This window comes from Sphaerodactylus townsendi, linkage group LG17 (assembly GCF_021028975.2).
Source record: "Sphaerodactylus townsendi isolate TG3544 linkage group LG17, MPM_Stown_v2.3, whole genome shotgun sequence".
NCBI classification, from domain to species: domain Eukaryota; kingdom Metazoa; phylum Chordata; class Lepidosauria; order Squamata; family Sphaerodactylidae; genus Sphaerodactylus; species Sphaerodactylus townsendi.
The window spans coordinates 21,730,412-21,802,500 of NC_059441.1; the positions used below are offsets into that span (position 1 = coordinate 21,730,412).

General features: G+C 47.1%; 1 protein-coding gene across 1 annotated transcript; it reads right to left on the minus strand.

Moving 5' to 3' along the window:
• Window positions 1-1,566: 1,566 nt before the first annotated feature.
• Window positions 1,567-31,698, minus strand: KLHL25 (kelch like family member 25). Its single transcript, XM_048482170.1, has 3 exons — window positions 31,521-31,698; window positions 11,741-13,553; window positions 1,567-2,088 (listed from the first exon to the last, which is right to left on the minus strand). Exon 2 carries the CDS (start codon window positions 13,534-13,536, stop codon window positions 11,767-11,769), a length of 1,770 nt encoding a protein of 589 aa, XP_048338127.1. The 5' UTR covers window positions 13,537-13,553; window positions 31,521-31,698; the 3' UTR covers window positions 1,567-2,088; window positions 11,741-11,766.
• Window positions 31,699-72,089: the final 40,391 nt, after the last annotated feature.

A 72,089-nucleotide genomic window follows, 5' to 3' on the forward strand; every position in this document is an offset into this window, starting at 1 on the left:
CCAGAGCAGCAACGCTCGGCGCTGCTTTCTCCTGCAGCAGCCCGTGTGAAGATTCTGCGGACCTGCCAGTGACTGCCTGTCAGACCAAGCTCACACCCCCACCGAGCAGCAGCCGCCAGAAGGGGATGGGGCGGCCAGCAGATGGAGGCCAGAGGCGCCGTGGCAACCGGCCCCAGAGGCCACCAGCAGCCCTGCCCAAGCCGGAGAGGTGTTTTGCTATCGTGTTGTTGCAGCTGAGTGCCAAGGCTACTTACTCCTGCTCTCAGTAACTGGCCTTCTGCTGTGCCAAGGGTCTACTTGCTAACAACCCCTGGATCACCTGTGGGGCGCGAGGAGACCACAACCCCCCTTGGAGACTGGAAAGTCTCTGACAGGGTGTGACTCGTCCAATAGTTGTGAGTGGGATGCAAACTAACTGGGGGAGGGGGTTGAAACTGGCGGTGATCAGCACAGCCAGCTGGGGGTAGAGTTTCTGATGGATGGATTGGGACCAACGGCAGTGGTCCCAACGCTCTGAAGCCCTCCAGCGACAATGCCTTGGCCGGAATCAGCTTGCCGGAGATGAGAGGATCAGGGAGGCTGAGATCAACGGAGGGTGTGTGAGCTGTGTGGCCCAGTGGTGGGAGCCAGTGGCAGTGACTCCCCAACGTTACCCCGTTGATGGTGTTTCATCACGTTTGTGGAGTGTCAATGGCAAATGGCACCAGAAGTGGGAGCAGTATCACTTCTGTTTATTACTGTTTATTGTTGGGTTTTATTGTACACCGCCCTGAGCCCTTCGGGATAGGGCGGTCTATTAAATTTAATTAATAATAATAAAACCCTGGCATCTCCAATGAAAAGGAACAGGCAGTAGGCAACAGGGAAAGGCCTCCTGAAACCCCAGAGAGCCGCTACTTCTCAAAGTAGATAATATTGCCTTAATGGACCCAAAGGTCTGGTTCAGAAGACAACTATATTATTTTGTCACAGCAGATGTTTGCTGCTACCAGTCTGGAATTATTTTTGAGGTATTCTGTCTGCTTAGTAGCAGTTTTATGTCGTAGGTGGGCTTGTGACGGGTACAGTTCTTTCCCATGTTAAGAAGGTGAATTCCAAACGGGCAGAAGAAGCCCTATTCTGAAATGGGTGGGAAGCAAAACATCCAAGCCACGGAATGTGCTCGATTGCCAACCACGGAATGTGCTCGATTGCCAGAAACTCTCCCAAATTTACTATTTCCTTGCAACAAGAAGAAAACAGAACAATACAGGAGAATTAAAATTGTGGGATCACCCCAGGGCGTTTCCTTTCACGTAAGTATTAATTCTAGCCCTTATCACCTCCAAGTTCTGCAGCAATCTTCTCCTTTTCCCAAATTCAGGGAATGGAGTTTTCCTCCAGCAAATAATGGGAAGAACTTTTTGCAAGTTTCAAGGCGTTGATTGCGGCAGCGTTATTTTGCAAGTTGGCAGAGTTTCCCACCCCAGGTATCAAACAATGCCTTTGTAATTATCACTCTAGCGACCGTGTGGTTATTCCTCTGTCAGGTACGTTTTGAGAAAGAAAACTCTTGTGAAAAGCAGGTGGCTCCTTGAAGAATTTTATTAGAACTGCTAGAGGCCAGGGGACATCAAAGTACAAAACAAGACTGTTTTCGAAACCGATTCGACCCAGTTTTAGCCCTTGCGGCTGTGTGCTTCTTAGTAAAATTCACACTGCAGCTGAGAGAGCTTTCAAGTCATGGAAGACATTTGGAAAGATGTGAAAACTTTGAGGCCTTCTGGAAATTGGAAGGTGTCTTTCTTAGTCCAACCTGTTTCCAATATGGTGCTGTTGAGGTACCGCAGTCCCCCCTTACAAGCGCAAGGCATTCCTTGTGCACGTAATTGTGTTTCCTTTCTTGAAAGGACTCAAAAAAACACGGTTTCGGCAGGCCTCGCACCGCGTATATCAGTGTTACCCAGTTTTTTGTTGAATCGCATCTTCACGCATCTACCCATCTAGGTGCAATGAAGAAATAAACCTTGTCGGGGCGACGGGGAACCAAGCGGCTGATCGTGTGCCGTCTCCAGCATCTGTCATGATCTGATGAATTTGAGGTGGCATCTGGAAAAGAGAGCGCTCATTCAGAACCCGGTTGCTCAGCTATGTCACACCCACATTAAAAGAAATGACAGTTGGCTTATATGGGATAGTGGTTGAAGTGCAAGACTAGGGCCCATTCTGTATGGGCCAAAACCAGTAAAAACACTGTTCCTGGGGCGCTGTTCACATGGCTGCTGCCTCCAAAACGAGGGGGCCCCAACTGGTAGGGAAACATTTTTTGAAACTCACTCAATCCGTTTTGTTTGTAAATGTGCCTTCTCTTCCCTGTGCAGATCGGCAGGGACAAGAGGACGTGCCTCCTGCCCTCCCACCCCCGAGGCATTGCCATGGCCATGGGGCCGTGTCCCCTCATTCCTGTAGAGCTGCGCAGGGAAAAGAAGGTAAGTGTACAAACAAAATGGAGGCACCTCCATGCAAAGGCGCCTTCGTGGACTGCGGCAGCTCCGGGACTGCCCGCATGGGAGCATGCGAACGGCCCCAGGGCTCCTCTGACATCATATATGCCAGTGTGCAGTCGCTTCCCTGGCCCATGTGGGCCTAGGATTTGAGAGATTCAGGTTTGAACCCAGGGGGCCCTCCCCTCGCCCCCTGAGCCTTGGGAGTGGGATGGCTCCAGCACTTCTCTGTGATGGCTCCAGCACTCTGCAACACTCTCCCCAGAAGTCCACCAGGTGCTGACTCTATAGGTGCTTAGACCCCTGGCCAAGGCCATCTGCTTAACTGGGCATATGGGTGATCCTTTCTGGGCAGTACCACCCCCCTTCCCTCCTATACTCTCTTTATTTTTGGGTACCAGTTTTCTCCTGGTTCAGCCCCAGACTAAATTCTGACATTTTGGGGGGTGGACTCTACGCAGGTGGGTTGACTATGTTTTTAGGAAGGTGGGTTAAGTCTTGTGTTTTTAAATTAGCAAATCATTGATGTTTGAAGAAAGATCCCATAGTGTGAATGTGTGACACCCAAACATGCCTACATACGCCCACTTTAGCATTAGTAAGTTGAGGTCATCTAGGGACACAGGCTAATGATTACTAGAGCTGTGGGACTTTGCCAAGTTCTATACTAGGCTGAGAAACTGAAATTCCTTACATGCCTTGAATGTTAAAAGAGAAAAATCAGCCCAGTGCCTTCCTAGACTGAAGGCAGGTTTGAATCTCAGATGAGATGAACCCAGCGGTGGAATTCAGCAGGTGCGCACCACTTCGGCAGAACCAGTTGTTAAATTATTTGAATCCCACCACTGGACGTACCCTTTGATGCAAGTACTGGAAAAAGATAAAGATGACGAGGACACATTGATTCCACATTCCGTTCCCTATTCAGTTTTATGTCTGGAAGCAGGCCTGAGTCTACCAGAAACCAGAGCATAGCTATCTACTCTGAAATTTTGGCTGAGACCCTGTTTCAATTCAGAAAAAGACAACCTAATCCAACTCACGATGCCTGAGCTGATGTTTTCCAATTGGTGGTCCAACATCATTAGAAAGATCAAATCTCTTGGTTTCTCACTGGAAACATTCTACATGCTTAACCCAAATTAGATCTTCAGCTTACTAAAAACAAGACTACTAGACCAGGAACAACAGCTGCTTCTAGCATCAGCAAACAGATCATGCAGTGGCTAAGAGCAGGTGCACTCTGATCTGGAGGAACTGGGTTTGATCCCCAGCTCTGAGTTGTGGAGGCTTATCTGGGGAATTCAGATATGTACTCCCACACACGCCAGCTGGGTGACCTTGGGCTAGTCACAGCTTTTCAGAGCTCTCTCAGCCCCACCCACCTTACAAGGTGTTTGTTGTGAGGGGGAAGGGCAAGGAGATTGTCAGCCCCTTTGAGCCTCCTACAGGAGAGAAAGGGGGGATAAAAAACCAAACTCCTCCTCCTCCTCCTCCTCCTTCTTCCCCTTTATACCACAATATAGTACCCAAACATCAGCAGCTGGTGCACTACATTGATCTATTACTGGAGCCAACACAGAGATGGGCCTAACCCGTCCCAGATGCAATGTGTTTCCATCAGCAATAGTGGAGGGGTGACTACCTCCATCCCATCCAATGAAAGTTTTTGTCCCCATTGTCTGAACCAAGTAGAAACCTTAAACCACATGGTTTTCTTCTGTCCTAAGTATTCAAACATCAGATACTTATTACCACAGTCCATATACTACAAAGCACTAACTTGTCCAGCTGACTTGCAAATGAACTTCCTTCTCAACAGCAAGAAACAGGAGACACTGGAAAAGACAGCTGAATTTCTCCTGCAAGTGATTGCTGTACAGAATCAGGGAAAACAGAAAGGAACATGACCTGCTTATATTACTGCATTATTTTATTTATTCCTTACTTTGTATGCCTAATAAAGGTTATTGATGATAAAAAAGAGGACACATTTGGTTTATATACCCTCCATTCCCTCCTGTAAGGAGACTCAAGGGGGCTCACAAACTCCTTTCCTTTCCTCTCCCTACAACAGACACCTTGTAAGGTAGGTGGGGCTGAGAGAGTTCTGAGAACATTTTATTTATTTATTTTATTCAATTTACATATCGCCCTCCCCTGAGGGGCTCAGGGCGGTTCACATCTGGAGGGCCAGAGTTCCACGAACATCCGGAAAGCCAAAGTGGCATACCTCTGACCTATAAGGATATTTCCTGGCTTGCAGAAGAAAGTGTGAGGCCTGCCCCTACTTGCCAGGTTGTTTAACTTTTGGGCATAAACAATTTCATTCTTCAGTTTCATCTTTTTTGTTCAGTTAGCACTTGGCTAAGCAGTTGATGCTGAACTTTGAGGAATGTGTTGCTAAAATGCTGTGTTTTCAAAAAACAGGACTGTCATTCAATAAAAGATAGCTTATTATCTTCCCCGTGCAAGTTCTGATGGATTGGTTGAATCTCCCTTTGCGTAAACAATCATTCTAAAGAAAGTAATGGTTCTTTATTTGAGCCAGTTCCAGCAAGCACCCTGGTCAAAGAGGCGCTCCTTCCTATGTATAAAATATTATGCCTGTGTCCTATGGATTTGTATTTATTTTCATGAACCAATCAACCAAAAATAGCTGTTATTAAAAGTGGCTCCTGAGAACAAACATTCTAACTGAGCTAGGGATAACACATTGCACACTGTCATCATATCATTCTAACAGCACTTTCGTGTTTTCTATTTATGTTATTTGTATCTCTGTGTCGATGTGTGTGTTTGGATTGTTGGCTGCCTTGAATACCACAGCAAGGTGGTTGTGTGGACAGATGGCTTCATTTGGAGGGTTGCCAAATGTATGTTCGGGGTAGAGAATGTATGGGGATTTTTTTGTTTTGTTTTAGAAAAAGGTTGTTAAAAGGGGAAAACCCTCTTCAGAGGCACTTTGTCCTAGTGTTTTTATGCTTCTGAAAATGTGTCTGTTTTGTACGGGGACCTGCTGAAATCAACAGGCCTAGGCCGGTGTAGGTCTGCACAGAATTTACACACCTGCCATTTCAATTCTTTGCAGGGCATTTTCACTCCTTGTCCTCTGGAGAAAAAAAGATTTTGGATTTATATCCCACCTTTCTCTCCTGTAAGGACACTCAAGGTGGCTTACACGCCCCTTTCCCTTCCTCTCCCCACAACAGACACCTTGTGAGGTAGGTGGGGATGAGAGAGTTCACAAGGTCACCCAGCAGGAATTTAGGAGTGTGGAAACACATCTGGTTCACCAGAGAAGCCTCTGCCACTCAGGTGGAGAGTGGGGAATCAAATCCGGTTCTCCAGATTAGAATCCACCTGCTCTTAACCACTACACCACACTGGCATCATTTCCAGATAAATAAAGCCCCACATTCCTCTCCAGCAAATGTTCCGAGGCTGGAGCTCTAAAATTTTCAAAACATTAGCAACCAGGAATACGGAGACTTGTCAAAGTCACTGAGGGAACAGAAATGTGTTTGTAATTTTTTCTTTCTACCTTGTTGCCACTTTTGAGCATTGGCTGTTTGCAGGCTGGGCCCTGTGCAGATTTTTCACTAGACAGCCGGCTGAAGCCTACTTTGGATAGAGATTGTGATTCCTAGAAGCTGCCACTCCCTTCAGGCCTGGCCTGATAAACAGGCTTTAGAGACAATCATCCGCATGGCAGGAAGAGCGAGCTGTAGCCACAGCCTTCTCCACCCATGCAAATGCCAGTCAGTTCTTCCACAAAGTCTAATGTACCTCAGTGTGGACTAGTGAAGTGTTTGGCCATCTCAGCTGTAGCTTGGTCCTAATGTTTGGTGACACAGCTGCCATTGGATGAGGTGTTATCACCATTTCAGTTTCAAGATTAGAGGTCCCCAATACACTACAGTGCCCACCGACATCTTTTCTAGACACCTGCCAAATGTTCTGAGGAAGTGAGCCTGGGCAGGTATAGCTTTTGCTCAGCAAGGCTTCTCATGACTATTGGAGATATGATTGGGTGTGCTAATTTCTTTAAATATTACTTAGAAGAAGAGGAAGAGGAGTAGTAGTAGGAGCTTTCCCTTCCTCTCCCCACAACAGACACCTGGTGAGGTAGGTGGGGCTGAGAGAGTTCCGAAGAACTGTAACTAGCCCAAGGTCATCCAGGAGGAAACACATCTGGTTCACCAGATAAGCCTCCGCCACTCAAGTGGAAGAGTCGGGAATCAAACCTGGTTCTTCAGATTAGAATCCACCTACTCTTAACCACTACACCCCTCTGGCTCTGGAAACAGCTTTGGAAACAGCTGTGGGGATCACTTTGTGGCTGGCTCTGCCTCCTGCAGCAGCCATTTTGTGACAACCATTTTGATGCTGTGTCCACCGTGCCATGCCTGGATTCCAAACGGGCTTGCAAACTCTAAAAGGTTAGGGAGTCTCACTCAAGACTCTTGGGCTGCTGTTAGATGTTGAGCAGCAGAAAGTCCAAAGAAAAGAGTCAAGACCAATGATTGGATGAGATCTGTCAAAGGAAAGGGGAGTGGTACAAGATATTGGGCAGGGAGAGGGGGAGAAATCTGAGCTGAATAAGAAACTGGGAAAGAGGGAAGGGTGTTGCATATCTGGGGGTTCACCAGAAACCAATCTATTTGCTTTTGTAGCTTTGCTCCCTGCATCTAGATAGCAGGATGTAAGAAGAAAAAGAGTTTGGATTTCTCTCCTGTAGGAGATGCAAATAGGCTTACAAACTCCTTTCCAGAGGTGGGATCCAGCAGGTTCTCACCAGTCCCCGAGAGTGGGTTACTAATTATTTGTGTGTGCCGAGAGGGGGTTACTAATTGGGTCTGCTTTTCCGTTAGAAATTCCATTAGGTCCAAAAATCATAAAGTCCTGTTGTTTCCTATGTGGCTGGTTAGCAAAGGTAGAAAACGGGATAATTCTCCCTGTTGGGCTGTTTTAAAAACATGTTTTAGAAATATAGTAAAGTTCCTTGTTTAAGGAAAGTATCCTTCTTTTGATTTCTAGAAACAAAATTAAGTATTTGAAAGTATTAAGTATTTGACAGGCAGTCAATTAGAGGAGAAGTAGTTGTTTCTGTTGGCAGTAGACAATAGGACTTGCTATACTGAGTTTAAATTATGGACAGAAAAATACCATCTGAAAATTAGGAACTTTTTTTTTACAGTAAGAGTTTTTTACAGTAACAGAGAAATTATTAATGCCACGCCCCCATCGTGCCCCATCCAGCCCCATTGGCGCTACCCCACTGTTTGAATCCCACCATCATGGGAACCTGTTTCTAAAATTTTTGGATCCCACCACTGCTCCTTTCCCTTCCTTTCCCCACAACAGAAACCTCTGAGGTAAGTGGGACTGAGAGAGTTCTGAAGAACTGTGACGAACCCAAGGTCACCCAACTGGCTTCGTGTGGAGGAGAGGGGAAAGAAATCCAGTTCATCTGAGAAGATGGAGCAGGAGGGAATCAAACCCATTTCCCCAGATTAGAGTCCACCTGCTCTTAAGCATGACACCACGCTGGCTCTCATCCTTCTCTTGCAAGTTGGCTGCCACAAACAAAGCAGGAGCGCAGGTGGTGACAGATTTGCATCAGCTTCAGCAAGCATTTTTGCATCACAGGAGAGCCCTCAGGGACTACGGAGCTGGCAGATGGCTGCCAGTGGCAAGAGCAAGCAAAAAGAGGCTGCATGGATTTCACAGCGAAGAGTATAGACTATAGAATCATAGAGTTGGAAGAGACCCCAAAGGCCATCAAGTCCAACCCCCTGCCGTGCAGGAACACACAATCAAAGCACTCCTGTCAGATGGCCATCCAGCCTCTCTTTAAAAACCTCCAAAGAAAGAGACTCCACCACTCTCCGAGGTAGTGCATTCCACTGTCAAATAACTCTAATAATCAGAAACTTTTCCCTAATGTTTAGGTGGAATCTCTTTTCCTGCACCTTGAATCTATTGCTCCGTGTCCTAGCCTCTGAGGCAGCAGAAAACAAGCTTGCTCCCTCTTTGACACGACATCCCTTCAAATAGTTATTTTTATTTATTTTATTATTTGATTTATATCCCATTTCTTGACACATGGATTCTGGCTTTCACTGCTGAGGGCTGTCACAGATTGGATTGGATACGGCTCGGAGGTTAAATGCATTGCTTTTAGATCTTTTGCATTTTTAAAAAGAACCTGATGCACACACAGATCTTCCCCCTACCCCTGACCAGAAGGGAACGCTCTGTGGAGGAGGAGGCTCTGGACGAGACTCTTCGTCCACTCGAGCGCACCAGGGAAGCAGGAAGCTACTTTGATCCTGAAAGCCGTTTTTACGAGTCATTTACTGAACAAAAACCAGGGCAGAGAGAGCTTAGTTAGCGTGGAGAGCTTAGTTTGCGTTTTAACCCTAATGACGTGTCACCGCCTGCGTGGATGAATTAATGTTGCTCCATTTCCCTAGCATGTGCCAGCTTTATTTTGAAAGGTGGACCAGTGCCAAAGACAAGTCTGTCTAGGACAGAGTACTCCCCAGAAGACAATCAGTACAGTATTATCCCTCTTAATGTTGGGCGCTGGGGAGCGTCAGTAGATGATTGTTATTGCCAGTGGCCCGACTCATGGGCTACTTTGCAACACCTGATTGGACACTGTTGGAAATGGACTGGTCAGACCATTGGTCTGATGCAGCGGGGCTATTCTGAAGTAGGATCTCCAGGTCAGAGGAGGAGGAAGAGGAGAGGAGTAGGAGTAGGAGTTTGGATTTATACCCCACCTTTCTCTCCTGTAAGGAGACTCAAGGTGGCTTACAAGCGCCTTTCCCCTCCTCTTCCCACAACAGACACCTTCTGAGATAGGTGGGGCTGAGAGAGTTCCAAAGAATTGTGACTAGCCCATGATCACCCAGCAGGAACATAGCAGTGCAGGAACAGATCTGGTTCATCAGGTGAGCCTCTGCCACTCAGGTGGAGGAGTGGGGAATCAAACCCGGTTCTCCAGATTAGAATCTACCTGCTCTTAACCACTACACTAGAGCATCTGTGAAATCTGACCAAGGAAGAGGTTGCAAAGCATTTCTTTGCATTCACACACAGTTAAAGCACTGACTGCTGGAGAGCTGGTCTTACAGTTTGACCTTTGTTTAATTAAGAAAAACAGTGGTGTTCACCTGAGACACATCTCAATCCCTACGGCTGCGAACAAGACTGACAGTTCAGGTCTCCAGAAGAAACTTTGGGATGTGCCCATAAATTAATTTGCAGAGCAATAAACGGAGGCCTCGTAGCCTCAGCCAAGGAAAAGATGGCCTCCCCGAGCATTCTGCAGCAATGTTTAATCGCTGACTGGCAGATTAAGGAGCTGCAGGGGCCACGCTGTCATGCGGCAGGGCTTGCAAGAGCCCATGCTATCCAGCCAGGAGCCCGCAGATCAATCCTTTCCTAATAGACTGTAGCTTCAGGGCAGAGAAGCAGGGCCAGCGTTTTCGGTACTTGTACATGCCAGGGCTCTGAATCTGTACACTGTGGAGAAAGAAGCAGCACGCCATCCTGGAACTAGCTGGAAAAAAGAGAGCTGCGTTGGAGTTATTTGGGACCTGGTAAGCCCTGCAAAACTCTACAAGCAAATGTGTATCAGGTTGCGGTATGAGAATGAGAACTCCCTTGCGATATGGCTCAGTGAGGGGGAAGCTGCACTATTTCAGATGGCATGTAGAGAAGGCAAATATTTAAATTCCACCTTCCCCCGAAAACCAGCAGGCATTTCATAGAATCATGGAAGAGACCCAAGGGCCATCAAGTCCAACCCTCTGTAATGCAGGAACACGCAGTCAAAGCACTCCTGTCAGAAGGCCATCTAGCCTCCCTTTTAAAACCTCCAAAGAAGGAGACTCCACCACACTCGAAAGTAGTGCATTCCGCTGTCAAACAGTCCTTACTATCAGGAATTTTTTTCCTGATCTTTAGATGGAATCTGTTTTCCTTCACCTTGAACCCATTACTCCTGGTCCTAGTCTCTGGAGCAGCAGAAAATAAACTTGCTCCTTCATCAACATGACATCCCTTCAGAAGAAGAAGAAGAGTTTCCTGTAGGAGACTCAAAGGGGCTGACAATCTCCTTGCCCTTCCCCCCTCACAACAAGCACCCTGTGAGGTGGGTGGGGCTGAGAGAGCTCAGAAGAACTGTGACCAGCCCAAGGTCAGCCAGCTGGCGTGTGCAGGAATGCACAGGCTAATCCCACAGAAAAGCTTTCACAGCTCAAGCGGCAGAGCGGGGAATCAAACCCTGTTCCTCCAGATTAGAATGCACCTGCTCTTAGCCACTACACCACTGCTGCTCTCAGATATCTAAACATGGCTATCATGTCACCTCTTAACCTTCTCTTCACCAAACCAAACATACCCAGCTCCCCAAGTCTCTCCTCGTAGAGCACAGAGTCCAGACCTTTGGCCAAGGTTTACAAAGGTCTTTCTCAGGATTGCCCAGAGAATGACAGCACTCTCCCAGCCACAGAAAAGTTAGCAAATCATCCAGTGTGGGAGACTAGATTTGCATGGTGAAGGGTTTTCTTTTTATTGTGGACAAAACTTTGCCAATCCCACACCAACAGAAAAAAAATTGGTACAGAAAATTGGGAATGAGATCTTCAAAATTGCCACAAGTTTAAACTTGAAACAGTTGACTTGCATTGTGCTTTGCTCCCATCTCTCTAGGAGAGGAGGTACAAAATTTGCATAGTTCCCTTTGACATTTCAACAAAGCAGGGCTGTCTTGAGAGCCAGCGTGGTGTAGTGATGAAGAGCAGGTGGATTCTAATCTGGAGAACTGAGTTTGATTCCCCACTCCTCCACCTGAGTGGTGGAGGCTTATCTGGTGAACCAGATGTGTTTCTGCACTCCTATGTTCCTGCTGGGTGACCTTGAGCTAGTCACAGTTCTTTCAGAACTCTCAGTCCCACCTATCTCATAAGGTGTTTGTTGTAGGGAGAGGAAGGGAAAGGAGCTTGTAAGAACACCCTTGGAAAACTGAAGATGCCAGAAATCCAATTTCATATTTCCCCTGAATGTGTGCTCCTGCACCTGAACATGGATGAATGCAGACCGGCACTTAATACCAAAAATAGAGCAAAGATCAAAGCTTCAGAAATCTGAGCAACCTGTATTGCACCTCTCCTATGAAGAGCCAGAGACTACCTGTGCTGTGGTCTACAAGAGTGATGGACAACCTCCTATAGTGGTCTTACCTCCTAAATATGACACACAGACTTCATCAGGCTGGTAAGTGTTTCCACGTGCTAACGAAAGCCGTAGGGATCAGGGAATAAGGCACCGTGGTGATACAGTTCCACGTGTCAGAGGTAGGGTCGTAACAATCCAGCGTTTTGCATCTCTGCGTCCCAAAATAGCCGCCCACCACATAGAGTTTGTTCCCAGACGCCAGAGCGTGGCAGGACATCCGTTTGGCTGTCATGTCTCCGATTCGTGTCCATTGATCTGTCTCGCAATCAAAGCGGTAGGCGGATGCTGCCGTGAACTCTGTATCGCCGCCCATGATGAAAATCTGGCTGCCCAGGACAGCTGCGGCTGTGTAGCGCCACGGCTGGGGGCACTGTGCTTTGATTGTCCACCGGTTCTCTACTGGATCGTAGCACTGGACTTTGGACACCATGTCCCGATGAATGCTGGTTCCACCAAAGACGTAGAGCTGCAGCCTCGCACTGACAACCGCTGCGTTGCTGACGCCATCCCTCAAAGGGGCTACCATGCTCCATTTGTTGGCAACGGGGTCATATTTCTCCACCTGCTTCAGAGAAACAGACGGGGAAGCGGGGAAGACACCAGCCACTGCAGTGTGGCCACCCACAACGTAAAGGCAGTTTTCTAATTCAGCTGAGCCATGTCCAAAGCGAGCTATGAGCATTGGGGCAGCTTTCGACCACTCCTCGTTAACTGTGTCATACACCCAGACGTCCTTTGAGACTCCATTTTCGGAGCCTCTCCCACCAGTAATGTAGACTTTGCAGCCAATGGCACAAGCACTGAACTCCTTTCTCGGACTTGGTAGGTCTGCCTTGGGAATGATCTCTTTCGCCTTATGATCTACCTGGTAGACCTTATCACACATGAACGTCTGTCCACCCAAGATGAGCAAAGTGTGCCCAGCCTTGCGAGGTCGGGCGCAGGGACTGGTGACCACTCCGTCGTTCTGCAAGATCTTCTTTTTGCACTGAAGGGCCTCGTCCATAATTTGCTTGTTCTGCTCCTCTGCGGTGATCAGCTCCTCGTAGGCAATGGCTTCTTTGAGACATTCAGATGGCAGCAGGGCCAAGCGCACGTTTTTCAACAGCTCTGGGAGGAAGACCTTCCGCTTGCCTAAGTCATATTTAACCCACTGCATGACGGCCTTGAAGACCTTCTCCTCTTCCTCGATCTCTAGTTCGTCGCTGGAGATCAAGTCTAGCAGTGTGTCTTTGGAGAGGGTGTTGAAGTCTTCGCTCCCATGGACCATCTCAAAGTTGACCAGGCACATCCGACAAGACAGCTCATAGAGCCTCCTGCATTGGTGAGCGTCCGAGAGCATCATCATCCCCAAACAGTTGGAAGGATACAGGTTTTTCTCGAGGAATTCTGCCGCGGCATCTCGGACGTCATGGAACTGCAACATGTCGCCAGCTTCCAGGAGGGATTCTGCATTCTCCTCATTGATGATGATCTTAGAGGAGTAAGCATAGTCCAAAAGCAGCTCCAGCACCTCTGGGTGCAAGCTATCGTGGAAATTCACTTCGTCGCCCAGGCTCTCACGAAGGCCATTGCTAAACATGGCTTCAAAATACCGGCTGGATGCTGCTAAGACCGCACGGTGGCATGGGAACGACTTATGCCCAGCCCAGAGAGTGACGTCGGTAAACATGCAGTGCTTCCTCATGGTGTTAAGATGGGACAGGACGCAGTCTGGGTGGGAGGCTTTGTGGAACAGCAAGATATTCATTGAACCGGTACTGGTTCGGGATTTACGGTTCTCATGGACGCTCACCGACATTGTTATGGGAGTCCTACCTGCAGAGAAGGGAACAGAAAATACTAAGAAAGTTGTCTCCTTAGGATATAAGGACTCAGAATTCAGGGTGTTTTTTTTAAAGACTGCCAAATAGAGCAGAAATCTATTTTTCATTCCTCTAAGATAAGGCAGCTGTGGCCATGAAGACTATGAACCACCACAACACGGTACAGAATACATTAGAAGAAGAAGAGTTTGGATTTATATCCCCCCTTTCTCTCCTGCAGGAGACTCAAAGGGGCTTACAATCTCCTTTCCCTTCCCCCCTCACAACAAACACCCTGTGAGGTAGGTGGGGCTGAGAGAGCTCCGAGAAGCTGTGACTAGCCCAAGGTCATCCAGCTGGCGTGTGTGGGAGTGTACAGGCTAATCTGAATTCCCCAGATAGGCCTCCACAGCTCAGGTGGCAGTGCTGGGAATCAAACCCAGTTCCTCCAGATTAGATACACGAGCTCTTCACCTCCTACGCCACTGCATTAGGACAAGTCTGATTACTGCCTATTATTGTGCTTGAGTAAATAAGAGGTGCCCTGCTGGATCAGAAGAAAAAGAAGAAGAGTTGGGATTTGTACCCCACCTTTCTCTCCTGCAAGGAGACTCGAGGTGGCTTACAAGCTCCTTTCCCTTCCTCTCCCCACAACAGACACCTTGTGAGTTGGTGGGGCTGAGAGAGTTTTGAGAGAACTGTGACTAGCCCCAGGTAACCTGAATGTAGGAGTGCGGAAACGTATCTGGTTCACCAGATAAGCCTCTGCCACTCAGGTGGAGGCGAGGGGAATCAAACCCGGTTCTCCAAATTGGAATCCACCTGCTCTTAACCACTACACCACGCTGGCTCTCATGGTCCATCTAGTCCAGCATCCTGTTTCACACCAACTGCCCTACAGGGTCAGCAAGCAGGGGATAGAGGCCATGGTTTTTTCATGGTGTTGCCTTCTAGCACTGGGATGAAGCATTTTTCTTTCTCTAGATGATGAGATTCCCCATAAGTCATTGACTGGCTACAGATGGCCCTCTTCTTTATCAAAACCCACTTTCACAGCCATCTGTTCACCATGCCTAGTGGCAGTAAACTCCAAAATTAAACTGATGTGCGGAGTTCAGAATCAGCATACTTCTAAAGATGCTCAGAGGCATCAGAAGAGGAGGAGGAGGTGTTTGGATTTATATCCCACCTTTCTCTCCTGTAAGGAGACTCAAGGTGGCTTACAAACTCCTTTCCCTCCCCTCCCCCACAACAAACACCCTGTGAGGTAGATGGGGCTGAGAGAGTCCTGAGTGAACTGTGACTGTCACTAGCCCAAGGTCAGCCAGCAGGAATGTAGGAGTGCCAAAACACATCTGATTCACCAGATAAGCCTCTGCCACTCAGGTGGAGGAGTGGAGAATCAAACCCGGTTCTCCAGATTAGAATCAAGACAAGATGGCTAATTTCATTCTGAGTTTTTCAAGTGTATCTAGTTAGCCCAGTGCTAGAAAGAAAAATCTCTAGGTGTCAATTTTACATATGCCAGTGTTGATTGTTCATGGTAACTATGTGCTTCACACAGAATGGTGACCATGTTGATGTATCAGGGAAGCATGCATTTCTGTTACTGTCGGAAAAAGCCCTGCACATGCTTCCCAGGAATCTCTTTAAGGTCAGGCAAATGGTGCCAGAGGAAAAAAATGATCTGTTCTTCTGGTCCTGATCCAAATCCCTCCCTCATGATATTTACCAATAATGCCAATGGGAGAGTCATGATTAATTTCGCCCACTATTAAATTCCCAAACCCTCCTTTAGATAATCTACAGTGTTTGAAATAAAGAGAATAAACAGGAAAATTCAGCGAATGGCTTCTTTTCAGGGAGAGAAAGAAATATGAATTTCTCCCTCCTAGGTATCCAGAAGTTTCTTTTTTAAAAATCCTACAGACCATTAATTTTTTCTCTGGGAAAAAAAAGCAGAGAGCTTTCAGAGAGTACAGGAGCAGTTTTTGACTTAGTTGGCTCACACTGCCTTTCAGCACAAAGACAATTACTGCAATTTTTAAAAAGACAACTGACTAGGCTTTTTAAATGAAATTGCTGGCTAAGAGACTCTTGTGTTCTCTTTTCTAACTGACCCATTTGCTTTGCAAAATTGTCTCCCAGCAGCGGACGAGGCTAGAAGCAGCAGATGCAACCCAGCAATTGTGGGGACCCCTATGAGCCAGGGCTTATCAATAAATATTTAATTGAACACGTTTGGAGTAATTTGGGAGCCCCCAATTGCTTGCTCATAGCTTTGTGTCTAGCAGAAGGCTCTCCCGAAACCAGCTAGATGAAAACACTATGAGCTTGTAGGATCCTATGAAGCACTAAGTTTGAGTTTCTCCATTTTCAACCTGCCATTTTCAACCCATGAAGGAAGGGACTATACCTCAAGAGCCTACAGTTCAATTCCTGCCATTTGCAACTAAAGGATATCCAGGGTAGAAGAAGAAGAAGAGTTTGGATTTATACCCCCCCTTTCTCAAAGGGGCTTACAATCTCCTTTCCCTCCCTTCCTCCCCACCCCACAACAAGCACCCTGTGAGGTGGGTGGGGCTGAGAGAGCTCCAAAGAGCTGTGACTCGCCCAAGGTCACCCAGCTGGTGTGTGTTGCAGTGCACAGGCTAATCTAGTTCTCCAGATAAGCCTCCACAGCTCAAGTGGCAGAGTGGGGAATCAAACCCCATTCTCCACATTAGAATACACCTACTCTTAACCACTACGCCATTGCTGCTCCTTGGGGTAGGGTAAAGAAGGGGTAGGATAAAGAAGACTCTCAGCTACTAAACTACACACTGAGCTGAAAGAAACTGCTTAAGGCAGTGGTTCTCAACCTTCCTAATGCCACGACCCTTTAATACAGTTCCTCATGTTGTGGTGACCTCCAACCCTAACATTTATCCATTTTACAGATGGAGAACACTGATGCAGAGAGTCTTAGGCGACCCCTGGGAAAGGGGTCCCGACCCCCAGGTTGAGAACCACTGACTTAAGGGGTCATCGTCTATTCATAATAGGAAATGTTTTAAAAATTATCCTGCCTTTGCTCAAAGACTTCCGGTTGGGAACAGCTCACAACTTGCTTGTAATTAATTTGCTGGTTGAATGGCCTTACAAATGGACAGCTGGCTTGTGTTCACCAGCTTTGCCATGGCCAGGTCCCAATCTTTAACTGAATTTACCTCGCAGGACTGTTGTGAACATAAAATGCACAGATTGGTACCTACAAGGAACTCAAGGACTTCCAATTATTGTGGAAGAATCCTGTCTGAAGGAATGACCCTTTCTTGGCTGGCCTTTTCATAAGCCTGGCTATTCCAGAGAGCTTTTCATTCAGCTTTTAGGTCAAGCAATTGAATTATTTTCTGTTGCATTTATTTAAATGATAATCTGTCTTCTCCCTTTAGAGTCAAGGGGGATAATCAGGCGGTCACAAATTGGAAGAAGACAAAAACATTTGGTTATTTAGGTCTGTGTTTGACTGATTTAAGTAGGGGGTGTATTTATTGGCAGTAATAATTGTGGTCTTGTACGTATGTTTTCTTTATCACTACTGTTTTGCAAGCCATCTCCACAAGGTAGAAAGGCGGCCTGCAAATGTTTAAAATAAACAAATTATCACGGTATAAGGAAAAATTAAAAGCCAGGATAAATTGAAAACCAAGGATTTTCTCACCAATATGCCACACTGTTGAATGCAGTGGCCAGAGGGAGAGGTTTTTGAGCTTGGGGTAACCATTAGATATATGTCTTTTTGGCTTCTAGTTGGTAATTAAAAAAAAACACTTTTCTAAGCCTTTGGAAAGAGGGGGATAAAAACTTTTTAAATAAATACTCCCTAAGATTCTGCTTAACTGGGCTTCACAGCAGGTCTCCATCCCCTGTTGGTTATTTCAAGAGGATCTCATGTTTAAACTATGCAGTGTTCACAAAAGATAGCCCCTTCCCTGCAGCTTCCTTGAGGAAAACAAGCAAGGAAGTAAAAAATGGAGGGAAAAGGCAGGATGATACTCAAGCTAAGATGCAAGTTGTGAACAGTTTGGAACAGGCTGATCGTCCTTTGCTGGAGTTCAAAAGGGGTTGTCCCATGTAAGAAGAGAAGAATAATAATTTGGATTTATACCCCACCTTTCTCTCCTGTAAGGAGACTCAAGGTAGGTTCCAAACTCCTTCCCTTCCTTTCCCCACAACTGACACCTTGTGTGGTAGGTGGGGCTGAGAGAGTTCAGAGAAAACTGTGACTAGCCCAAGGTCACCCAGCAGGAATGTAGGAGTGCGGAAAAACATCTGGTTCACCAGATAAACCTCTGCTGCTCAGGTGGAGGAGTGGGGAGTCAAACCCAGTTCTCCAGATTAGAATCCACCTGCTCTTAACCACTATACCATGCTGGAAGGAGCATATTTATTTATGACCTACCAGACTGAATGCAGTTTAGCAACAGCATATGGTGGGCCATCACCACCAAAGAAATGCATATTTCAGCAGCTTGCTGAGGCCCTTGTAGAAACAGAGGAATTGATGCACACTATGCAAGTCCCAATACTTCATCGAGTGAGCAGCTCAGTTCTGAGTCTCTCTGCTGTGATTTGATTGGCTTCTAACCCCTTTTCCACTTGCTATCACAAGATCTTGCCAAAGCAATTACCCTAATGGGCCGTTCGGACCCAGTTTGGTTAAGTTTTGTTGCAAATTGCCCGTGTTGCTCACCAGCTCCCACCTACTGAAACCAGCTGGAGGCAACAGACTTATTTATTTATCTATTGGGCCAAACATGCAAGACAGATGAGCGAAAATTACAAGGGGGAAATCCTGGAGAAATAATTGGGGGATGTTATCTTCTGTTCTGATGTCTGTTGTTGATAGTCATCCTCAAAAAGAGAAGGCTGGAGGCTTGCAAACTTAAATGCGGTAGGAATGAAAACAGATTCACAAGTCCTGGGGAAGCTTTTACAGTCAACAGGGGAAGAAGAAGAGCAGGAAGAGGGGATTGGATTCATACCCTGCCTTTTTCTCCTGTAAGGAGTTTAGAAGTGGCTTACAAACTCCTATTCCTTCCTTTCCTGACAACAGATACCTTGTGAGGTAGGTGGGGCTGAGAGAGTTCAGAGAGAACTATGACTAGCCCAAGGTCACAGCAGATTCATGTTTTCCAACTATTAACCACTACACACTGGTCCAAAACATTTCAAGTCCTGTCACTACTGTGCCGATCCAAATGATAATTTCGTCACAGGAAATATCTGGAATTGCTTCAAGAAGAATATTAGGAAGCATTGCATAAACCAATGAATGAATTTATTTGTACATGGCCAAAAGCCTTAACAAAGTAACACCTAGTATTACAAAACATTGTAATGTAAGATATAAAATGTATGTAAAAACTTTGTTCCATGGAGAGAAGATGAGGGTGAATGGGCACACCCTGGGTCCTTTTCATCTCTCTTTTCATCCTTTGTGCTACAAGCTGGAAGCGGAAGAGAAAGGAACCATCACCTGTTAACAAGAAGGCTGTATGTATCAGATCCAATAGAAGAACGAATTGGGCGGCCAATCACCCAAAAATTACACCAGAGACTGTATATATAATAGCAAGGTCTGTAATATGCTTATCAATACATGCAAATATCCATGCAATTATATCTTCAAACCAACACCATCATACAACATTGCATAAATGTGCATATCAATAAATCTATTTCTATACTCCACAAGGTTGTTGTGTCGATTATTTTGCAATTATTAGAGTAGTTCCATAGGTTTTCTTATGGTCGCTAATTGAATAAATAAGCATTTTTATGAATGAATATATATTTCAAATTACAAATTGAAATATATATTTCAAATTACAAAATATTTCCACGGATTATAATTGTGTGTCTAAGTTTGGAAACCTCCAGGGGCACCATATGCGATGCATCATGGATGGCATATATATTCATTCATAAAAACGCTTATTTATTCAATTAGCGACCATAAGAAAACCTATGGAACTACTCTAATAATTGCAAAATAATCGACACAACAACCTTGTGGAGTATAGAAATAGACTTTTGTATTTATTGATATGCACATTTATGCAATGTTGTATGATGGTGTTGGTTTGAAGATATAATTGCATGGATATTTGCATGTATTGATAAGCATATTACAGACCTTGCTATTATATATACAGTCTCTGGTGTAATTTTTGGGTGATTGGCCGCCCAATTCGTTCTTCTATTGTGTTAGCTGGACTTTATATTTGTATCAGATCCAATACAAGTGAACACTTTAAAAAATATTCATAAGCTTAGAACTGTGAAAAGAAGAGTTTGGATTTATATCCCCCCTTTCTCTCCTGTAAGGAGACTCAAGGTGGCCTACAAGCTCCTTTCCCCCACTCTCCCCGCAACAGACACCTTGTGAAGTAGGTGGGGCTGAGAGAGAGCTGAAGAACTGTGACTAGCTCAAGATCACTGAGCAGGAATGTGGGAGTGAGGAAACACATCTGGTTCCCCAGATAAGCCTCTGCTACTCAGGTGGAGGAGTGGGGAATCAAACCCAGTTCTCCAGATTAGAATCCACCTGCTCTTAACCACTACACCACGCTGAAGCCAAATGGGGCAGAGGCAGTGGATTGCAATTGGTCCCTATTGCTACTATTTAATTTGGTACGTTTCTCACAGACTTCCATTTCCTGTTTTTAAATGGTAACTAGGGTTCTGGCTTGGAAGATTCCTGGCGATATGGGGGCAGAGTCTGAGGAGGGCAGAGTTTGGGAAGGGGAGGGAACTCAGCAAGAATCTAATGCCTCTGAAGCTGCTATTTTGTTCCCCGGGGGACTGGATCTCTGTAGTCTGGACATCAAGTTGTAGCTCTGGGAGGACTCCAGGTCTGGCCTACGGGGTGACCCCAAGCAGAGGCTTGGTGTCATTTTTGCCCATTGGGCAAAATGGACAGCTGCCTTCAGCGCAGAAATTGTATGTCGCGTGGGGGGCGACACAATTTCTGAGTGGCCCCGCCCACTCTGGGTGGTGGCCAGCACAAGCCGAGCAGCCTGCAGGTCAGAGTCGCTCTTCCCCTGCCCGGCCCTGCCCACCACCCGCAAGCGCAAGGAACAGAACGGACTACCACTCTCCTCCAGCCGGGACTCCGTCCGGAGGTGCAAAATGCAAGCAGGGTGGGGTTAGGGGAGAAGCGTGGGAGGTGGGTGCTTGAAACCAAGGAACGTTCCATTGAGACATACCCTGAACTTCAAATGTGGAGCCTCAGCCAAATGTGGGAAATTTCCATCCTTGCTGCCAAAGGAACAAAAGAAACCGTAGCTGATTGCAAATTAAAAAACAACAACACTGTGCGAACGCAGACTACCCAATGTGCATTTCCATTGCGCCGTTGCATGAAACAAAACTTTCCAAAGCCATTCCTTGTACTTCATCAGGGGCTTACTCCAAAGTGAGCCTGCTCCGGGCAAGCCTCCCACGCTTCTCCCCCCACCCCCACCCGGCAAAAGCGGCTTCAGGTTTAGTAGGAGGACAAGTGGTTGTTTAGACACCCTTCTGGGGCCAAAAGCAATGGATCCAAGAGTCAGCCTGAAGGGGTAGCTGTAAAACTATGCCTCTTGAAGCAGAGTTTGGGAGTCCTCCCAAGTTTAGACAGAGAAAGTGGATACACAGAATGTATGTCACCAAGCAATGGAAAATGAAATATTTATGAATTGACTAAAAGGTATTGATTCTGGTTCCCCTTCCAACCAGCTTTTGCAAATTCCCATGCTGTCTAGTAAATACCTGGCTGGTATAGGGAGTCAAGTTAACCATCAATTTTGTTATCCCCCAAAGGTAGCAGCACCCACTTAAGATGCTTATAGACTCCAACTCTCCAATCCCCGAGAGCTCATGGCAACAATGGAGAGGTAGTGGTTAAAAGTTCTAACCTAGAGTGGACTCAGACCTGGAGAACTGGGTTTGATTCCCCACACCTTCACATGAGCAGTGGACTCTAATCCAGTGAACCAGATTTGTTCCACTGCTCCTGCACATGAAGCCTGCTGGGTGACTTTGGGCCAGTCACAGTTCTCTCCAAACTCTCTCAGCCCCACCTGCCTCACAAGTGGTCCTTGCCGAGAGAGGAAGAAAAGGAGTTTGTAAGCCCTTTTGAGTCTCCTTACAGAAGAGAAAGGCACTGTATAAATCCAAACTCGGAATTGCTTGTTCCAAAATAACCTTTTTGTAAAAAACAAAACAAAAATTCACTGTGCATTTTGCTTTGAAGATAATCCAAAGCTTACTAGATATCACTAAGTGGATAGTCATCCCACAACCCATATTTGAAGTTTTCTAGAGGGCACTCTCTACTTCTCTCCGTTTGTCAGGAATAGATACCTGGTGAAATTTTTCCTCCACCATGCTCTTTCCTCAGAAAGAATACGCTCTTTCCTCAACTACAGGCATCTTTAGAAGTCAAGATGATTATCATATAATGACTGCAAGACAACACCCTGTAAAGCTCTGGTTCTCAGTGGTGGCCAGATATCGATTCTGGGCATTCCCCCGTGACACAGGCTCCTGTCTAGTTTCATTTGAAGGAGGAACCCTTAGACGAGGCAATGCATTCTCCTAATCCTGCTGGTGATTAACCAGCTGAGGTGGTGGGTGGAAGGCAATTTGGACAGGAACCGTGGTGTAGCAACCTGAAGCAATGCTGGGGAGCCGGTGGGGGCGGGGGGGATCTAGCTGAGCCAGCCGAAAAGAACATGAAGAGATGAAAGGGGCAATAAAACTTTCCGTCAGCCCTATCCGTAATTGACATTTCAATGCCAGGCAGTGGGTGTAAATATGTAAAAAAACAGGTGCCCTCCTAGGTAAACCCACACTCCTGGATGCTACTGGAAACCCCTTTCCCCAGGGCTATTTGAAATGCACAAATATCTCAAAAGCCAGCAGAGTGTAATGGTTCAGAGCAGCAGACTCTAATCTGGAAAACTGGGTTCGATTCCTCCACATGAAGCCTGCTGGGTGACCTGGCACCAGTCACAGTTCTCTCAGAACTCTCTCAGCTCACACAGACAGGAATGGCAAACCACCTCTAAATAAATGTCTCTCACCTTTAAAACCCTGTGGGGCCGCTATATGTTGGCTATAACTTGATGGCACTTTCCACCACTACAGTCCAGGCATACTACTGATCGCCTGTCTAGCTAGTGCTGAAATGGCCCTTAGGAGGAGGAAGAGGAGGAGGAAGAATTTGGATTTGTACCCCCCTTTTTTCCTGTAAGGAGACTCAAAGGGGCTTACAATCTCCCTCCCCCCTCACAACAAACACCCTGTGAGGTAGGAGGGGCTGAGAGAGCTCTGAAGAACTTTTACTAGCTCAAGGTCACCACCTGGCGTGTGTTGGAGTACAAAGGTGAATTTAGTCCCCCCAGATAAGCCTCCACAGCTCAAGTGGCAGAGTGGGGAGTCAAACTCGGTTGTCCAGATTGGAGTGCAACTGCTGTTAACCACTACACCATTGCTGATCTTTTTGGGAATTTTGGAATAAAATAAATTTTGGAATTTATTTTATATGTCACCCAGTCAGGGTTTGTTTGTTTTTTAAGGAAAAGGGACTCGCCAGATTCCAGCTCCCTGTGTGGTGTAGCTTAACCATTTTGGGATACTTGTTCCCACTTTCTGTTGCTTGGGACACCCCCATGGCAGCCATTTTCTAATAGCTTACACTTTGTTAAAACTCCAAATGTGCCCATTGGCTTGGGGAGCTTTGTTCTGCACTATGTATGTCTGTTTATTTGTTTGTCTGTTTATTTGTTTATTTATATTTCAAATTTACCATACTGCCCACCCCCGAAGGGCTCTGGGCGGTGCACAACCAAGTAACGAATAAAATTCATTATAAAACTGTAAAAACCTTAAAAGAATCATAAAAACCTAAAACAATTTTCAAGTGGTGAAACAATCTCACTCCCTAGGAGCAGTCACAAAACCCATATTCCTTCTTAGTACAGGGAATGGCACTCAGATATAAACTCCTGTAAGCCTATGGGTTTGGCCAGCTGTCCTGACTGAGGCCCCTTCTGCACATGCAGAACTTTGTTCAGATGATGGGGGCTGCAACTGCAATTGTGTTTGCAAAAGTCCCTGCTTATAAACCCCTTTGATGAAGAGGACTAGAGAAGGAGAGACCTTCCGCTTGTCCACATCAGCTGAACTGCTGTGCCCCTCGACTGAGTTTCTTGGAGAGTTGGGAACCCATGAGAAGGAGGTGAGCAAGTGAGCAATTCCGTACAGCAGCCCTCATGAATGACTGTCTTCAAATGTATTTATTTATATTTATTACTAGCAGGGCACCCATGCTTCGCTACGCATACTTCATCACAGGCTCTCTATGAATTTCGGGGTGACATTCAACATACTTCTTTACAGCTTGTTTGTGAACTTTGGGGTGACATGCAGCATATTTCCTCACAGCCTGTCTGTGGACTGATGGGTTTCTTTTTGCATATTTTTCAGCAGCTTCCTGTAGTTGTTCTTTTTATACTGCAATGTGTTAGTGCTCTCTTTCACCTGGTGGGCTCCAAAAAAAAGTCATGTGGAAGCAGCCATTGTATTTTTGGGATGCAGAAAGGAAGTGTTCTGTCATTGGATGCTGATGAGTGAGAAGGCTGTGAAGAGGTTCAGGGTAGGGTTGAAGGGCAGGGAGCTGGACTGTACTGCCACTGCAGCACATTCCTGGGGACTCATCCCGCCACTTCAGAGCACAACACCAAGCATAGGGTGATCGGAGGCAGAGAGCAGTAAACTTGTCTCCACAGTAGTAAATCTGATGTCCATATGCAAAACCCGACAAATGTTTTGTAGTCCAAGGTGATAGTGTGGTTTGTAATGTATGATGTTAGTATTTGGCTGTAGCGGTGTTGTTAACGTGAGGGTGGGTGGAAACAATTTGGCCCTTGAGAAGATATTTTTTATATTCCTCTTGATATTCACAAGTCAAACTAAGTATCCAGTGTGGTGTAGTGGTTAAGAGCAGATGCACTCTAATCTGGAGAATTAGGTTTGATTCCCCACTCGGCCACTTAAGCTGTGGAGGCTTATCTGGTGAACCAGACTAGCTTGTGCACTCCAACACATGCCAGCTGGGTGACCTTGGGCTAGTCACAGTTTCTCAGAGCTCTCTCAGCCCCACCCACCTCACAGGGGGTTTGTTGTAGGCAAGGGGGTGAAGGGAAAGGAGATTGTAAGCCCCTTTGAGTCTCCTTGCAGGAGAGAATGGGGGATATAAATCCAAACTACTCCTCCTCCTCCTCCTGCTTTCCAGAGTTTGACGTGCAGTAACATGGGCCACTGCAGCTGGGTGGTTCTAAATTAGGTATTTTTTATTGTAACTACTGTAATTACCCCTTCCAGTAAACAACGCTGGGAAAGGGAGGAGCAAAAAATAGAAACATGTACTTAGGTTAAAACTCTGTCGGCAGCACAATTCCTGAAAGCTGGTTTGGAAAGCACCCCAAAACGCTGATGGGCTGCCGTGCTGGCAGAGACACAAGGAGAGCCTTCGTTTTAGGTGGCAAACACCCTCTGTCGTGGGACGACGGCATGCGGAAGAAAGAGGGCTGCACGTTCAGCCGTGTCTCTGTGCAATCACAGCCTTCACTGTAAGGGCATTTCCCCATTCATAATTTAAGCAACATAAGGCTGGGCGTGGGCCACTCTCCGTTTGGTCTGAGTAACGCGAAACTTTTGCAGAATTTTCTCTGTGTGTGCATGCATATGCCGCCAAGTCATTCCTGATTTATGGTGACCCTATAGGGTTCTCGAGGCAAGAGATGGTTTCTCTGCATCATGCTGTTAGTATTTCTTGAAGGTTTCCCATCCAAATACTTTACAGGGTCAGGGCTGAGAGTATGACTAGCCCAAGGTCACCCAGCAACTTTCCACAGCAGAGTGAGGGCTCCTAGTCTGAAACTGTAACCATTGATTGTCATGCCCTTATATAAAGCAGTGGTGCGACCGCACTTGGAGTCCTGTGTTCAGTTCTGGTCACCACATCTCAAAAAGGATATTGAAGAGATAGAAAAAGTGCAGAGAAGGGCAACAAGGTTGATTGAGGGACTGGAGCACCTTCCCTATGAGGAGAGGCTGCAGCGTTTGGGACTCTTTAGTTTGGAGAGGAGGCGGCTGAGGGGGGATATGATTGAAGTCTATAAAATTATGCATGGGGTAGAAAATGTCGACAGAGAAATTTTTCTCTCTTTCTCACAATACTAGAACCAGGGAGCATTCATTGAAAATGCTGGAGGGAAGAATTAGGACTAATAAAAGGAAACACTTCTTCACACAACGTGTGATTGGTGTTTGGAATATGATTTATGGAGAAGTTGATTTATGGCTACCAATCTTGATCCTCTTTGATCTGAGATTGCAAATGCCTTAACAGTCCAGGTGCTCAGGAGCAACAGCCGCAGAAGGCCATTGCTCTCACATCCTGCATGTGAGCTCCCAAGGGCACCTGGTGGGCCACTGCGAGTAGCAGAGTGCTGGACTAGATGGACTCTGGTCTGATCCAGCTGGCTTGTTCTCATATTCTTATGTTCTTATTACACCATTCTGGCTCTCCCATCAGTCATATTTCCAGCAATATATTTATTCCCTTCTCTCAATTTATTCCATTAGTGGGTTTATTCCCAGCTATGCCAAAAACCGTACTGCAATGCAGGTTTAATCCTTTAAGGCTTCTGTTTTACTGACTACAGAAGAAACATCCTTTCTGGGGTTTTTTTTTTAACAGTTGTCTAAAATAGAACAGGAGGAAAACAATAGGCAACATAATTGCTGCTTTCTGTATGCTGGGTGGTGGTGGAATGGGTTAATTGCATTTCTGACTTTCAACTGTCTTCTGTATGATGTTATACTGTACCAGGTGCTGTTCAAGTTTAGTGCCTGGCCATCTCTACTGTTATCTCTTTCACAGTTCCTTTTGGGCGCGCTTTCCCAGGATGGGGGGGTGTAAGCTACTTTAACTACTGGGTTTTGCGTGGGCAAACCACAGTTCTGGCATGACCAGAGAAGATCCTCAATACTCAATAAACTACTGTTCTTATACATGAGTTTGTTCAGTACCAGGCCAGCCACCTCTTCAGCTGGCCCAAGGAGGGGTCCCCCTGCTGCCAGCTGCACCTGCTTCATTACCAGTCCCACCTCTAATGCTGCCGTTCATGCCACCTGGCTAGGGAGCTCCGGGAGGTGTTTTGCCGAACTTTGCACCATATGGGGTAGCTCCCCCTCTGTTCATGCCTAGGGTCTGGCTGACTACTCATTTTGATGGCACTCCGCACTTGCTCCCGGCTTTCCTGGTTCAGGTCAATGCCCACATGTTGCAGTATGGACCTGAACAATTTTGAGCGTGTTTGTGAAATAGGGTCGATGCTAGATGGCCCTGCAGGCAACTGGTACGTGAGACTCTTTCAACGTCAGGCTGCAGAGCTGCGCAACCTTCAGGACTTTATGATGGCCCTACGTCGCCACTTTGAGAGCCCGTTTGTGGGCAAGCACGCTAAACAGGAACTTATGGATATGCAGCAAGGCAAGACCCAATTTGCAGAGTTTGTGGAAAACTTCCGCACCTTGGCCAGTAAAATCCCGGATTGGGATGATCCTGTGAAAGTTTTTGCTTTCAAGAAAGCCCTACACCCGGACTTGTTAAACTGGGCTCTTGTTCGGGATGGTCCTCAGACCCTGATGGAGTGGATTGTATTCACGGGAACTGCGGACGCCCAAATGCGTGAGGCAGCCACGTCAGGCAGTCCCCGGTTGCTCAGCCACACCGGGGTGTGTGTGTGTGCTCCTAGTTCTAAGCCTACCCGCCCTGCTCTGCCAAAGCGCCAGATCTCGGTGGAGGAGAATGCCTGCCGCCGCCATCTGAATCTCTGCCTGTATTGCGGTGAGGAGTGTCAAATTGCTGCGATTTGTCCCGCCAAGCGCACCCCCACTCCAGCCACTTCTACTCTGGTAGCCAAGCCAATCAAGACATCCAAACCGCCGCTGAAAGGGGGCGCCTGCGCAACGGCTCCACACACTGATGGGGGGTGGGGGGAACAGCCGATTCCGTGGGAACCTCCCAAGCCAGAACGGGTGAGTGAAGCCATAATTCTGCCTCTTGTTCTTACTACGGGCCTGGCTGCCCAAAGCTAGTGGTCCAGGCCCTTGTGGATACCGGCTGCTCCCACTGTTTAAAACATCCCTGCTTGGTAGATGCACTTGGACTGCAACCTGTCCTGTTGAAAGAGACTATTCGGTTTGACCAAGTGGATGGCAGTCCGATGGGCGGCGGTCCCATTACCTCTCGCACCCCAAAGATTCTGGCTAACTGTGAAGGACAATGGGAATGTTGTAGTTTCATTATTGCCCCCTTCTCTCAATACCCCATGATACTAGGACTATCTTGGCTTGTGGATCATGACCCGTCGGTGAAATGGTCTCAATGTGTTTTGACTTTTACCAACCCGCCTTGTGGAGACCATATGAGCCCTGATCCCCCCCCCCGAACACTTGTTGCACCCACCAGAGGTGCTCACTTGCTCTCTGTCCCAAGCTCCTGTTAACCCTGAGATTCCCTCGCCATACTGGGACCTTTGGCAAGTTTTTGAAGAGACTGAGTGTAACTCCTTGCCACCCCATCGTGATACTGACTGTAAAACTGAATTGGTCTCTGGTGCGAAACTGCCCAAGGGACGGTTATATCCCATGAGTGCTGCTGAGGATGCTGAGTTGCGGGAGTTCCTGGATAAGTCACAGTTCTCACAGAACTCTCTCAGCTCCACCGACCTCACAAGGTGTCTGTTGTGGGAAGAGGAAGGGAAAGGAGCTTGTAGGCCACCTGGAGTCTCTTTACAGGAGAGAAAGATGGGGTATAAATCCAAACTCCTATGTGAGGCCTGCATAGGACAGCAACACTTTCCTCATCATTCCGCCTCCATTCATGTAACCCAGTGGATCCTGTTCCACTTACTTCTAAATCTCAAAGTTGCTCAAGAACTTGCTGAGCTAGTAGCCTGCTCTGGAATTAGGAAGATGAGGCGCCTAATTTGTGCTCTACTTAAATCAAGGGCGGCATAGTGGTTCAAAGAGAAGAGTTTTGGATTTATACTCCACCTTTCTCTCCTGTAAGGAGACTAAAAGGGGCTTACAAACTCCTTTCCCTTCCTCTCTCTACAACAGATACCTTGTGAGGTAGGTGGGGCGGAGAGAGTCCTGAGAGAACTGTAACTAGCCCAAGATCACCCAGCAAGAGTGTAGGAGTGTGGAAACACACCTGGTTCACCAGATAAGCCTCAGCTACTCAGGTGGAGGAGTGGGCAATCAAACCCAGTTCTCCAGGTTAGAATCCACTTGCTCTTAACCACTATACCACGCTGGCTGTAGTATAAGTGCAGAATTCAGTTCCCGAGACCACAAGTTTCCAGTTGTGAAAACAGTCACAAGTTTCTAGTCCTTGTGACTACTGAGGTCAGTTCGAGGAGTCAGTTCCAGGTCTGCATCTCCACTCTGCTGCAGAAGATAGCAGGGTGACCTTGGGCCTTTCACACTCGGCTTAACCTACCCCGCAACATTGCTGTGAAGATAAAAATGGAGAAGAATGATGCTCTGAGCTGTATGGTGCCTCGTGGGGAAGAAAAGCAGGGTGTAAATGCAGCAAATAAGTAAATGGTTATGAAGACATGTCCAGAAGATTGCTATGCTGTGTGAAACACAGGACCAGGCAGAGTTGCTGAATGATTCCCAGCTGGAGAATCCTGTATTTAGTTAGACTAGCAAACTAGCTCAACAGCCCAGTGACTTTTTAAAGCCTTGCCAATTTATTCTGGCATAATCCAGAACAGAGAGAATGACAAGTAGCTTTTAAAATGCAAAATAAACTGCAAGTTAAGGACAAGAACACTCAGAGCCCAGCAAATTTTACTGAGATTCTCTCGCGCTTCTTAAAACAGAATCTGTGCTGGCTTGGAAACACAAGAGGAAGGAAAACGGCAATATTAAAAATACAAACTAAATTTTCTTTTACTGGACATTTTAAAGGAGTGTTTTTTTTAAAGGGGGAGGGATAGAGTGATGGATATGGAAACAAACAGTACGTGGATAAGAGAAGTCACTGCAAACCTAGGAATGGGGACGGGGGGGGGTAAAGGGCGGAGGACACGCGCAGGGAGCATTTGACAGGGGACAAAGGCATTGAGTTAAAATGATGCAGAATTGACAGAGATATCTGGGTAAGAGGATGTGTCAGCAGGAGCCAAATTAGAAAGATCACTGTGTTGGATGTTCACCCCGCTGAGCTAGCAATAAAAGAAAATCAAAGATAGCGTGCCTCTTGGGAAGGTGAACAGAGGTAAGAAGAGGATGAATCCTAAATATTAGCAAGCTCTTTCTTTCCATTCTGGACATAAACCAGCCACTTTCAGGTCATGGGATTTTAGCACAGTTTAATTTGTTTGCCCCATTAATGCCACCTTTCCACCCCAAGGCGGCAAACATGAAAACATTCAATCAATCAGTCTTTATGATGGTCACAGACCAGCATAAGGTAAATGAAATACGACTATAAGAACAGAATTTCAGATAATATACAAAATCATTCAGTAAAAACAAGGCATAACACCAAAGAGAACCAATGGCAATTATTGGGTCAGTTTCATGGATTCAGTTGGGTGCAAAGAGAATAATTTGTTGCCCAGTCTCAAGGTAGATGGATTTTATTCTTTAAAGAACCCACTGAGATAATGGAGGGTTTGGAAAAAAGGCTTCTCTACAAAGGGTGGGAGAAAGGTTTTAGAATATACAGTATAGACTTATTACGTATTGACATTTTTTTAATGTTGTGAATGGGGTCAAAAAGTTAAGTAAATAATAATAATAATAAATTAAAAGGAGCTTTATACATTGCAATGTCAAGTGCCGCAGTCTTGGAGATAAATATATCTCAGCATGTTCTTTCTGGAAATTTCTGTCCAGTGAATTATCCAGGCTTTCACCAAATGAATTAGGACAACGCCAAAAGAAGGAAGCCGTGTGTGATCACTGCAGACAAAGAATACGAGACTCCAGGGTCTCATTTACAAAGATTTGTAGGGGAAAGAAGTATTTACTATAGAAGAGTAACATTAATTAGATTTATGCTGAGTGTTCAAATATCCTCCTGAGAGAAGAAAAGTGCTATAAAAGGACTTCAACACCTTCTCAGCCCTTTCAACTAACACCCCCGCGACAGACATAGTGAAAACACTACTCATTTCCACCCAAATGCCCTTTGAAAACGTTTCATGAACATCCTTCTTGGCGAAGGGATCTGTGTGATTCCCAAGCCGACAAGCTCTCACTGAGATTCTTTGATGTGTTCTAACAAAAGGCCATTTATATTACCATCCATCCCTATTGTAACTCACTTGCTTCGCAAAAAAATTGAACTGTGATAGTTTCACTGGCAGTGTGTGTGTATTTAGGGTGTGTGTGTTTGTGTGTTTGTGTGTGTCCACATTTGAAGTCCTGGGCTTTTTTTGTTTTTGTTTGCAAGAGCAATTTGTTCAAAACGAAACAACCCAGCCTCTAGTTCTGACAAGTCCAAAGAGATTCTCAGTTGGGACATAGGAAAATTATACCCCCAGCCTATTCTAGTTGCCGTTTTTTGCTATTTGTTTTATTTATTTGCATGCTTTGCAGTTTATGTATTTTGCAGAAAGCCCTTGACTCAATTAAGCAGAAATCTCTGTTTGTCACACTGGATTGTTTGGGTGCAAAGTGAAGCAACCCGGTCTGGCAAATGATCCAGCAATGTCACGCATGGGACACGCTCGATCCCATTTCTCTAGCAGGATCCAAACATCTCCACCCACCCCTCCGCCCCCTTCTCTCCCCCCCCCCATTTCTGCCCATTCCCCCAACCAGATCACAGAAGTCATTAAGAAGCAAAGGGACTCACCGCTCAAGGCTGCTTCCTGATCCAAGCAGATCCCTCTGTGGATCACCACTCATGCCCTCATCTCCACCTCCTCCCCTTAATTAAAGGGATCCAATTGAGGCTCGTTCACATGATACAATGTAGCAAGGGGGAGCTTGAAAGAAACTAGTTTCCCAAGGGGGGAGGCAGAGCCAGCCCAGGAGCTTTCGGTGCGAGGCAGCCAATGGGAAGAGAGTCTATTGTGACGGCGCAGGCGAGCACACCAACCGGGTATTTCGTCGGGGGCGGGGGGGGGGGGGAATCGGGCTGGAAGAAAAATCCACCAATCAGAGGTTAGAGAAAGGTTCTGGGGTGGCCTGGAAGCCGAGTTGTGGGGGGCGTTTAAAGGCGCATGCGCTTCGGAACGGGAGCAAAGTGGAAGGTGCGTTTTACAGACGTGACCAGGGAGAGTTGATTCGAATTCATGCGTTGAACTAAGACGGGACTTTGCACTTTGGGATCTTTTCAAGACTTCTGCTTCTTTCTGGTGCCAAGGGCAACTTTGGGTCTGCAACTGAATGGTCCCAAAAACTTGGGCTGGAATTAAGGATGCCAACCTCCAGGTGGGACCTGGGGATGCCCAGAAGGACAGTTGATCTCTGGAGATATCTATTCCCCTGGAGCAGGGGTAGGGAACCTTTAACACTCAAAGAGCCATTTGGACCCGTTTTCCATGGGAAAAGAAAACACTTGGAGCCGCAAATAATTTTTGACATTTAAAATAAAGTTAACACTGTATATATTGGGTTTTTTTTTTTTACCTTTTACTCCGCTCATTCTGAGAAGCGCATGGATGTGTCTTGCTTCTGCTACCTCGCAGGGAGGCAGGCAAAAGGAATGGGGTTAGCTGCTCGCCTTACCGGCAGCCATAGGAAAACCACCAGCCAATTCACTCTAACCAACGGGGCAGGCGAGAGGGGAAGCCCGTGGCGTGGTGGAGAGTGGCCGCCCATACAGGGGCATGGGGCGGGACTCAGATTTTGCACCAGGGTACATTTCCCTAACCTCTGCCACACACCCTTGGCGATCTGGCCTGCCATTCTCATGCTGTCCCTCCTTGAAATACACGCCAAAGAAAAAAGGAAATTTAGGGCCCTTGTCTGGCAAGAAGACTGCTGAAAGGAAACAGTTGTAGACCTTTCTAGCAGAGACTGGTCTTGGAAGGGGCTGACCCAGAGGTGGGATCCAGCAGGTTCTCACAGGTTCCCGAGAGTAGGTTACTAATTATGTGTGTGTGCCGAGAGGGGGTTACTAATTGGTGATTTTGCCACGTGATTTTTGCCTTAGTTATGCCCCTCCTCTCAGCAGTAGTGCGCAGAACTTGAAGCAGTCCAGCGGGAGGTGCACCGGCGTATGTGGCAGCCTGTGCCTGCATGCATTCGTTTCACCTAAGGACCCAGGCGCAGCAACTGTCCATCGCCATCCCACAGCCCAGCGCCAGGACTACCCCTGTCCCAACCGGAAAGTCACCGAATGCCCCGTGGAGTGCCCATGCCAGGCCCGTTGCCGCTTCGCCGCAGTTTTGATCCGCACCACCATGGGAGCCTGTTACTGGTGCAGTCCACTGGGCTGACCCTCAGCCGACATTCCTAAGTAGAACTCTGTCATTTCAGTTCTTTAGGGTGGCAAGGTGTCACTCTTTTAGGATTGCACTGTAATTCTCCAACAGATTGATATCGGCGATACTTTTTCATCTTCGACACCACTGCGCTTGATTTCTATCAAGAAAATTAAGAGGATCAAGTATCCCTGATTTGCTTAACAAAGAAAGGTTCCAGCTGCGTCTGCTCTGAATGGCTATTCAGTTGCAACGTTTGCAGGGAAATGGTGCCCAACTGTAATTTAAACCCCACAGACTGCTGATGGGTTTTTTCCCCCTAAGTGCTTGTTTGTTCATGGGAATAAGCTTCCCAAGGGTATTTTCTAGAAAGCTGCCTGGCCCATTTGGCAACCAGCCATGCTTTCAAGGGCAGCCAATTTTGCTACAAGTGAAATATCCCATCTCACTGTGTGTTGGGAGCAAGACAGCCTGATGTACCGCTATTAAATTCTGGAACGCTCAGACTTCCTTGGCTGTAAGACTGTCTTGTACTTACTGTTTGCTAAGAGTGATGTGTGCAGATCTCGAAAGCTAAGCAGGGGTAGCCCAGGTTGGTTAGTAGTTGGATGGAAGACCATGAAGAGGAGGAAATGTTGTTTTGCAACTGTAAGGAGTTTTGCAAATGTTTCGCAACTGTAAGCAGTCACAAAGTGGCTAAGTTACAAACTCCTTTCCTTCCTCTCCCCACAACAGATACCTTGTGAGGTAAGTAGGGCTGAGAGAGTTTGGAGAGAACTGTGACTGGCCCCAGGTCACCCGGCAGGCTTCATGTGCAGGAGTGGAGAAACAAATCTTGTTCCCCCCATTAAAGTCTGCCACTCACATGGAGGAATGGGGAATCAAACCTGCTTTTAACCATTACACCAGGCTGAAAGTCCAGGATTCCAACACAGAGGCAGGCAATAACAAACCAGCTCTGTTCATGTCTTGCCTTGCCTAAAATAGCCCAATTTCATCTGCTCCTGTCAGCTAAACCAGATGGGAGACTGCTGAGGAAGTCCAGGGTTGTTATGCAGAAGCAGGTAATGGCAAACCACCTCAGTTCATTTCTTGCCTTGAAAACCCTATGAGGGGTTGCTGCATGTCAGCAGCAACTTGACAGTGTTTTCTAACACCAAGGTAACAAATCTGAGGCCCCTTCGGCACTTGCAGAATAATGCACTTTCAATCCACTTTCACAACTGTTTGCAAGTGGATTTTGCTATTCTGCACAGTAAAATCCAGCTTCAAAGTGCACTGAAAGTGGATTTAAAGTGCCTTATCCTGCATGTGCAGAAGGGGCCTGAGGGTGGCTGTGCCATTTAACTACAGATGAATAGCTGGCTCCTGTCATTGGCCCTTTCCCTACTTACCTTGAGCCCTGCACTACTCTCCTCAAGTAGCGCGGGGTCCCCCGGCACTCCCCACTACAGGGGCGGCGACAACGCAGCCGCCCCAACGCTGCCACTCTCGCGCCCCCTCAGCGCGCGGCATCCCAGGCGCTCCTTAAAACGGTTTTGATGGGGACGCCTGGGCGTGTTCCAGAGATGCTGCGTGCTGAGAGTAGCACGCAGCAAAGGGCAGCAAAGGTAAGTGGGGAAATGCCTATTGGAAGCTTCCCCATACAATCCTCCCGCAAGCAGAAAACTAGATGTCAGGAAAAGGGATCTAGACTACCCTTCTTTCTGCCTGGCTAGTTTTCTGCCAGCGGGGACATGGATCATGATGCTTCTTGTAACGGGACTGCAAGAAGCCCTGAGTTGCCAGATTTTAAAATGGCATTTTCCTTTTTTAACTGCTGCTGTTAAATATAGACTTTCACGCAGAGATGGCAGCTGGGGAACAACGTCTGGCATTATGCACCGAATGGGAAGGCCTGCGTCTGCTCCCTGTGAGAACTGCTAATGGGAAGCTAATTAGGAATTCAAGAGCCATTTCCCGCCCTCTTTGGGACAATGGTCGGGTTTATGAGATCTGGGCCGGTGGTGGGGAAACTGTACGAGGGAGACATTGAAAGTAATAAAAGATTTTGCTTGAGTCCTAGCCAAAGGCTAAGAGTGGCTTCACTTTGGAATGTTTCCAGGTTTTCCCGATAGACTAATGGGGTTTATTCTCTTCTTAGAAGAGGAGAGAAAGCTAGAGATGATCTCATTTCCCATTGCAAGTGTCAATTTAAAGGGTACCTCTCTGCCTTGGCGTAGACCTCCAGCAGTTCCCATTTATTTATTTTTTATTTATTTAATCTGTTTTATTTTAATCTATTTTATTCCATTTATATCCAGCCCTTTTCTAGCATGACCCGACTCAAAGTGTTCTCAAATTGGCTTTCTCAATTTTCTGATATTTGTCTCATAGGCCCCTTCTGCACCTGCAGAATAACACACTTTCAGTCCACTTTCACAATTGTTTGCAAGTGGATTCTGCTGTTCCACATAGTAAAATCCAGCTGCAAAGTGCATTGAAAGTGGATTGAAAGTATATTGTTCTGCATGTGTGGAAGGGGCCATAAAGTTTCCAGATGCTAACTGTGCTGATCTGCAGTAGACGAGCTGGATTAGAGTACACATAAAGACCTAAGTATAATTATAAGCTCATCCACCATTTCTTCCTGCCCCCCTCCACATGTTCCAAGGCCCCCACCCGTGGCAGACTAAGGCAAGTGGGGTGTGTGGAGCCCATGGCGGGGCAGGATGAAATGGCAGATGAAGTTACAATTTTATTTAGGTCTTTATTTATTTATTTATTTATTGTATTTGTATACCGCCCTCCCCGAAGGCTCAGGGCGGTTTCCAACAAAATAAAAAGTTAAAACATCATATATATAAATTAATTAAAATACATAAAATATGTATGTGGAACAGGGTATAGTAGCATCTCAGAGACTTAGAGATTTCCACAGAATATGCACCTAAAAGTCAAATCTCTCTTCATCAGAGCTTTGACTTTCAAAAGCTGATAACCTGGAAATCTTGGCAATATTTAAAGGTGCGACTGGACTCAAATCCAGCTCTGTTTGACAAAGATGGTGGTAGTGGATAAAGAGATGTCTGCTATTTATTCCTCTTTTGGGGATATCAGGTGCCTTATTTTATTACTTTGAGTTGCTATTCTTTATGTTTCAGCTTTGTGCAACTTAAATTTCTAACAGCCCCATCCCAAGGGGGTGGGGAATCCATATCGGGAGCAGTGCGCTGGCCGTGGCGGTAGATTTCCCCTCCCCTTATGTTAAAAGGATATTAATGTTCCTTAATGGCTGTACAATGTTTCCTCTACGGGTGCTAATTGCAGGGAGATGTTTCCCCAGTGGCTCTGTTGATGATGATGATGATGATGATGATGATGATGATGATGATGATGATGATGATGATGATGATGATGATGATGATGATATTTGATTTGTGCACCACCCACCCCACAAGGGCTCAGAGTGGCTTATAGTAGTAAATAGCAAATAAATTTGATTAAAACACTTAAACAATTAAAACACTTAAAACAATTAAAACAGTTGAAAACAATTATAGTTGTTAAAATCCAATCTAATCCAGTTAAAACAATTTAAAACAATTATAGTAGGTAAAAATCTAATCTAATCTAGTTTAAATACATTTAAATTAAAAGCAACTAAAAGCTTAATTTCAATTCAAAGTTAAAATAAGGCCACGACAGATGCCATTTAAAGCAATAAGGATTCAAGATTTGGGCCAGCAACAAGTACAATTAAATTTTCGGGGCTCAACCATCAGGACTTGGGGAAGGTTGCTCTTGCCAGTTGAGTAGAGGGAACATGTGTACGCAGGTGTGAAAAAAAGCAGGCTTTGAGCTAGGGAGACAAAACATCTTTTGACTACAGCCCAACATCTGCTTTATGTGGGATGCTTTGCTTGACAGAGAAGGGCCCAGAGATCTCCCTTAATTACAGTTAATCTTCAGAGGACAAATATCAGTTCCTTTGGCTACTTTGGAGGGTGCACATCATTCCATGGCATTGGTGGCGAACCTTTGGCACTCCAGATGTTATGGACTACAATTCCCATCAGCCCCTGCCAGCATGGCCAATTGGCAGGGGCTGATGGGAATTGTAGTCCATAATATCTGGAGTGCCAAAGGTTCGCCACCATGGCCTATGGCATTTATACCTTGCTGAGACCCCTTTTGTCCCTGGGCTCCACCCCCAAATCTCCAGAAATTTCCCAACCCGGAGCTGGCAACTCTGCTTGTTAACTTTATTGAGCACCAGGCATCAGGTTGCACTCTGGGCATGCTGGGACCAAGAAGCAAACAAAAATTAAATTGATCCCATTGAAAACAGAACAATGGTCTCTGAATTAAAATCTTAATTAGCAAAGCTAGCTGCAAAAAACCCAAATCTAGACCTGCATCAAGCTTGAATCAGGAGTCATGCACCATGGTTTATGACTCAGTGGCAGAGCATAGGGTCATAGAGTTGGGAAGGCCCATACAGGCCATTGTAAAGATCTCAGCAGTGCTGATTCTCTTCACAGTCGTTTGGCCTTGACTGCATTCCTTGACTCGGGCGGCGGGCCCCCCACGGCCACCTTGGAGCAGGAGCTAAAGAGGCAGCGGGATACGATGGCGCGAACCCGCGCACCCACCACCGCACCCCCGGCCGTGGGGTCGGTACTGCAAGGATCTACGGCGATCCCTCCTCGCGCACCTGCGGCTGCCTCCTTTCGCGCAGGGACGACGCGTCCCAGGTCCTTGGGCTCACCGCCTCCTCAACCGGGGCGGCACCCCAACCAGTCTCCCTACTTCTCCCAGCCCCGGCCAAGTAACCTCAACCTCAACGGAGCTCCAAGAAAGGAGGTGGAGAGAGGATATTACAGACCCCCCATTCCGGCTCGCTTTGACGGGACCGCCTCTAAACTCCCCTACTTCATCCTGCAACTTGATGCGCATATGGAGGAATTTGATGATTTGTATCGTTCTGAACGTGAAAAATGGACATAGGGTCGGCCTTGGATGGGGTGGCTGCTGAATGGTTTGTTGCACTCTCTACGGAGCAAGCTGATGATACTCGCACTGCGGCCGGATTTCCTCGGGCAAGCCTTACGTGTACGCCTTCCAGGATCCTCGGATGCTGAAAACGAGGCGGGCATTCGAACCGCCATAAAAGCCATTCTAGCAGGGCAATCCGGCTCTTTGGCCGGCGCTTGCCCGCGGAATTTCCGTGCGGGCGGCTAGTAAAGCTTCCTCCCGACTGCGCTGGCTGGAACGCGATGAAATGTGAATACTTCTTCGGTGTTATGGATCGTCAAACTTCGGGAGACTGTGATCCCTATCCGCGATCCCGCATCGTCGCTGAATGGATCGATCTGCAGGATGCGGCAAGTAGCGGCCTCGTCTGGATTACGCCTTCGTGCCGGGGGACGTCATGCGTCCGAAGCCCGGGCTGCCACGGCCACCCCAGCTACTCGCAAGTCCACTCCGGCCGTCTCAACCTCAAAGACCACATCTGAATGCCGCTTGGGATTATGCCTTTATTGTGGTGGTCCTTGGCCATCTAGCTGCCATTTACCGAAAAAAAACAGAAACCCACGACCCCGACCTCGCAAGACACCTCCTCCGCCAAACCTCCCATCGAAAGTCCGGGTCCTCCCCAACAGGTTCCGCCCAAATGTGGCTATCGAGGGGGGATTTCGAGGAGGGGAAGTGGCGGTTTGTCCTCTCTTCGGGCGCCTCCCCATGGACATGGGTCCTACTCCAGATTCCGGTGAGTGAAGGCAAGCTAGCGCCCATTACTATTTCAAGCCTCTTTAGCCAACCCCTGCTAAGCATAATGCCAGTATCTTAGCTTCTGCCCTCGTTGATTCTGGCTGCTCCCACTGTTTAATGCGGCCCACAGGTGGCTGAGGAGCTTGCAAGTGGGCTTGGACCGAATTCCCCTGAAGTGAAGCCTATCCCGTTTACTCAAAATGGATGGCAGCCCACTTCGAGCTGAAGGGCCGACCCGATTCAAAACGCATACCCGGTGCTGCTTCTCCCACGTTGCGCTGACCATTGGGGAGAAGATTAGTTTCATACTTGCTCCAGTGGCCAAACACTCTCCATTGTCTTGGGTATGCCACTGGCTGTTATTACATGAGCCAAATATCATTTGGAAAGAACGAATTCTAGAATTCACTGATCCCCCTGCGGGGAGCACATGAAGTGGGGGAGGACCCCACCTCCAAATGACATTGAACCTTTGGCTTCCACAGCTTTGGTACCACATCAGTGACTTCTAATCCCACAGATATCCCACAAAGCCGTGGCCTGTCAAGATTTAGCCAGGGTATTTCAGGAACAAGAGTGCGATCGATTACCCCTATAGGGATACCGATTCCAAAATTATACTTCAGCCCGAGACTCAACCACCCAAGGGTAGAATCTACCCCATGAGTCTCAATCAAGAGAAGGAACTCCGTGCCTTCTTAGATAAAAAACCTAGCTCAAGCGGTTTCATACGGCGAAGCCACCAAACACACCCATACCGCCCCTGTTCTGTTTGCAGAAGAAAAAAGATCGTTCCTTGAGACTTTGTACTGATTGCCACTGCGGATTAAATGCTGTCTCCATGTCCAATAAATACCCTTTACCATTAATCAAAGATCTCTCTTTAGATGCGCCTAGGCAAAGGCCTCTGATCTTGCAAAGTTGGATTTCTAAGAGAGGCTTATTACAGGGGTCAGAATTGCAGAGGGCTACTTAGCACTTAACAGCGTTTAATACTAAGTTTTGGACAATAAGGAATACTTAATAATGCCATTCAGATTAGCTGCAGCACCCGGAGCTTTTATGGCCCTCATCAACGAAGTTTTGCAAGATTTGTTATATAAGGCTATCGTGTACTTAGATGATGTTTTGATTTATTCACAAACTATGGAAGAGCATGAAACTCTTTGTCCGGGAGGTATTGCAACGGTTACTTGACAACTCCCTCTTCACGAAATTGTCGAAATGCTGCTTTCATCAGTCCTCCATAGACTATTTGGGCCATCGGATCTCACCCGGATGGTTTGAAAATGGATCCTGCAAAAGATAGAAGCAGTCCTTCAATGGCCTGCCCCCCACCAACAGAAAGGAATTACAATCCTTCCCTTGCTCTTTGCTAATTTCTATCGTGGATTTTATACCCCAATTTGCTGAACTGGCCCTTCCACTCACTGATCTCTTTACGCACTAAAGGCAAGGATTCCCAGGCTGCTAAGCCCGCCTCCCCTCCCTTGGTCTCATGAATGTCAATCAGCATTCCAGCTGCCTGGAAATCAGCCTTCACTACCGAACCTTATTCTGAAACACCCAGACCCCTCGACCTTCCTTTCGTGGTTCACGTGGATGCTATTGGACAAGGCGCTGGGCGCAGCCCTCTTGCAGAGAAATAAAGATGGTAGACTTGTTCCGCAGCTTACTTATCCAAAAAATTTTCTGGTCCTGAACCCAACTGGACCGTAGGGGATAAGGAGACTGCTGCTATCAAGGTGGTTTGGCGCACTTACGCCACTGGCTTGAAGTACAAACACCCCTTCCAGGTTTGGTCGGATCACAAGAACTTGGCCTCCCTATCCACCCCTTCAAAATGTCCGCTGGGTAACTACGTTGGGCTAATATTTTCTCCCGCTTCTCCTTCACAGTTCATTTTTTTCCTGGTAAAACCAATAAACTGGCTGATGCGCTTGTCTCGGGCCTTCCCGGGGAGGGGGTTGGTCCTTCATTGCGCCGCATATCCCACGCACCGTGCGTTTCCCCCTCCCAGTCGGGCTGGGCTGTCACTCGCTCTCAGACCTCCGCCTAGCCTCCCCCCCTTCGCCCGTTTCCTGTATCGTCTCTCCCCTTTCTGCGGGAACTCTCGAGGGGAGGCGGGGCTCCGCTAACTGCCAGCGGAGGAAGGAGACTCCCAGCTACGCTTGGAGGGTGGCGTGGCGCTGGAAACGTGGGGGATGCTGGTAATGCCTCCCCCCCTTCGCAAGCAGGTTCTCGCGAGCCTGCTGCGATGCCCGGCCTGGGCTGGACATTTTGGCTTCCTGCAAACGCTGCATCTGGCCCGCCGCCAGTTCTGGTGGCGCTACATGCGCAAAGACATTGAGGCTTATATCAAGGGGTGTACGGTTTTGGCGCAGAGGCCAAATCCATTCCGGGAAAACCCCATGGACTTTTGAAACCTTCTCCTCTGTTGCCTCCCGGCCCTGGGAGGTTATTTCGATGGATTTTGGCTACGGATTTGCCGGAAAGTCAGGGAAACACAGTTTCATGGGTGGTGGTGGATCTGTTTTCCAAACAAGCAATACTTTCATCCCATGCACCACCATTCCTTCCGGGCTTCCTAAATTGGCACGGGTTGTTCATCCAGCATATCTATCGCCTACATTCCTCCCCCTCCATGGGTGGTGTCCCAATCAAGGGCCCCAATTCATCTCTAAATTTTGGAAGGCTTTCCTGGACTTGTTGGGAACCACTCCGGCTGTTGTCAGCTTCTACCACGCTCACAAAGTGACGGTGAATCAGAGAGGACTTAACAGAACTCTAGAACAGTACCTCACGCTTGTTACACTAACTACCATCAAGACAATTGGTGCGAAGTTGATCCCCATTTTATGGAATAATGCTTACAACAACGCCGCTCATAGTAGTACACAAAAGCACCCCTTTGAAATTGTGTCTGGTCACTCTTTCCCACCACTGCCCCAACTGCCCATGGAGTTTAAGATCCTCCGGAGTTCAAGCAGTGGATTTTATCCCTGGCTGAGGGGTGGAAGACGGTCCAGACTGCCTTGCAGCAAGCCAAGGACTCACAGAAGTTTCAGGCGGATAAACATCGTTCTGATTTCCCTTTACGTGTTGGGGCTTGGGTTTATTTGTCTACTAAAAACCTTAGAGACGTTCACAAATATTCCAAACTTGGCAAGAAATTCGTGGGGCCTTTTAGGATTACAAAAGTGATTAATGATGTTACTGCTCGTTTAGAACTGCCTAACTCTTTAAGTAATATCCATCCCGTCTTTCATTCCAGTCTGCTCAAGGAGGCTCTCGAGCTTGTGATGCCTGAGAATGCACTCCTCCGGAGATACCCCCGCCGACTATAATTGATGGCCACAAGCACTATGAAATTGATGCTATTCTGGACTCTCGCTTTATTCGCAATCGCTTGCAATATTTGGTTTCTTGGGTGGGGTATTCTTCCGGTCATAATCAATGGGTGTATTCGGAAAATATCGATGCCCCCTCCCTTATTTCTGCTTTTCATCGTGCCTTTCCACTGAAGCCGGGGGGGAAGGGTTTCTTCTTAGGAGAGGCAGAATGTAAAGATCTCAGCAGTGCTGATTCTCTTCACAGTCGTTTGGCCTTGACTGCATTCCTTGACTCGGGCGGCGGGCCAGAATCTGCGGCAACCACACTGTTAGAGGGCTTATCTCATAGAGCAAGATGAGGATTCCGTTCCCATGAGAATGGGGCTGGAGACACCGGGAGGGGGATGGGACAGGGGATGTTATAACCTGTAGTTTTAGCGGGAAGTCCCATTCCTGTCATGCCGTGTGTGTGAGCTTTCTAAGATGTCTGAATAAACGGTCTTTCAACCAAAAGCCTTTTAATTCTGCCTCGTTGGAATTCCTTACAGCCATCTTGTCCGACCCCTGCTCCATGCAGGATCAGCCTAGAGCAGACCAGTATTTGTTCACTTGCCAGTGAGGGGAAGGTACTTTGGAACTCTACTTGTATAGAACTCTGGATATATTTCTGCAAATTTCATCTCAAAGGCTATGCAATATACTGCAAGAAATAAAGAAGTTTTTGTGCTTCAGGGAGCCCTCTTGTGGGAAAAAGTCATACCACGATTGACTTGCTTTCCATCTGGTGCTCGCCACTCCAGGAAATGCTTTTAAGGTTGTGACTGTGGGTTTTGGTGTAAGCAATGTCTTATTTTCCTCCTCCAACATAACAAGGCTGCCATGTGAAACAACTTTTTGCGGACGTGATAGCTGTTGAAAATCAGTGGGGATGTTTACATCCCAATTAACTAGTGTTGAGATCACAACGGACGTTTTAACTGCAAAAAGGTCAAAGATGTGAAGTCAAAGAATATTGAACAACGACAGGTTTTGTTTGTCACACTTATATCTTACCTTCCTTTTGTTGTGGAATTCAAAGCAAATTATATTAAACTAGCGGGCCCGGCCACGCGTTGCTGTGGCAATTGTCCTTCTCATCACAGTCCGCAACCCAAACAGATGTCCATGCAGGTCCAATGATCACCAGCATAGCCTTTTGGGGTGGTCAAATGGAATCCCTCTTTCCTTTTCAATGCACATCGTTATATGGTGCTGTCTTGTTTTTTTAGTTTAAGGTAATCCTTTCCATTCCACAACGGAACTGTCCAGAGTGTGAATCCCGCTGTCCATGAGGCTGGTTGACACGCACAGTCCTGGGTTGGGTAAGGCAGAACTGGGGCAAGCAGGCTATCCAAGTCAGGCAGCAGAGGCAGGGCGGTGAGGCACTCAGATCGAGGCCAGCTCCCTGGGTTCTTAAAGGGCCATGTGCAAAAGAAGTGGAGCCGGTAGTGTTGGTTCGCCCCCCACCCCGCGGATTTTCTTAGAAGAAAAAGGCAAACTCCAGCTCGCTTTTAGTAAAAGAGAGCTGTGGCGAATATGGGTGAGGAAGTGGGTAAGTGGTGGTTGGATGTGAGGGAGGGCAGAGTGAGGTGTGTGAGGATGAGCTGGGTGTGTATGAGAGTATGTGTGTTGTGTAGTAGCAGTGGGTGAGGCACAGAGGGTGAAAGTTATCTGCGTGTTGGCGGGGGGAACCCCACCTGACGTCTCACACGGCAAAGTGTGTATGTGTTTCACTTCCACTCGTATTACCTACCAGTATTACTGTTTTCACTGCTCATCTCCGGCCATCTGAGCGAACTGTAAGGAATTCCTTACATTCCATAGAAGCAGAAATAAAAGGCTTTTTGGGTGTAAAAGACCGTTTATTAAGACATCTTAGAAAGCTCACGTACACGCAGTGGCAGGAATGGCATTTCCCGCCAGAAGCACAGGTTATAACTCTATCCATCCCATCCCCCACCCGGCTTCCCATGGGAACGGAGGTCTCATCTCCCTCGCAGAGATAAGGTCTCCGCCGTAGGAGCTGGCCCGTCGCCCGGGCTGTGGAATGTAGTCAAGGCCAGGCAGCCGACCCGCTCATCAACACCACTGAATCCTTTACACGAACATCCTAAGCCCTCATACCAAGCCCTCAGGCCACAGACAGACAGGCTGCGTGGACATTCTCAGGGTGACAGTTAAACACAGCCAGCTTCATGGCCTGGTGCGCCAGGAAAAAGATGTTTTACCAGGCTCAGGTATGGACTTTCGGCGATTTGAAGGTCTGATTACCTGCCCACAACAGGGAGGAACGTCATGTGAAAAATTGGGGGCGATCCGTCCAGCAGCTTCTGAGGGAGACCATCAGGGACAAACACATGTTTAGATTTTTATATATATAGATTCCCAGAAGGTTGCCTAGCTAAAAACTGGATTAGGCCTCTTCCACACATGCAGAATAATTAGGGTGACCATCCGTCCCGAATTTCGCGGGACACTCACGCTTTTGCGTAGAGTGTCCCGCGTCCCGCTGGGCTTATGCCATTGTCCCGATAACGGACAATGGCCCGCAGCAGCACACTGCCTTTTGCGGCGGCGCTCCCCAGTCAGGAAACAGGGAAGCGCCCCAGAAGACACTGCGGCAGCCGCAGTGCCTTCTGGGGCGCTTCCCTCCTGACCGGGGAGCGCCGCGCAAAAGGCTGCCTTTTGCTTAGTGGTTGTGCCGCTTGTCAGCCTCTGTCACAGGGGCTGCAAACGTAAGCCGCAGAAGCCCATGCTAGCCTATGCGGATAAGTGCCAAGGTATGCATGCGCCAAGACTGCCGGGCTTCCCCGTCCCGGGCCGGAAAGGTGACCACCTGGTCACCTTAAGAATAATGCACTTTCAATTTACTTTCACAATTGTTTGCAAGTGGATTTTGCTTTTCACACAGTAAAATCCAGCTGCAAAGTGCATTGAAAGCAGATTGAAAGTGCATTATTCTGCTTGTGCGGAAGCCGGGGACTCAGCCGCAGCAGATACCTTCCAACTATAGCAAACTAGCCAGCCCCTTTGAGGATGCTGAGCCCTGCAGAATTGGAGCCATCCACAGAGCCGGTTTTAACTGGCTGCAATATTCTTTTCTTCTTTTTAAAAAGATGAATGGGTCTCAATTATATTGCATTTTGAACATTGGTCAGTTTTTAACTGCTGCCTTGCATGTTGATTGAATCGCAATTATGTTGTTTTTGTCTTTCCCAAAAGGTTGGATGTTGACGTTTCTAAACTAGACATGCGTTTGCGTAACTTGCTGCTATCGATGATGAATTCTTCTCTGTTGAAACGTGCTTGATATTAGCATGTTTCTTTCTTCAGGTCAAAATGTTATTATCTTTAATAAATGTTTGGAATTAGAAGGTTGATGTTAATTATGATGAAAGGTTAATCTGTAGACCTTATTTTCTGATTTTAAAGCATGTTCTGGTACAAGCACAATTTGCAGTTTGCAACCAGTTGCTTCTTTTCTTAGTGGTTAAAAGTGTTGGACTAATATCTGGGAACCCCAGGTTCGAATCCAACTGGTGCCAGGGATGCTTGCTGACCTTGAGCCAATCACACGCTCTCAGAATCCACCTCACAGAGTTGTTGTGAGAAAAAAGAGAGAGGAGAATTATGTAAGCACTTTGGGTACGCATTGAAGAGAAAGGTGAAGGACAAATTAATTAAATTTGCTTGACATATATAACCATCTTTGATGCTACCTGCTATTTACTGCAGTCCTTTTGGAAATGCAGCTTTGTTCCATAATCACTGTTTCCATTTTAAAAATCAGAAGCAGTTCCCTGATGATAGGTAGGTAGTCTGCTTAGAAGAAGTGACATTTAGGCGAAACACCCCCAAATATTTCATGCCTCACCAATGAATTCCTAAATGTGAAAGATTCAGTATCCAGACCTTTTCATTGCAGACATATAAAGGAAAATGTGATGGACGGGGTTTGCCTGGAAGGAATCAGGGTGAAGGACTGGTTAACTCTTACCTGACCAAATCTTCCTGCCTTCCTGCCTGCACTACAGAATAGTTTCTGTTCTCTTTTTTAATATCTGCAGTGACAGGTGATCATTTTGTGCCAGAAAAATAGATTCATGGGGTTGCCTCCTCTTGCAGTGGGAAATTTGCCTCAAGCCTAGGTGGGCCCATGTGAAGGGGAGGGTAAGATCACAAAGCAGAATCCTCAGTTTTCTTCCTCCTGGATATGGGCTTTAATCTTACTCATAATAAAAGACTAAGGGATGGCACGTTGTGATGATGAAACCTCCACCAATGAGGGACCAGGACTCGCAAAGTCCATCAAGCATGATAGGGGCCCCCACCTCCTTTCCTGTGAAGAGAGGTGGGGACAGAAGAGGGCCCAATCCTGCCTGATGGACTCAGTGCATTCAGTCCAGCAAACAGGATTGGGGCCCCCAGCCCTACCTCACCCAAGGCTCATATTTCCACCCTCCCCACAACAAACCTCAACCTTCCTTCCCTCCAGCCCAAGCACTCCTTTTCAACCTTCCCATCACCCGAGCCACTCCATTCCTTCACCCCCACCCCAAGTCTCTTTTTGCCACCCTCCCCCACCTCAAGCCACTCCACCCTCCCCCTCCCCTCATCTTCCCACCTACCCCAAGCCACACCTGTCCAACCTCTCCCACCCCCAAGCCACAGACCCAGAATCAGGCAGGTGGCAAGATTGTGCCTGGAGAAGGGGCTCCCCACTACAGCCCCAGGAAAGTCCATTACGGGGGGAGATACTTCCTCTTCCATTCATTGCTAAGGCCCACTACATCTCCCCCACAGTGGGCTTTGCTGGAGCTTTTCAAACCGTTGATTCAGAAAGAAGTTTTAAAACAGGACCATGCTGAGTGTTGCTGGATTGATGATTGGCCTGCAGGTGTCTCTGCAACTCTTTGCTTGTGCATGGGACTGAGAATCTGCTGTTGCTATGGCAACAGTTTTACCGATGGAAGGCCTCCGGCAGCTTTATTTTCGTGGAGGGTCTCTGCTGGGTCTCCCTCCCTGCTACCCTTCGTCCCCTCCCACAAGTCAATTAGGGTATCTGCTTCCTAGAATGGGATGCACTGAAAATGTTCAACCATCAGTTGGAAAGAAAACCAGACAGACAAAGGCAAAAAATATTGCCACGTGGGACACAGAAATGGACCCTGATTGATATGACACATTGTCCCTGTAATGCTCTCAATTGGGGAAGAACACCGTAACGACTATATGTGGATAAAAGGGATGCGTAACCTGCTCTTCAATGACAATGTGCACTGAACTGACTTGCCAGAGATATGCACCACTGTGTTACTCTCCCAAATCTCTGGTGACCCAAATCACTTTATGCTGCTTCCCCTGGAGTGTAAAAATTAAACATATATATGTGTACACACACACACACACACACACACACACACACACACACACACACACACACACACACAGAAGAAGAAGAAGAAGAAGAAGAAGAAGAAGAAGAAGAAGAAGAAGAAGAAGAAGAAGAAGAAGAAGAAGAAGAGTTGGATTTACCATATATACTCGCGTATAAGTCTACTTTTTCAGCACATTTTTTGTGCTGAAAAAAGCCCCCCTCGACTTATACGCGAGTGAACAGGTGGCGAGCGGGTGGGGGGAATGGGTGGTGAGCGAAAAAAGGCTGGGAGCTGAGGGTGTTTTTCTGCACCTGCTCCCTGCTATGTGGACACAAAGGCAGCTCCCAGGTAAGCCTTGGGCTGTTGCGTCGCTGCACTACAGGTGACCAGTAGCTTCATTCACAGTGAATATTCAGTAAATAGGTGTGAATATTAAATTTATACATTACAGAATTTTTGTTCAGGCCAGGAAGCTCCATGAATGCTAGGGAGCCATACTCATTGGGAAATCCGCACCATTGGAGCCCGTGGTGGCAGGAATCCCCCCCCCCACACACACACAAAGGGTGCCCTGGGGTGCAGCCACTGCCAGCACCTTTCTTGGCCCCCACCCAATGTTTTTGGAAAGCAGGTGGGACTTCTGTCCAGCTGAGCTTTCAGACCTGCAAAAAAGACTTGCTTTGGGGCAGCGGCTGCCATCACCATGCAAGCATCTTCACTGTGGAATGGTAAGCTATCCGTGTTGAAGGAGAACCTGGGGGGACTTTTTAAAAGGGGGATCTTGTTGAGGATCTTCCCTATGAAACTCTGAAGAGATACTGTCTGTGAGAATTGTATATTCCACTTCAGAACCTTTAAAGTTATTGTTGATACCATTCTGTTTTTCTTTGAAATAAATATTCAAAAACATTTTTATTGCTATCTATTTTTATTTTTGAAATTTACCAGAAGCTGCTGCATTTCCCACCCTAGTCAACAAGTTTTCCCAGTTTTTTGTGGTAAAATTAGGTGCCTCGACTTATATGTGGGTCGACTTATACTGTAAGGAGATTCAAAGGGGCTTACAAACTCATTTCCCTCCCCCCCTCACAACAAACACCCTGTGAGGTAGGTGGGGCTGAGAGAACTCCGTAGAGCTGTGACTAGCCCAAGGTCACCCAGCTGGCATGTGTTGGAGTGTACAGGTTAATCTAAATTCCCCAGATAAGCCTCCACAGCTCAAGTGGCAGAGCAGGAAATCAAACCCGGTTCCTCCAGATTAGAGTACACCTGCTCTTAACCACTACGCCACTGCTGGTCTCATACAAACATATGTGTGTGTGTGTGTGTGTCTGTATATACACATATAAAAGGTACTGAGGCTGTCAGCTTCTTAAAGATGCTGCAGTATTTAATCAATTTGCTGATTAATTATGCAATTAGATTTGCCGTTGGAATAGAAACAAGTGGATTTACAATGCTGCCTCATTTTGTAGCACTCCCTCTTGGGTGACTGTGAAGCGGAAATGCTTCTTTTAAGATGGTACAAGCCAAGACCTCTTGTTGCGCATGGCGTGTCCATTTCCCCTACCACATGCCCCTTTGAGGAGGGGTCGTGGCTCTGCAACGGAGCATTTGCTTGGCATGCAGATGAACTCGGATTCCCTACCTGCCATCTCCAGCTAAAAGACCAGCTGGCAGCTGTTACAGTCAGAAGCCCCACAGAGCGACTGCCAGCCCAAGCAGACAATACCAACCTTAATAGGCCAAGCTAGTCAGTTGCAGACTTGGAACCAACTTTGTCTGCCCCGGCTCGACCTCGGCCACCATAACAACAGGTGTTCTGTCCCCTGCTCTGCAATAACGACAATTCCTTCCCGTGCCCCTTTCAACTTGGCTGCCCATCGAGTTCTGGGTAATGTTCAAGGTGCTGGTCTTAGCCTTTAAGGCTATAAACGGCCTTGGGCCTGTATACTTGAGGGACTGCATCTCCCTATCTCTCCCCGTTAGGACCCTCCGATCTTTGGAGGAGTACCTATTAGTGGTCCCTGGCCCAACACATGTCCGGCTGGCCTCCACGAGGGCCAGGGCCTTTATGGTCCTGGCCCCCCTCTGGTGGAACAGGCTCCCTAGAGAGACCAGGGCCCTGCGGGACTTATCGAGCTTCCGCAGGGCCTGCAAAACGGACCTGTTCCACCAGGCATTTGGCCAGCCGGACTAAGTGTGGTTACATCGTCCCGGCCTCCGGTGGGTGTGGGGGCGGGATTTTATTGCCATCTCAATTGCTTTGGATTTTACTCTGGGTTTTAGACTGTATACTGTGTTGATTTCAAATAATTTATATTTTATGTAATATATGGACTGTTGTGTTTTATCGTGTTGTAAGCCGCCCTGGGCCCTTTTTTTGGGGGGGGGGGGGATAAATAGAAAGTATAAATAAATAAATAAACTTGGAAGGCATGGTGACCAGCATTGCTGATGAGGCCACAGTTTGTGTTTATCGCTCTGTGCTTAATTAAAAACAGAGGCGTCGTTTCCCTCTCCTTCTCCCCAATGGCCCTGCTTTGCCCCCATGTTCCAAGCTCATCAGACTCTGGAGGGATTCTCCATCCTGCTAGAATGGCTGCTTTTATTTTCTTGTTAATTGCCAGCCGGAAACTCGGCCTGCACATGGCACTTGGGGTTAAATTAATTAGAAATTGTTTGGAAGGCAGCAGCGGGCTTAGTTGGAAGGTGGCAGATCATGGGGTGGACTGTTCCTGCTTATATGAAAAAAAAATGCCCCGCTCCGTCAGAAGGCTGGGCAGATCAGCGCCTGCGGTAAACAAAGACATCTGTTTCTTTTGGCTTTTGAAAGGGAACGTATTCTGCAGCATCATAAGATTTTGGACAGTGGAGCAGGCTAGATATTCAGCCCTGAGCTAGGCTGGACTCAGAAGCTAAGCAGGATTAGCCCCAGATGCTACTTGGGTAGTAGTATCCCAGGTTGCTGCACAGAGGCAGACAATGGCAAATGACCTGTGCTTGTTTCTTGCCTCGGAAACCCTATGAGAAGAAGAAAAGAAGCATTTGGATTGATACCCCCCCCCCCTTTCTCTCCTGTAAGGAGACTCAAAGGAGCTTACAGTCTCCTTTCCCTTCCCCCTTCAAACAAACACTCTGTGAGGTGGGTGGGGTTGAGAGAGCTCCGAAGAACTGTGACTTGCCCAAGGTACCCCAGCTGGCATGCGTTTGAGTGCACAAGCTAATCTAGTTCACTAAACAAGCTTCCACAGCTCGAGTGGCAGAGCAAGGAATCAAACCCGGTTCTCCAGATTAGAGTGAACCTGCTCTTAACTACTACACCACTCTGGCTACCATAAGTCAGCTGTGACCTGGTGGCAGTTAATTATTGCCCTGACCTGGATAGCCTGGGCTAGCTTGATCTTGTTCGATCTCAGAAGTTAAGCCGAGTCAGCCCTGGTTAGTACTTGGATGGGAACCTCCACGCAGAGGCCGGCAATGGCAAACCAGCTCTGTTTGTCTCTTCCCTTGAAAACTCTATGGGATGACCATACGTTGTCTGAGACTCTGTGACACTTTCCACTGCCTGATAATTTGCTGCTGTAAGCAAGGGCATGGTTCTGCTTTATCTTTTTTTAAGTGGACCTGCATCGACTGGAGAGCTGCCAAGCCAAATGTAGACCCATCAGATCCTTGACAATCCTCTACCCTATTTTTGCAATTTGGTCTCTTCCGCACCTGCAGAATAATGCACTTTCAGTCCACTTTCACAATTGTTTGCAAGTGAATTGTGCTATTCCGCACAGTAATATCCAGCTGCAAAGTGCATGCATCTGTGCATGTATTTTTATCTGTAATTTTTGGAATTGCTGCTATAATGTATTTTAATGTATTTTAATGTTTTATCGCTATATTGTATTTATGAGATTTTATATTGTATTTGTTTTATGTCTCATTGTACACCGCCCAGAGCCCTTCGGGGGTTGGGCGGTCTATCAAGCCTAACAAATAAAAAAAATAAAAATAAAAATAAAAAGTCCATTATTCTGCATGTGTGGAAGGGGCCTTTGAGACAAGCAAGGGGACACGTGTTTCAATTCAACTTTACCAGGCCTCTTGTGTTGTCCCAGTTGAGGTGAAAATATTTCATAATGGCCATAGTGACCCATCAGTTTAATGATGATCAGGGATGCTTAGTCACCCACCGGTTGGGCTCTTGTCTGCCAGATGCACACTGGGAATTGAGATGTTGATGAACTCTTCTTTTTTTGGTCAATTGAGATTTTGGTGGACTCTTCTTCTTTTAGTCAATCATTCATTTTCTTTTTGTTCTTCCTCAACATAGCCCTTCTTAAGAGCGCAGTACATCAGAATCCGCCTATCCCAGATTTGTGTTCTCACACAACTGGCAGAATCCTGCTCCCTCCCTCTCTCACTCCTAGGTTCTCAATCCCGCAGGCAACGGTTTAAACAGAGCACTAAAAGCTATAAATCATGCAATGTCATAAATAAAAGCTGCATTTGTTAAAACAATCTTTAAGTAGTCCTTTGCGACATTAGCTGCTGCTGATCTGTTTGGATCAGTGGCGGTTTTGCGCATGTGCAGATTTGCAAAATTCCAAGGCGGGCCTGTTCAGCTAACATTTGGTCCCGAAGTGAGCATCTCCAGGCAAACATAACAAGTCCTGCCATTGAGGGAAGCCAAATTTGCATAATCTCTCATTGCAATTTGAAAACCACTATGGAATGTGCATTCACAGATACGGAAAACCACTTGCCTGAAATAGATACTTTTTTTTAAAGCCTTTTATTAGGTTTTATCAAATATTTCATCCAGGGGACAGACGTTACTAAGTTTCCTCTTGGTCCCGTCACCGTTAATGTGCTAGAAAGTTCTTAGTATACTATATTAAAATATTTCTTTGGAAATAAAAAGACAACACCAGTCCCCGCCATCCATTTGTTCCCCTCCCAACCATCTGCGATTTGAATGCAAAAGGTAGTCCCATGTAGGAGTGAGTTCCTGAAATAGATTGGATCATCTCTTTTAGAAGCAAATAGAGATAAATGGAATTGAGATAACTGCAAAACCTGGAACTGTTTTGGGTGTTTTTGGAACCACAGAGCATGCATGTTTTTCCTCTTTACAAAAGTGGACATTTTTCAAGATTCATATCCATTAGCACCTGGAATGCCAACAAAATTTCCAGGGTTTAAGGTTTTGAGAGCCCATGCTTTCTTTGTAAGACTTTAGATTTCTGAATCTCAGCCTTTCTCAGCTTTCCTGGCAAGCGTGAAGAGCGACTCACTACAAAAGGACCAAGTGATATATTTTAATCAGACATTTTCTTTTGCCCTTTTGTCAATATGTCTCTTGGCAAGAGCACCAATTTCTCTGTCTGTGAAGGATTTTTAAAAATGTATTTATCACCTCTTTGGGGCAAAGTCTCTGGGGACATCCGAACTGTTTTGACGTATCCCTGATGATTTGCTCATTCAGAAAGGGAAAGTCGACTCTGACAAACAGTGCTCGTCCTAATTGGCAAAGGCAATCCACTCACCTTGTATTAATAATTCTAGACGGTATCCACTGATGTTATCGTATTCCATCCATCCCCATCATTAATCTTCTTCCACTGAAATTTTTCAAGTTGACGAGTTTAGCATCGAGATGAGCCCTGTGGTTTTTTTCTCCATTACATTTAAAAAAACCCTGCGAAAAACAAAACCTTGCTTTGTTGATCACATAAATGGACATGGAGGGGGCGAGGGCATCCATCCCATCCCTTCCGGACTTAATTCAACAAAGCTGTAGGCACAAGTAGATTTGAAAGGTTCTTGATCTTCTGGCCATCTCAGACCACTTGATGACATTCCAGATGCGCAGAGGAAAAGAATAGAAGAACAATGGGAAAAGATGTCGTATAGCGAATCGTGTCTGTTGTGAACTATACTGAATTAAACCTTGTGCCGAATTCATGGTTAGGTGTCATAATTCAAAAACAGTTTGTTGATCATGCATGTGTGGAGCTGATAGACAGGAGTTTCCATGGCCAAGTTAGGACTATTTCAATCTCCCAACCGGTGTTCTGTTCAATTGCCAGTGTGGTGTAGTGGTTAAGAGCAGAGGATTCTAATCTGGAGAACCGGGTTTGATTCCTCACTCCTCCACCTGAGTGGCAGAGGCTTATCTGGTGAACCAGATGTGTTTCTACACTCTTACATTACTGCTGGGTGACACTGGCCTAGCCACAGTTCTTTGGAACTCTGTCAGCCCCATCTGCCTCACAAGGTGTCTGTTGTGGGGAGAAGAAGGGAAAGGAGTTTTGAGTCTCCTTATAGGGGAGAATGGGGGTATAAATGCAAGCTCCTCCTCCTCCCCTTCCTCCTCCTCTGGGCATTCTCATTTCTTCTCCCCTCCCCACTTTCTTCATCCTTCAGAGGTTCAGATTTGCCCTGTTCTGAATACAGGATGGCTAAGCAAACCACGATGCTGCCTCTATCTGAGCAATCATAACATGACCCCAGGAGAACTCCTAGCACCCTTTGATATTCTAGTCATGCAATAGGATATCTGTCTCTTCTTTCATTGCCAATCAATCCAATCCAATCCAAAAACCTTTATTGCCCTTTGCAAATTATCTAACTAAACTCCTGGGCTGGTGGAAAAGGAAGGCAAAGGAGAAGGAAGACTGAAGGTTTTCTAAGATCCTTGTTTGGCTGGACCAGGACCTTAAGGAGAAATAGTGCCTGTGGTAGATTTTGCAAACTGTACCATACAGCCTGATACTTGATTATTATATGTTCTTATCTCCATCTAGTGTGCATTTATCCCATTCTTCCATTGTACATGGTTCTCCTCTTTCATAGCTATAGTTCTTTGCTCCTCAGCCATCATGGCATAGTGCTAAGGGTGGTGGACAGAGGTGGGATCCAGCAGGTTCTCACAGGTTCCCGAGAGTAGGTTACTAATTATTTGTGTGTGCCGAGGGGGGGGGGGGTTACTAATTGGTGATTTTGCCGCATGATTTTTGCCTTAGTTACACCCCTCCTCTCAGCAGTAGTACGCAGAACTTGAAACAGTCTAGCAAGAGGTGCACCGCCGTGTGTGGCAGCCTGCGCCTGCGTGCATTCGTTTCCCACCCAAGGACCGGCGCAGCAGCTGTGTCCTTGCCACAGCCCAGCCCAGGAATGCCCCACACCCGGAATGCCCGGCCACGCACCCGTCGTGCCCCACCCAGCCCCATTGGCGCTATGCCACAGTTTGAATCCCACCACCATGGGAACCTGTTACTAAAATTTTTGGATCCCACCACTGGTGGTGGACTCTAATCTAGAGAACCCAGTTTGATTCCTCACTTCTACACATGAGCAGCGGACTCTTATCTGGTGAACTGGATTTGTTTCCTCACTCCTCCACCTGAAGCTTGGGTTTGATTCCCCACTCCTCCACCTGAGCGGCAGAGGCTTATCTGGTGAACCAGATGTTTTTCCTCACTCCTACATTCCTGCTGGGTGACCTTGGGCTAGTCACAGTTCTCTCTGAACTCTCTCAGCCCCACCTACCTCACAAGGTGTCTGTTGTGGGGAGAGGAAGGGAAAGGAGTTTGTAAGCCACCTTGAGTCTCCTTACAGGAGAGAAAGGTGGGGTATAAATCCAAACTCCTCTTCCTCCTCTTCTTCCTCTTCTTCTTCTTCTAGTTACAGTTCTCCCAATAACTCTCTCAGCCCCACCTACCCCACAAAGTGCCTGTTGTAGGGAGGAGAAGGGAACAGCCATAAAGGAAACTTCAAGTATTTTAGCAATATGTTATAATATTATATATTTGGTCAGTAATTTATGCTCAATCTAAACAGTTCCAAAATAAGTTTGCTAAGATCAACGCATGACTCAGCTCAACGGGTGGCCAGTGCCAAAAACATTTTCAAAGATTTCAAACAAACATTTCACAAATCTGTAGGAAGAAATTATAAGAACATTTACTTTGGAGCCATCTAGGCTGAATATCGAACAAACAAACAAACAAACAAACAAACAAACAAACAAACAAGCACAAACAAACAAACAAACAAACAAGATTTTAGTTCCCTCTACAGTGTCAGTTCATCTCATGTTGGGTCTTCTTCTTTTCCTGCTGCCTTCAACTTTTCCTAGCATTATTGTCTTTTCCAGTGACTTCTCAGAGACCTCTTCCGCACATGCAAAATAATGCACTTTCAGTCCACTTTCAATACACTTTGCAGCTGTGTGGAATAGTAGAATCCACTTGCAAACAATTGTGATAGTGGAAAGTGCATTATTCTGCATGTGCGGAAGGGGCCGTAATATGATGAAAGGACAACAGCCGCATGTTAGTCATTTTAGCTCTAGGAAGAGTTGAGTCTTGACTTTATAGCATCACCTGAAAAGGATCACTAGATGGCAGTAGCGGTTTAAAGTTGACCAGCTGGATGCCTTGCAGATGTTTTCACCTGCCTGATTCAATCTCAGATGGGCACCAACTTGACTTTGTTCTATTAAGGTCCTTTTGACTAGTCGAAATGACATAGTTTCAAAGGTGGAACTTTCTTAAGAATTCAGAGGGCAATGCCCAAGAGAGGCACCTCCTCAGCCTTGAGGAAGGGGTGTTTTGTCAGAAGAAACAGATTGGCTTCGTAAGAGATGGAGGTCGCTCCTGCTGCAGTGCTTTAGGGCTTGTCTGCATTACTGCTGTGCTGCACATTAAACACCATTTGATGTGTTTAAAGAGGTGATAACATAAAACAGAATGTTTCCAAAAGTCATTTGTTTGATGAGACTATTGTAATAATGACTGTTGCTGTTGGAATTTGTGGCTTTGTATTGCTGTTGCTAGGGGTGGGTAGTATGTTCTGCTATCATAGCATTAAGAGCAGGTGGACTCTAATCTGAAGAACTGGGTTTCCCTTGTCAGGATTATGCTGACTGTGCTTGATGTTTTCTGTGAGTGAAATGCAAATGTATTGCTATTGCAATGTCCCTCTCTTCCTTCCCCTCAACAACCTCCGGGTGCCGGTCTCCCTCTCCAAAAGAGGTGCTTCCCAAGTCCTTTGATGTTTGGTAGTATAGTCGCAGTGACCATTTGGTGTGGCGTGCAACAGGGGGAGGGGGCTAGTGAAATAAAGTAGCAAGATCTGAGCGTCCCGCTCAGATCCAACTTTAGTATGTTACTCTTCGTATCTAGAATAAACGCTGTAGAACCTTTCCACGGTCTCCGTTATTTCTATGCTTGAGAGTCTGACATCCCTACTCCTCTACATGAGCGACGGACACTTATCTGGTGAACTGGATTCGTTTCCCTGCTCCTCCACACAAAGCCTGCTGGGTGACCTTGGACCAGTCCCAGTTCTTTGAGAACTCTCTCAGCCCCACCTGCCTCATAAGATATCTGCTGTAAAGAGAGGAAGGGAAAGGAGTTTATAAGGCCCTTTGAGTCTTCTGACAGGAGAGGAAGGTAGGGTATAAATCCAAACTACTACACCTCTTCCTCCGGGCGTTTGTGAGCATGCAGTGGGATACTTGCAGAATTCATGTGCTCACACACCCACGCACATAGACACAGGGGCTTGCCATCTTCTTGTACAAAGCTAAGGAAGTGATGCATCTTGGAATTGTCCCAAAAGTGACCTTGGAATCCTCCAGATTAATTACAGCTGATCTACAGATGACAGAGATCCATTCCCATGGAAAAAATGGGTGGTTTTGGAGGGTGGAGTATATGGAATTGTAACCCCCTGGGTCCCTCCCCTCCCCATGTTCCATCCTCAAATCTCCAGGAGTTTCCCAAGCTGGGGCTGGCAACATTATCCCCCTCCCCACCCTACTTCCATCCCCTACTAGTTGCCAGGTAGGGGCTGTCAACTCTAGTTGGGAGATAGCAGTTTGAACAGGGACTTAATCTGGGATGATCCGTCTTCCCTAGCAATTATGCTGCCTGGGTTGATGGTAGGGACGTAGGTATAGATTTTTTAGGGGGGGTTCAGGGGTGGGGCCACACCCCCACCGACCCCTAGGGCATGGCCACGCCTCCCCAAGCCCCGCCCCCAGCCTAGAGTTTATAAAAGCAGCTCTCCAAGGTTGGGGACGGCAGACTCCCCCGTCCTGCCCTCCCCTGCCCCCACCAGCTGGGCTCCCAGTCGGCAGCTGGCAGTTCTTTCGCCCTCCCCTCTGGGCAGAGGCATAGAGGAAAAATGGAGCCCGGTGAAAAATCTGAGCCCCCCCCCCCCCCTCCCGGGCAGCCGCTGTGATGCTGGATTCCACACCCAAACAGCCAAAATTCTCCTTTTAAATCAACCTTAAAGGGAGAATCTGGGGTCCCCAGTTAAACAACATTGAAAGTGATGCTGTTTTGGGGTGGATAATCCCCCACCCTGAAACAGCATCACTTTCAATGTGGCATAGTGGTTAAGAGCAGGTGCATTCTAATTTGGAGGAACCGGTTTTGATTCCCTGCTCTGCCGCTTGAGCTGTGGAGGCTTATCTGGGGAATTCAGATTAGCCTGTGTGCTCCCACACAGGCCAGCTGGGTGACCTTGGGCTAGTCACAGCTTTTCGGAGCTCTCTCAGCCTCACCCACCTCACAGGGTGTTTGTTGTGAGGGGGGAAGGGCAAGGAGATTGTAAGCTCCTTTGAGTCTCCTACAGGAGAGAAAGGGAGGATATAAATCCCAACTCTTCTTCTTCTAAACTGAGGACCTCATATTCTCCCTTTAAATCCATGCCGAAGGGAGTGGATTTAAAAGGAGAATCTGGGGAAATTTGGGGGATGCCTGCTGTCAGGGGTGCAATTGTTAAGATAGCAGCACCAAACTTTTAGGGTATCTTTAGGAGACTCTCCTAATGATACCACCCAGGTTTGGTGAAGTTTGGTTCAGGGGGTCCAAAGTTATGGACCCTCAAAGACCCCCATCTCTTATTACCTCCAATTGGAAACAATGGATGATGGGGCACCCCCTTTGGGAGTCCATAGCTTTGGACCCCCTGGACCAAACTTCACAACACCTGGGTGGTATCAATAAGAGACTCTCCTGATGATACCATCCAGGCTTGGTGAAGTTTGGTTCAGGGTGTCCAAAGTTATGGCCCCTCAAAGGTGTAGCCCCCCATCTTCTATTATCACGAGATTCCCCCAAACAATCCCTGAAAGTCTGGTCTGCTAGCCTAAACCATGCGCCCCCTGCAGGCCAAAACCCAAAAAACACTAAAAATGTTTTAAAAACCCACAAACGGGTAGGTGGAGCTTCGGACATGAATGGGGGGGTTGAACCCGAGGAAACCCCCCCCCCTTACCTACGTCCTTGGTTGATGGGGACTGTAATTCTGGCAGTCTCCCAAGCTGAATCAAAAGGCCAAGGAGAGAGTTGTGGGTATCCAGGGCCAAATCCAGGGCCTGGAAAGCTTACTGGGTGACCTTGGCAAGTCATACACAGCCTCACCTGTTTCACATCAGATAAAATGGAGGAGAGACACACGGCACTTTTGGACATTCAGAATAATGCACTTTCAATTCACTTTCACAATTGTTTGCAGGTGCATTTTGCTATTTTGTACAGTAAAATCCAGCCCCAAAGTGATTGAAAGTAAATTGAAAGTGCATTATTCTGAATGTGTGGAAGTGCCCTGAGAGAGGAAACCACTCTGGACCCTCTTGGGAAGGCAAGTGCAGAGGTGGGATCCAACCAGTTCTCACCACTTCTCTAGAAGTGGTTACTAATTTTTTCTGAGTGCCGAGAAGAGGTTACTAAAGCAACCTCCCTGCCCGATAGGGACTGGAGGTGCGTGTGTGCGGCGGCGCCACTGTTTGAATCCCACCACCATCGGAACCTGTTATTAAAATTTTTGGATCCCACCACTGGGCAAGTGGATCCCACCACTGGGCGCCTGTCTTTAAATTTTGCTTGCTCTTAACTTCGTTATTTAAATTTTAAGTAACTGCTGCTGTGGAAATTTGTTTTAATGGGGTTAAGTTTTAGTTATGTATTTTATGTGCTGTTATTGGAACAGCTGTACTGTGAGCCGCCTCGAGCCCTTTGGGGGGGTGAGGCGGCCTATAAATCTTAATAATAATAATAATAATAATAATAATAATAATAATAATGATGATGATGATGATGATGATGATGATGATGATGATGATGATGATGATGATGATGATGATGATGATGATAATGATAATGATAATGATAATGATAATGATATAAATGAGCAACATAAATAAACTGCTTTGCCTGGCACTGTGAATTTTAGTACGGTTGAATGTCCGCCAAAAGCGAGAACTGGTTTTTCCCCTCATCTGTTTGTGAAATAATTAGGTCTCAGTCCTTGTGGCTGTTGTTACATTTAGGTGGGTCCTGTGGTACTCCAGAGCTCTGTACATAGGTCTGCCCTAAGCTCTTTACATACCTACAGAGAGGCTATATGGTGTAGAGCAGTGTTTCCCGACCTTTTCAAGGTCAGGGTACCCTTGACCTCACTCTTCATATCTCACGGTACCCTTGCCACCCCCCCACCTTCCCCTCCCATTGCCCCTGCTTGCCACAACCCCACCTTCCCCTCCCAGGGTGAAGGGAAGCACTGGGGGGTGGGTGGCTGCTGACCTTGCGGCAGGCCCTGCCCCATGGGCCAGCTCCATGTCCTTGCTGGCACCGGTGGGAGACACCACAAAAATGAGGGGGGGGCGGTAGTTGCCTCGGTACCCCGGGACATGCTCATGGCACCCCAGGGTACCACGGAACCCTGATTGAGAATGGCTGGTGTAGAGTATGGGATCCAGGGTCTGTTTCTCTGTTGTCTGAGGATGACCATAATTCGAAGTCATGAATGCATTGTTCCTATCTGAGAAGTGATAAAGGCGCCCCCCCCCACCCCGCCTATGGCCTCCCCTCTTTCTTCCCTTCACCGCTTCCTAAATCTCAGATGGTATCAGATAGTTGTGACAGCCTGCTTGTTTTTTTGATTGAGGTGTTTCAACTTTGAAAAGCTGACTGACTCGAGCTTAAAATGGAGCCACTTAAAGGCAGATGAAAGATCTTTTTTATCAGCATTGAAGGAAGTAGTTCAAAAGCCGTTGTAGGATTTTGTTTTCACGGAAGACAAAAGAATCCCTTCTCTTACCCCGGCTCTCTGTTGAAAAGGACCATTTACAATACCAATGCTGTCAGAAAAGGACGGAATACACCAGAGGTGGAGTAAAATGTTAATAGAAGTTGTATTTGGTATGGCTTACGATTTTTTAAATCTGATGATAATACTTACCTCCCCCCCATTCTTTTTACAAAACAAATAAATATCTAGTACAGACTCTCTTATCCCTCCTTCTTTTTGAAATGACCAGTAAGTGGTTTTTCTGCTTGACTAGCTACAAACTGACAGATAATTTATTTTTAAAATATTATTTCATGGTCCAGCCTCAGACTGCCAGGTTAGTATTTACTCATAGCCCCAAAGAGAGAGGGGAGGGGGATGAGGACATGAAAAGAAATGGATTTATTTAATTCAGAGAGAATATTTTAGGGCTACACTTGTAAATAAATAGATTTATTTAAGTCTGAGAGTACTATATATTCACCCATGTTGATTGTGTATGTGTGTGTGGATTTCTGAAAGTCTAGAGCAGGGATCTGCAACCTGTGGCTCTCCAGATGTTCATGGACTACAAATCCCATCACTCCCTGCCAATTGGCCATGCTGGCAGGGGCTGATGGGAATTGTAGTCCATGAACATCTGGAGAGCCACAGGTTGCAGACCCTTGGTCTAGAGCAGGGGTCTTCAAACTATGGCCCTCCAGATGTCCATGAACTGCAATTCCCATCAGCCCCTGCCAGCATGGCCAAGTGGTAGGGCTCATGGGAATTGTAGTCTATGAACATCGGGAGGGCCATAGTTTGAAGACCCCTGGTCTAGAGCATGACTTTCTCCTCCTTTCCTCCTACTTCTTCGAAAGCACTCCATGTACAATATATTGTTTATAAAGCTCCATCAAGTTGCCACTGACTTAGGGTAACCCAGCTGGGTTTTCAAGGCAAGAGACTATCAGAGGAGGTTTGCCATTGACTTCCTCTGCATAGTGACCCAGGCATTTCTTTGGTGGTCTCCTATTCTAATCTGGAGAACTGGGTTTGATTCCCCACTCCTCCACCTGAGTGGCAGAGGCTTATCTGATGAACCAGATGCATTTCTGCACCTACATTCCTGCTGAGTGACCTCAGGCTAGTCACAGCTCTCTCCCAACTCTCTCAGCCCCACTGACCTCACAAGGAGTCTGTAGTGGGGAGAAGGGAAAGGAGCTTGTAAGCCATCTTGAGTCTCCTTACAGGAGAGAAAGGTGGGATATAAATCCAAACTCCTCCTCCTCCTCCTCCTCCTCGTCTTCTATCCAAGTACTAACAGGGTCGATCCTGTTTAGCTTCTGAGATCTGTCAAGATCGGACTAGGCTGGGTCACCCAGGTCAGCATTTTATATATCACAGTGACCCAATCTAGATTTCAGTAGGTCATGGATGATTGTGGTTTGGCCCTTCTTGTCCAGAATACTACTTCGCTGATGAATTACCTTCAGGTGGTAATAGGTACACTTGCTGCTTCCATAACCTGAATGAAGATGTCTTTCTTTTTTTTTAACATTACTCTTTTCTTGGTTGCATTGACTGCTGATGTGCAGGAACCAGTTTTTCCTGTCTTTGTATTGACAGTGATGCTGTGGAAGGCAGATGAAGCCAATTTTCACAGAGGGCAACAGGGGTAGGGAACCTGTGGCTCTCCAGATGTTCAGGAACTACAATTCCCATCAGCCCCTACCAGCATGGCCAATTGGCCATGCTGACAGAGGCTGATGGGAATTGTAGTTCCTGAACATCTGGAGAGCCGCAGGTTCCCTACCCCTGTTCTAGACTGATCATGTAGATGATGGCTCGTTGCATAAACTGCCAAATGCTTTTATTATCTATTGCTAAGAACAGGGAAGGCAAGTGATCTAGAGATGCCTTTTTTCTTTCTCTGACAGGTATTTGACTTAACTATTGGGTAGAGGCCAGAAAAAGATTTGGTAGTAGCAGGCACATTATTGTAGATCTTCAACAGAACTGCCAGACAAACGTCCATGTCAACTTGAAAAAGAAAGGCTGCCCACTATCAGGGGGAAAAATGACAGTAAATTGCAAGAAGCTGGAGCAAATAAAATAATGTCATAGTGAATAATCAAAGGTATCGCTACAGGGATGGCCAAGTCGATAAGTACCTGCCTTGCATTTTCAACCTATATGATGGAAAGAGCAAATGTACATAAACAAAAAGTAGCCAGAGATTTAGTGCAAAGTAGGTACTGACATTTTAGTTGTACTGGCAAACATTACATCTTGTTTTCACTGACCTGGAAATCCGATGGGGCAATGTGTTAGCATGCAGTTGAAATGTATCTTTGCAAGACATGGCGCATCACACGTGTTCATATGTGATAATGACCCCCAGTTTTCTGAACACAAATTCAAAAAGAGCTTTCCGGGTATTATGAGTTTCAAAAGGTCATCAACGCAAGCTGTCCATAATACAAATGGCCTATTATGTGATTGGCATGAGGAATTAACTGTGTTATTGTTAGTCAGATATGCAGCAGTGATGCTTCTGTTTCTTATCACCTGTTTCTTATATTCTTACATTGTTTGATGTGCATCTGAGAAATGTAATGTGGAAAGATGCCCATATTTGCAGCTTCACTTTGGGACTTTCACTCTGCACCTGAACGTCACCTGTTTCATGAAGCTCCCAGAAAGGACACTGCAAAGTATTGCTTTATCGGGATAAATCCTACACATACATCCTTTACCTAGGTGCATGTTCATAGTTATTTCTATGTCCACTTCACAGCAATGGAGTATAACTGGTTTTAAAACGGTGTAACATGGCATAAAGGAAACAGAAGGGTCATTGATTCCTGGGGGGAAAAAGACGACAAAACACAGGCTTGGTTCAGACGTTACAAAAAACCCAGAATGTAATTAAGTCAACTCTTGTTAGTGTGGTTGTCTGAATGCAAGCTGCTCTGTTAGCTATGGCTATTTAGGCTGAAATTCTAAAAATGCTCTCCCTGTTGCAAACTCCACTAAATAAAGGAGGACTTCTCAGTAGACCAGCTTTAGTGTCCAGGAGCCGAAATTGTTTTATTACCCACAGTTAGTCTTAGCTATGGTTTTGTGTGCTATCTGAACATAAACACTTTGACTTAATCCTGATTTAATCCTAGCATGTTCTGGGTGATGACATCCCACACTTCACAACAAAGAAACACAAACCAGCATTTGTCAAGATGAACAAGAACTGAGTGAAGATTGTTTGTGAGCTGAATTGCGGGTTCACAAGCTGTTCAAGTCAACCATGGTATTATGTAATATCTGACGGAGCCACAGAATCAAAGTTTGACTTATTCCTGAACCAATTAAAATTTGTAGTAAGTAGAAAAATATTTGCAAAATGATTTTTCAGGAAAAAAACGCTCAGTTGAAAGATGTTTTGGGGTATTTAAAATCTCGGTCTGAACAGATTGGATTTCCCTGATTCCCTTCCAACATAATTGCCTTACATTGCTCCAAGTGATGCTTTAAAACAAAACAAAATCAAGGATCTTTTTGGGCTGCAGGGCTGCATGTATAAATTTCTCTCAACAGGGGCAGCTCTGCTTCATATTAATAGAAGTGGTTGCATGGCTTTGCACTGCCAAGTTGGCATATTTATTATTAAACTTTACATAAAATGAGAGAGTTAGAGTATATTTGATGGTCTGTTTTTTAACACTAACTACTATTTTACTTTAACTAAATCCTTTTTGTACTTCATGTATTTCAGGGCCTAAAAAAAAGAGAGAGCAAGAAAGCCATAAAAAGGGAACAAACGAAATGGTACCATCCCCTTTTCAGAAGTGTTCTCATTCAACGCCTGTGGAGAAAAGTCAACTTTACCAGCTCTTCAGAAAAGATGTGGAATGTTTTCTGGAAGTTAAGAACCTAAGAAGAGCGCTGCTGGATCAGACTAGTGGTCCCTCTAGTCCAGTATCGTCTCTCATAATGCTACCTTTTAATTTCCCTCCTTTCATTAAAGGAACTCCGAGAGATTTCTGCTTCTCACATTTTATCTTCACGACAATCCAGTGAGGTGGATTAGGCTGAGAGTATGTGATAGGCTCAAGGTCAGCGACGGAACGGGGTTCCCAAAACTACCAGAAGATTTTAGGGGTGGTGCCAGAGGATGATTGGATTTTTGTGGGGGAGGTTATGCTGCTTTGGGATGACATTCTAGGCTGCCTCCCCTGGTCACTATAGCCTTTACTACAGAGACTAGGGAAAATTCCTAGAGTGTCACTATGTGAGAACTTTTTTTTCCTCCTGCCCCTCAGTGGCAAGAAATTAGGACAGGGGGCTAGTAATTTCTCCCTTGGGCAGGTAAATTGGAGGACTGGAACACTGCTAAATGGAGATTGCAGCCTGCCTCCTTCTACTTCTACGAAAGGTTGAGGCCCCCCAAAGAACAAATCATCATACGACTGCAATGAGGGGGGTGGGGATAGGCCAGATCACCATCTCTCACTCCTACACAAGCCCAGGGAGCTCTGCTCAAGCCCCTCTCCTCAATTCATACCCTGTGTCCACTACGGTCCCCCTGCCCTCAGCATAAAGTTATTATGGCAGATAGTGACATTGACCAGTAAGGGAAGGGAGCCAGGGAAGATCAGCTTTGCCAGTTGCTTTTTCTCACCCCAAGGTGTTCCCGAATGTTTTAATATCTTGGTGGCCGTGAGCTTTTTTAAAAAAAAGTTTACAAAGTCAGCAGAGAGGACGCTGCTCCTGGCTTTGTATTACAGGCCTGGCTTTTATTGCTTTTTAAATGTGTTGTAAACCCATCTTCAGGATCCAGGATGCTATAAAGCCAATCAATTAATCAGTCAATTTATTTTATATATCATAGGACAGTTTCTTAATAAAGGAAGAAGAAACTCATCAACACAGAAATGAAAAAAAAATATCCAGCAAACAGTTACTCCTGAAAAGAGTAGGGATAGTAAACATTCTTGGTACATAAAAACACAGTATTGTGACATTTAAAAAACGGACTGGTCAGACAGGGTAGGACAGGGGTCTGCAACCTGCGGCTCCGGAGCAGCATGCAGCTCTTTCAGCCTTATACTGCGGCTCCACGTGGCCTGGAGGTTGGAGGGTAGGGTGGGCATGTCCCTCCAGCCCTCCAGAGCAGCGCTGGAAGGAAAGGTGAGTGGAGGGCTGTACCAGAGGCTGCCTGCTCCATCGAGCAGAGGGGGTTTCCCTGCCCGGCGCCGCTACGTCTCAGGGCTGGAAGGAAAAGTGAATGGAGGAACTGAACCGGAGCGGAGCTGCCTCTCTGGCTCAGTAGATCTTCGGGGCCATGGAAAATGGGTCCAAATGGCTCTTTGGGTGGTAAAGGTTGCTGACCCCGGGATAGGCGAATTCAAAGTCAAGACAAGGTCAGGTAACCCATGGGTCAGGGATAGGAAACAGGTCTGTAGTGTCAGACCTTCGGGTCTGGAAATAACAAAGACTGTTGGATTGTTCCAAAGCTGTTTATTCCAGTGATGCTTAAGATACATAAGATCTGCCCCCTATATCTCTTGGTCCCCCTTCCACCCCATGCCAGATGGCTCTCCCCATTTTACACTTCAAAGTGAAACCAGTCATGGGAACAGTTCACACTTCCCTGGCAATAAGATCTTGTGTCCAGGGAACCCTGTGAAGAGAGGAAGAAGGGAGGCACTGGGCACCTACAAGTTGCCGCTGTAAAGTCAACGCCCCCCCCCCCCATGTCAGCCTCCCTTGTCCTGCTGACAGGATCCATTCTGACATGTAGATCCCTGATCCACAATTTGTAAGGGTTTCAATGGTGTTGATGGTAAAGTAACCTTGAGTGCATTCCACGGCCCGGGCGATGGGCCAGCTTCATCGGCGGAGACCTTATCTCTGCGCGGGAGATGAGGTCTCCGTTCCCATGGGAAGCAGGAAGGGGGATGGGATGAATAGAGTTATAACCTGTGCTACTGGCGGGAAGTGTCATTCCTGCCACTGCGTGTACTTGAGCTTTCTAAGATGTCTGAATAAACGGTCTTTTTCACCAAAGAGCCTTTTATTTCTGCTTCTATGGAATTCCTTACATTGTGGCAGGAAACCTTAATCCATCTATCGTACTAGTGCAGTGGACCTCTAGTGTCTCGACATGGAGAGGTTGAATGTTACTGCGGAAGGTGCGGTAGCCCCCAAAGAGGGCTCCGACCTTTCCCTTCTGGATCTGGAGGAACCGGCGGGAGAACGGGCCTCGCTGGTGTCTCTTTCCCGTCCTCGTATCAGCACGAGTCTTCCTTTACTCCGCTGGAACGAGGGACGTGACGACGACCATGGGGATTTACATGAGTCGCTTTGGGGCGCTGTCTATGGATCGAGCGCCTGTGGATCGGATCTCTACCCGTTTTCGTGTGGATTACAAACCTCAGATGCAACCTGTCATGGAGGAGACGGGCCTGACCACCTTTCATGCGGCAACCCAGGAATCCATTGAACGGTTCCTGGACTTGTATTTTGGTGATGTTCTAAAGAACCACCGTGGCACAGCACTGGGGCCCGGCCCAAAGGACACTGGGACTAAACCTGGGATTGGGAGGGGTATCCGCCCTGTTTTCCAATCGGACCCCTGACCCCGGGTCAGCAGCCGCACCTGAGGTGCCTCGGGAGCCACCGGTGGCTACGGTGTCTCCGATGTCTCCCTTCCAGACGCACGAAGAGTCCGAAGAAAGCCTGCACTCCCAGCCGGATCTGTTCCCTCTCCCATCGAAGGAGACCTGGGATGAGGAAGTGGGGCGATCGCGAGATGCCCAAGAAGCATGGACCCGTGAACGCCAGCTATGGGAGGAGGAACGGGCACAGTTGCAGCAAGAGCGCGAAAACCTGCAGAGGGACCGGAACGGCAACGCGAAAGAAGTCCAGCTCGAGTTGGACCGTGCCAAAGATGCCCAACGACAATATGCCCAGAATCTGTCAGTCCATGATAAAGTCCTGGAACACTCCAGACTGGATTTACAACGGCAACGCGAAAGCGTTCAGGCCCTGCGCACGCAAAGTGAGCTCACTGCAGCTTTTAAACGGGACGAACTGGCTAAATTGGAACGAGAAAAAGCTGCTCTGCATGCGCATCCAGGATGCATTGACCCGCAAGGAGAGGGAGCTGGCTGCGTTGGAGAGGGAGCTAAGGAGGCAGCAGACCAGGAAGCCCCAAGTTGGAGTCTATGCTGTTACTGATAATGCCGGTGCCAGGGGCCACGTACCTGGGTCCTGCCACCCAAACGCCAGCGGCACAGCCAGCGCCCCCGATTCCGGCCCCTCCCGGCAACAGCTGCCTGCCCAACCTGCTCAACCCGCGAATCCGCCGCCTCTGCAGGCTTAAGAGCCGTGGAACGGGTTACTATAGGCCCCCGAGCACCGGCCCGTTTTGATGGGACCGCTTCCAAACTTCCCTACTTTATTTTGCAACTCAATGCCCACTTGGAAGACTATGATGATTTATACCGGTCTGAGCGCGAAAAAATGGCCACGGGACATCGGGCTCAGTCCTGGATGGGGCAGCAGCCGACTGGTTCGTGACTCTTTTGGATTTGCAAGATGAAGACTCTCGCACGGTGCCCGCATTCCTCCAAGCCTTAAGAGCGCGCTTCCAAGATCCAGGCGCCGAGAATGAAGCTATCCGCACCATCAAAACTATCCAGCAAGGCAGCCGCCGTTTGCAGAATTTGCCCGTGAATTTCGTGCGGCGGCTGCCTCGACTCCCTCCTGAGTGGCCTGCACCCATGAAATGCGCATCCTTCTCAGCTGCTGCTTACGGCGAGCTGCGTGAAACGGTGTGTTTAAGTCGGGTTCCTCGTACTATTGGCGGATTGGATCCAGTTGGGGATCCCAGGTGGCGCCTCGCTTGGAATAAATACGCCGCGTCGGAGGTCAGCCCACGCTCAAAACTCTGCCATCATTGCGCGCTTCACTCAAGTCAAGGCTTCCAGCCATTTCCCTCTACCAAACCATTAATTCCTCCTGAACGCCAGTTGCCGACTGGGATTGTGCTCTTTACTTCGCCATGGAGGGCCAGGTCATCTAATGCCAGCCAACTGTCCCAAGAAACAAAACTAACCGCCCAGCTAGCTGCTAGCATCCATCTGCTGCCACCACGTCATATCGGGCTACCTCCGACGGCCTCGCTCTAGCGGTTATCGGCTAGTGCAACCAGAGTGGAGGGGGAAGCAGCTGTTTGCCTTTCTTCAGCCCCCCCCATGGACATGTAATGGGTCCGACTCCTGACACGGGTGAGTGAAGGCAGCGCCCCATTACTGTCCAAGCCGCTTCTGGGCCAACCCCCGGGCTAAACACACCTCCCCGCGATTTCATAGCCTCGGCCCTTTGTGGATTCTTGGCTGCTCCTATTGCTTAATGCGCCCCAGGTGGCAGAGGAGCTAGTGGTCTGGATCAAATTCCCCTGGCTAAGCTTCTTCCATACCATTCACCCAAATCGGACGGCAGCCCTCGGGAACGAAGGCGAATCGTGTCCAGTTCAAAACACAAACCGGTTCTCCTCCTGGCATATACCACCTCATTGGGAAAAATTAGTTTTATTTTTGGCTTCAGTGGCCAAACACTCCATAGGCTTTTGGGCATGCCATGAGTTATTGTTACATGAACCAAAGTTCATTTGGAAAGAAAGGGATCCTAGAATTCACTGACCCTCCCTGCGGTGAACACATGAATTGGGGAAAACCCAACTTCTTCCCTGACACACCCCCCCCTCCCTGGCTTTGACACATCATCAGCCATTGCATCTCGATTCTGTTGGCATCCCACCGGGCGCATTCATGATCTAGCCAGAGTTTTTCAGGAGCAAGAATGCGATCAGTTGCCACCCCATAGAGACACTGGACTGCAAAATCAAGTATAATACAACCAGGGGCTTAACTGCCCAAAGGTAGAATTCCACCGTGATGAGTCCCAATGGAGGGAGAAGTGAACTGCAGCCTTCTTGGACAAGAACCTCGCTCGCGGGTTCATATCGGGCGGGCTACCAAACACACAATAACACGCTGCTCTCCGCTTTGTTTTGTGAAAAAGAAAAGATGGGTCTTTACTTCTGCTTTGCACTAGATTTATTTCTGAGGTCTCAATGCAGTCTCCCCTGTCCAATAAATAACACCTTTGCCTTTTGATCAAGCGACCTTTTAGATGCACTGGGCAAAGGGCGCATTCTTTACTAAATTGGACTTGAGAGAAGCTTACTACAGGGTCAGAATTGTTGAAGGCTATGAACACTCTGACTCATGCTTAACACAAAGTTTGGGACAGTTTAGAATACTTTGGATAATGCCATTCGGTTAAGTGGGGCCCCTGGGCTTCTTATGGCCCTTTTATCAACGACGCAAGCTTCTCCATGATTTATTGTACAAGTGGGAGTTGTGGTATACTCTAGATTGATCGCTTTTAATTTATTCACAAACCATAAAAGAGCATGAAACACACGTTCGGGAGGTATTCAACCGGTTGCTCGACAACCCTCTCTTTGCCAAACTATCCCAATGCTGGTTTCACCAGACCTCCATTGACTATTTAAGTTACTGATCCTCAGCCTCGAGGGCTTGAAAATGGATCCTTGCTAAAATTCGACGCCGGTCCTCCAATGGCTTTCGCTCCCCTAACCAACCGCGATATAAAGAACTCCAATCTTTCTTTTCTTGGTTTTGCTAATTTCTATCGTGGACTTCTATACCCCACCATTCGTGCTGAACTGACTCTCTCCTCTCTACAGACCTCTTTACACACTAAGGGTAAAGATCCACTGTCCGGCCAAGCCCGGGGCCCCCCTTTCCTGGTTCAGTTGGAAGAGGCCAAACAGCTCTTTCAACTCTTAAAGTCTGCTTTTACCACCTAACTCTATCTTTTAAAGCACCCTGGACCCAGATCTCCCGCTTGTGGTTCTACGTGGATGTGCCCTCGGACAAAGCATCAATTCTGGGGCAGCCCTGTTGCAGAAAAATAAAGATGGTAGGCTGGTTCCGCGGTGCTTATTTATCTAAGAAATTCTCTCAAAGGTGCTGAACTCAAATCCTGGACTGTAGGGGATAAAGAGACTGCAGCCACCAAAGTAGCACTTCTCCACTTGGCATGCCACTGGCTGAGGGGGCTAAAACACCCCCTTTCTTTCAGGTGGTTTGGTCGGATCACAAAAAAACCTGGCCGCTCTTTCCACCCCTCAAGATGTCCGCAAAACAACTCCGCTGGGGCCGATTTCTTTTCTCGCTTCTCTTTACAGTCCATTTTTTCCTCTCGGGAAAACCAATAAATTGGCTGGACGCTAGCTTCTCACAGCCACCTCGGGGAGGGGGGTGGAGCTGCCTCCGCAGACATTCCACGCGACTGTTCTCTCTCCCCCCCTCCCAGTTGGGGCTGGCTGTCACCCTCGATCTCAAAATCCAGCCCACCCCTCCTCCACCGCCCCATTCCCTAGTCTCTGCCTCCCCTTTCCTGCGCGGAACCTCGAGGAGGCGGAAGGCTGCACCGAGCCTCCCAGCTGGAGGAAAGTGACTCCCACCGCGCTTTGGAGAATGGGAGTTTCATGGCGGAGGGGGGAATGTTGGTACTTCGCCTCTCCTCCGCAAGCAGGTTCTGGAAGCCTGCCACGATGCTCCGCCTCGGGCTGGACATTTTGGCTTTCTGAAAACTTCCTGCATTTAGCCCGCCGTCAGCCTTCTTGGTGGCGCCGCAATGCGCTAAAGCGACATTGGAGGCTGTGATATTAAAGGTTGCCTCGGGTTTGTGCAGGAAGCCAAAACTATCTCCTCGGGAAAGCCCCATGGGCTGTTGGAAAAACCTTCCCCGTGGCCTCCCGCCCTTGGGAAGTCATCTCCATGGATTTTATTACCAGGATTTGCCCTGGACAGTCATGGCAACACGGTTTTGTGGGTGGTGGTGGACTTATTTTCTAAACAAGCCCATCTTTATTCCGTGTGCTTCCATCCCTCCGCAAAGCTGGGTGCTTAAGTTAAGGCACGGGCTGTTCATTCAACATGTTTATTATCGCTCTTCACATTCCGGCCCCGCTAAGGTATGGTCTCCGACCGCTGCCCCCAATTCATTTCCCAAAGTTCTGGAAGGCGCTTTTGGGGTTGTTAGTCACTTCGGCGGTCGCGCTCACCCTACCACGCCTTCAAAGTGACGGTGGAGACTGGAGAGGAACGTAACAGAACCCTAGAGCAGTATTTACGCTTGTTAAGCACCAACTACCACCAGGACAATTGGTGCGAAGCTCATTCCGCTTATGGAGTACTGTTTCTATAACAATGCGGGTTCATAACAGTACAAAAAAAACCGTTCCCTTTGAAATTGTGGTCTGGTCGCTTCCTTCCCGCCAAGGTTGCCACAACTACCCAAGCTTTACAGCTTTGGACCCTCCAGA

Excerpts from the sequence above, each read along its gene's own strand:
- KLHL25 (XM_048482170.1), bottom strand. The coding sequence starts at position 13,536 with ATGTCGGTGAGCGTCCATGAGAACCGTAAATCCCGAACCAGTACCGGT.